The sequence below is a fragment of the Henckelia pumila genome, chromosome 2, assembly GCF_033568475.1.
Source record: "Henckelia pumila isolate YLH828 chromosome 2, ASM3356847v2, whole genome shotgun sequence".
In the NCBI taxonomy this organism is placed as follows: Eukaryota; Viridiplantae; Streptophyta; class Magnoliopsida; order Lamiales; family Gesneriaceae; genus Henckelia; species Henckelia pumila.
Window position 1 is genome coordinate 181,770,244 of NC_133121.1, and position 72,089 is coordinate 181,842,332.

A 72,089-nucleotide genomic window follows, 5' to 3' on the forward strand; every position below is an offset into this window, starting at 1 on the left:
ACACAATGCATATCATACATATCACCAGCACACGCAACACAATGTACAAATTTTATGGAACACATTCAATGATCGACCTGTTAGGTTACTCAAAGTTTGGGTTCCTAAAGGACTAATCCATCGAGGATCCACATAGGTTATGGGTACTGATATGTGCATTTTATGAACTTAAACTTCATGTGATTAGACTTGACTTTTGTGATGTATCGAGTGAATATTATGCGTATTTGTTGTTGTTTTTGTGATATGCAAGATTTGGATTAAAGTACTGAGAAGAATTGGAAAAGAGATTACAGTACAAAAAATTTCAAAAATTTACTGAGGATGTTAGAGACAACTATATCCCATCTCCACCGTCCATAATGAATTTAAAGATGTTTTAAAGCTGCTTGTCAAAATTTCAGCTTGTTCCTATGGATATAATGTGAGATATGATTTTTTGAAAATTGTAGCTCAGCAGAACAAGAGAAGTAACGCCCCTTATAAGAGCGATAGCACTCCACTAGTGCCCCTTGATAGAGCGATAGCCCCTTGGAAGAGCGATAGCACTCCAGTAGCGCCCCTTGAAAGTTCGATAGCGCTGTTGTGGGAAAATTAGAGAAGTGAACTACGAAGAGCATGCGGGCCCGCACTAGTCTTGGAGCACTACCTCGCTAGATCAGAAGAACTGTGAAAAATAAAATATCCATGGGATTTCATCTACATATAAAAGATATTTTTAAGATCACGAGGAGAGAGGCAGCTGCACAAGAACACACCACACAACACAAAATCTGGAGAGAAACACAGCAGATCAGAAATATAGTGTACATGTTGAGGAGGAATAAAGATTTTATCTGACATCTTAATTGAAGATAAATTGAAGAAGAAAGCTGTCATCTTAATTGAAGATAAATTGAAGAAGAAAGCAGATCAACCGAGAAGAACAAAGAAGAACAGAGCAGATCAGTTAACAAGCAGATCAGTTAACTGAGCAAAGAAGATCAATGGAGGCAACAGAGGCCAGATCAAAACAGAAGACAGAAGGCAACATGAGCCAGATCAACTTGGCGATAACATGTGATCGGATCAATTATGCGACTAATTGATCTGCACATGTTTCCAGATCAACTTGAAGATACAGAGCCACATTCAGATCAAAGTTTGAACATACCAGATCAGATCAAAGTTAGACCAGATCAATGTCACCAGATCAAATCTTTCAACCAGATCAAATCAGTCTAGATAAGTCAAACAGATCAACCATATGAAAACTTCATTTGGAATCACCTTTTGAGGGGAACAGATTCAAAGAAAGTGAGAGCAGATCAAAAGAATGACTAAAAAGGGAAAGATCGCCAGTTGATGCGATAGTCAAAAAAGGGGGAAATGACAGACAAATTGCTTAGTTTTTTCAAACACCAAAAATGGAGAAATTGTTAGGAATTCAAGATCTAAGTTTTGGTATTTGAAAAATTACTTAAGTCATCAATTGAAGAAGCAGAAGAAGCAAAGAGCAAATCAATTGAAGAAGCTATAGAAGCAGAGAGCATATCAATTGAAGAACAGCACAACAACCAAGGAGATTTTGCGCTAAACGGCTAAAAGGCATTAAATGAATATTTGAACGTTGCAATCAAAGAACCAGAAATTCAAGATCTTAGAGTATATTAAGAAAACATGTCGGGCTCCTTAAACGCCTACTTTCTGGAGGCTATAAATATCAGAGATTAGAAGAAGAAGAAGAAGAAGAAGAAGACAAGCAACTAAGATCGAGATTGAGAAAATCAATTGAGAGAAAAGAACACAAAAAGAAAGATCACCTTGAGTTTCAAGAACAGTTGAAGCAGGTAGATCAAGCACACACTCAGTGTCATATCAGATCAAGTGAGGATCATTTGTGTTGAGTCTATCGAGTTGTAAGCTTGTATCAGATCAGTTGAGTATTTTGTCAAAACACTATCTTTGTAACAAGAATCAGTTAAGGACTGAGTTCTTGAGTGACTAGGAATTTTAAGAGAGGCAGCAGTGTAAGTCCAATCTTGGATCGGGTTTGTGCAAATTACTTGTATAGATCAAAGTCTTCTAGAGAGTGATTCTTTTCGAGGTGAAAGAAGGGGTGACGTAGAAGATTGAGCTCCGAACATCCAGAAACAAGTCACTGTGTTATTTCTTATCTGCCCAACACATTCACTCACCTCACGAATTCAACCAAGCCATTTGATCTGTGTTTGATCTGTTAGTCAACCTCTTCCGCATTGATTTAAGTTGGTTGATTAACATAGACACATGAGAAAGACAAGAGTTCAGTTACTAACTCATCTGAACTCCATACAACTAAGAAGAGAATTTTTTATCCTAACAATATATATGACAATAAACAATGTTCTTATACAAAATAAATAAATGCTTATAGTAGATATTATATAGAATTTTGACAAATTCTCATAAAATATTTAATTATGAGTATAACTGATGATGATATACATATTGAATTAATATATAATGAATTACATATAAATTGTAAAAAAATTGTTATACATAAACTTATATTATGATTTTTTTTATTTCATTTGTGTATTTTCAATATTTCAATATAAATTTTTGTAATAATATTCAATTAAGAAATATATTATTGTAACCGAAAAATAGTATAGTAACAAATCTTGCAAAATAAATAAATGTTTATAGTAAATATTATATAGCATTTTGAAAAATTCTCATAAAATATTTAAAGTAAATAAAAAAATTAAAAAAAATCCAATATTTCTTTCAAATTGTATATTAATAAAAATTCTTGCAAAATAAATAAATGATTATTGTAGAAATTAAATAATATCTTTAAAAAATTTCAAATATTTCTTCTATAAAGGTATAAATGTAGGGGTAAAGTTTTTTCATTGTCTATATACATGTTTACCTATTATTCTATATAAATAAGATATTAATGAGGATTATATAAGTAAAATTACATAAAAAGGGACAAATATGAAAAAATGAATAAAACAATTGAGTGTAATAATTTCTCACATATAAGTTCCATTTGAATGGAGCCTATTAACTCTAAAAAAAGGAGTTTATTTAATTCTATAACTTCTACTTTACTTCCTTCTTATTAATTGTGTCATACAAAAATATTTATTTGCTCGGTATAAAAAATTCAAATGATAGAAAATAAAAATATTAATTATTATTAAATGTTACTTAGCAAAAAGGTTGAACAAAAATAACTTATTTACCGAATAATACTTTGATATATGTAAATTATTAAAATAAATCTTAGATTTTTGGATTTCTATCTATTTACTTTAAATTTTTTGAAGATACTATATAATATTATTGATAGGATCGGTTAGGGGGAGGAAAACACAAGTTTAAAATATTTTGAGATACAATAGCTCGTTCTTGAAATGTTCGAATACGAACCGAGCACCGATAAATTATATCGAGTTTGGTTACAAAACCAAGCGAAAAACACTCGAAATAATCCATATAAAAACTGATTAAGCATTTGAGAAATCGTTTGAAAAGATTGCAAGTTGAGATAGTAAATACATTTTGGTTGAAGCATTTTATCAAACACTTTGTATGCAATATTTTGGTACTTTAAAGAACATATAAAAGGCTTCAACAAATTATCCAAAAACAGCAACAATAAGTAAATGCGATAAAGTAAAGATGCAAGAGTTTGTTATGTTCGGAGCTCAATATCCTACGCCACCCCTTCTTCCTCACGGAAGGATCCACTAGAAGACTTTGAGAATTACAACGTCTTGTAATCACTCCACTCCAACCTTAGGACTTATCCCACTGCCTAAGTCGGAACTCCTAGATTCTCAACTTGATTGTAGGCCGCAACCTCGCAATCCACATAATGTTTAACGTCTTTATGTCAAGACTTACAAACACAATCTTTAATGCTTTTGTGTTAAGACTCTCACTCAACTAATGTTTACAAATCATCTTTCATATGTGTGTGAGTGAGTTGGGATTGGGATGTGAAGAACTTGACTGTAAAAGCTCAAGGAATCTGTTGTGTTCTTCGCACCAAGGGCAAGCTCTTTAATAAGCTAAATAATCTGTTTTGACGCCCTCTTCATGTGGAAAAGCTCTAACAAGCTGAATATTCTTTTTGGGTGTCCACTCTCTCTTTATTTCAATCTCTAGATATTGTATTTATAGCCTCCAAGAATAATATAGACATTAGATACAAGAAATATGACCATTGGAAAAGGTTATGATATCACAACGTTCATATTTCCCTTTCTGGACTGTAGCTTTGACCGGTTGACTAGATCTGGATCTGGAGCAGTAGACAGGCAAGATCAGGTGACAAGCTTGGTGAGCAGTTGATATCTTCGAGTCGGTTGACATGCTTAGATCAGTTGATATCTTCAAGTTGGTCGGTTTATATCTTCAAGTCGGTTGACATAGAGATTCAAAGCATGGGCAGCCTTGATAGGATCGAAAAATGCCTTTCTTAGTTATATGGAGTTCAGATGGGTTAGTAAATGAACTCTTATCTTTCTCGTGTGTCTATGTTAATCAATCAGTGCGGAAGAGATTGACTAACAGATCGAACACAGATCAAATGGCTTGGTTGAATTCGTGAGGTGAGTGAATGTGTTTGACATATAAGAAATAACACAAAGACTTATTTTTGGATGTTCGGAGCTCAATCTCATACGTCACCCCTTCTTCCACCTCGAAAGGATTCACTCTTTTCTAGAAGACTTTGATCTTATACAAACAATTTGCACAGATCCGATCCAAGATTGGACTTACACCTCTGCCTATCTCAGAACTCCTAGACACTCAAGAACTCAACCCTCGACTGATTCTTGTTACAAAGATAGTGTTTTGACAGACCACTCAACTGATCTGGTACAATCTTACAACTGAATAAACTCGGCACAAAATGATCCTCACTTGATCTGATATGACACTGAGTGTGTGCTTCAATTGCTCTGCTTCAACTACTCTTGAAGCTTTTAACTTGATCGTGTATTCTTGTATTTATATCAATCTCAATATATTGGCTCTCCTTCTTGTGTTTTTATTTCTGAGTATTTATAGCCTTCAGAATATAGCTGTTAAGCTGCCGACAGGTGATCTGAATGAGCCGCCAACGTATCTCCTTAAATGACTCTCAAATCTTGACTTTCTGGTTCTTTGTTGGCAACGTTCAAATCTTCATTTATTGCCTTTGTCTTTTAGCACAACGGCTCTTTGATCTTCTATAATCATTTGATCTTACTTGATTGATCTGCTTACTTGATTGCTTTCCAGATGATGTTTCTTTGATCTGCTTTCTTGTGCATAGATCTGCTTCTTCTGCTTCTTCAATTGATCTGCTTCTTCAATTGATGACTTAAGTAATTTTTCAAATACCGAAACTTAGATCTTGAATTCCTAACAATTTCCCTCTTTTTGGTGTTTGATAAAAGTAAGCAATTTATCTGTCATTTTCCCTCTTTTTGACAATCGCACCAACTGATGATCTTTTCCTTTTTAGTCGTTCTTTGATCTGCTCTTACTTTCTTTGAATTTGTTCCCCCTTAAAAGGTGATTCCAAATGAAGTGTTCATTTGGATGAATTGATTGATCTGGTTGTTTGATCTGTCTGGTCTGGTCCAGTCTGATTTGATCTGAAGCTGATATGGTCAAAATCATCGGTTCTGGTCAAGCTTTGATCTGGTTTGGTCCGAATTTGATCTGGTAGAGCTTTGATCTGTTCTGGTTCATAGTTGATCTAGCCTCTTAGTTGATCTGCATCATTCCAATTGATCTGGTTCGTTTATGATTCGGTCTGATCTTTTCACTTGCTTATAGCTTTTGATTCACTGATTTCTGGGCAAAATGATAAACATAAAATTTGTAGCTCTTTCTCTTGGCTTTCCACGAAATCAAGAATCGCTCGATTTCGAGTTCTTATGTGAGAGATATACTCGAAATACTAAGCTGTGTCAGAAATTCTGTTCTGCAGAATTTCTGTGCAGATTTTTAAACTTCATCATGCTTTATCTGCTTCTTACACTCCAATTCAGATTGAACTTCTTGAAGATGATTTGTAGATAATTGTCTTAGCTTCGTAACGCATACTGAATCATCCCGTTTGAATAAGAGATCTGTAAGTTATGGCCAAAATACCTGAGCTGGTCTGTTTGATCTGATTGTTGTAACTTTGATCTGGTTTGCATCCAGATCGATGTTGCGACCAACTTTTTGCCTTGATAACGTCCAAATTAACTCATCTGGCCTGAGATATGACTTCTAGATATTTGAGTAATATTTCCAACCGTTTTGGCCTCAAGTCATTTGGATCACCGAGCTATGAGATATGATCAATTTACTGAACTGCGCCAGCTTAAGTTATTTGATTTGCTCCAACTTATCTGGATTCTTATCTCTTGCTCTGTATCTTCGAGTTGATATGTTACCTCCAAGTTGATCTGGTTCCTGTTGGATACATTGATCTGCTTTGCTTAGTTCTTATATTCTTCTTCTCGACTGATCTGCTTTCTTCTTCAATTAAGATGCCTTCAATTAAGATGCCAGAGAGAATCTTCATTCTCCCTCAATCTGTTGCGTTTCTCTCCATATTTTGTGTTGTGTGGTGTGTTCTTGTGATATTCAAAATCTCTTTTATATGTAGATGAAATCCCATTGATCTTTTATTTTTCACAGTTCTTCATCTAGTCTCCAAGACTGGTGCGGGCTCGCATGCTCTTCATAGCAACAGTGCTATCGCGCTTTGGAGGAGCGCTACTGAAGCGCTATCGCGCTTCCAAGGAGCACTAGGAGCGCTATCGTGCTTCTAAGGGGCGCTAGTAGCGCTATCGCACTATTGAGGGGCGCTATCGCGCTATCCAGGTGCGCTATCGCGCTAGCAAGGGGCGCTACTTTCTTGTTCTGCTGAGCGATAATTTTCAAAAAATCATATCTCACAATCTAGCCGTCAGATCAAGCTAAAATTTGGACAGCAACTTAAAAGTATCTTAAAATGTATTATGAACGGTGGAGATTGGATATAGTTTTCTCTAACATCCTCTGTAATTTTCTGAAGCTTGCTGTACTGTAATTCCTTTCTCAATTCTTCTCAGTACTTGTCACCTGCAAATACAAATAAAAATATGATATGGTACCCATATCTTATGTGGGTCCTCGATGGATTAGTCCTTTAGGAACCCAAACTTTGATTAATCTAGCAGGTCGATAATTGAAAGTGTCCCATAAAGTTTGTATATTGTGTCGTGTGTGCTGGTGATGTATATGTGAATGATAAATATGATATGCATTGTGTCGTTTGTGCATTGGATATGTATGTCTAGATTGATTGTACAAGTTAGGCCTCCAATATCTCTTTTGAACGGATCTATTTTTGAAATAAGGTGTTCTATGTTGTACCTTCATAGAGTCTTGTCTTGCTTGACCATATCCAGACCGAACTAGTCTTTTTTTGATCCAGATCAGGTTCTATATTTTCATATATCGTGCTGGACTTGACAAATTTCACATAATTTGAAGTATTCTTGTCCAGACAGGATTGAGTACTTTTCTCAGTTGATCTGCAGTCCTTGTCATCAAAGCCGAGACCTGTCTTGTCTCCAAAAGACTTTTGTGACTCTTGCATCTCAGTCAACAAAACAGATGACTTATTCCACGTTGTTATCAGTTCAGTAAATTTTAAGTTTTCTGACTTTAACTGCTCACTTTCCACTAGTAGCTTATCATTTTTAATCTTAAGCTTGGCAATCTCTGCTTCTAGACTAATTTTCTCAACTGATGTTTCCCAATTGGGTTCAGTTGAGCAGTCCGACAGATCATTTTGCTTGGCCTTAACTTCCTCAAATGCTAAGCACAGTCGTTGATACTCATTACTCATGTCATGTAATGCATTTGCTAAATCTTCTCGTGTAAATTCATCTGAGTTGAAATCAAATACCTGTTCACTGGAGAAGAGTTGATCTGATGATTGATTGCTGATAGATGGTTGGTCACTTTTGGCCATGAGGCATCTATCTTCATCTTTGTCATCAGGACTTGATGTGCTCACTGAACAACAAGATTCTTCAATAAAAGCGATTGGTTCAGTTGAGCAACGTTCGAGAAAGTCAGATGAATGAATTGGTTGACTTGTGCTCTCTTCATCATTTGATCTGGAACTATCTGAGCAGCAGAGTTCTTTAAGATCTTCAATCATTGGACTCCTGATCTGCTCAGCCTCCTCATATGTTCCAAGCTTGATTAACTGCTGCCAAAGATCCTTAGCAGTGGAGCATGTCTCAATAGTTTTGGCAGTGCAGTTGTCCACAGTGGTGTACCAGAAGCTTTTAGCAATATAACTGAATGCGGCCATTTGAATATGTTCAGAGACGAGAAAGAACCTCGTTTTGATACCACTTGTAGGATCCAAAAATGCCTTTCTTAGTTATATGGAGTTCAGATGGGTTAGTAAATGAACTCTTGTCTTTTTCGTGTGTCTATGTTAATCAATCAGTGCGGAAGAGATTCACTAACAGTTCGAACACAGATCAAATGGCTTGGTTGAATTCGTGAGGTGAGTGAATGTGTTTGACAGATAAAAAATAACACAAAGACTTTTTTCTGGATTTTCGGAGCTCAATCTCCTACGTCACCCCTTCTTCCATTTCGGAAGGATTCACTCTCTTCTAGAAGACTTTGATCTTATACAAACAATTTGCACAGATCCGATCCAAGATTGGACTTACACCTCTGCCTATCTCAGAACTCTTAGACACTCAAGAACTCAGCCCTCGACTGATCCTTGTTACAAAGATAGTGTTTTGACAGACCACTCAACTGATCTGGTACAATCTTACAACTGAATAAACTCAGCACAAAATGATCCTCACTTGATCTGATATGACACTGAGTGTGTGCTTCAATTGCTCTGCTTCAACTGCTCTTGAAGCTTTTAACTTGATCGTGTATTCTTGTATTTATATCAATCTCAATATCTTGGCTCTCCTTCTTGTGTTTTTATTTCTGAGTATTTATAGCCTTCAGAATATAGCTGTTAAGCTGCCGACAGGTGATATGAATGAGCCGCCAACGTATCTCCTTAAATGACTCTCAAATCTTGACTTTCTGGTTCTTTGTTGGCAACGTTCAAATCTTCATTTATTGTCTTTGCCTTTTAGCACAACGACTCTTTGATCTTCTATAATCATTTGATCTTGCTTGATTGATCGGCTTACTTGATTGCTTTCCAGATGATGTTTCTTTGATCTGCTTTCTTGTGCATAGATCTGCTTCTTCTGCTTCTTCAATTGATCTGCTTCTTCAATTGATGACTTAAGTAATTTTTCAAACACCGAAACTTAGATCTTGAATTCCTAACAAGCCTACTTAAAGAAATTAGCTAGAATGAGAGCAAACCCAATGTGTGAGGATATATTTGAGAGATAAATACACTTCAACGAGATCAAATCCTCACACACAATCACTTACAAATATACAAGAGAGATGAGCTTCAAAGATTAGTTGAGTAAGTCTTAGCACAAAGACATTAAAGATTGTGTTTGTAGTTTTGACATAAGAGACGTTAAACATTATGTGGATTGTGATGTTGAGGCCTACAATCAAGTGTTCTAGGAGTTCTTGTTTAGGCATTATATAAGTCCTAAATCAGATTGAGTTTGTACAAATGGGTTGTATAAATCAAAATCTTCTAGTGGATCTTCCGAGGAGGAAGAAGGGATGACGTAGGAGATTAAGCTCCGAACATCCATAAACAAATTTCTGTCTAATTGTTTATCACATTTACTTTATTATTGCCACTATTTTTAGTATGCATTGTTGAAGCATTTTATGTGTTTTTCATACACCAAAATATTGCATACAAAGTGTTCGATAAAATGCTTCAACCAAACTATTTTTATTATTTCAACTTGCATTCTTTCAAACGATTTTCAAAATGTTTATTCAGTTTCTACGAAAGATTATTTCGAGTGTATTTCGCTTGGTTTGAAAGCCAAACTCGATATAATTCATCGATGCTCGGTTTATTTTTGAACATTTCAAGAACGAGCTATTATAAAATTTATGTTTAATATAATATATGGATAGAGAAAATCGTCATTAATGTTCATAATATAATATGCTAATAAAAACATGTTATATTAAAAATATATATATACTATTTTTTTAACTCATTAAATACAATATTTTAATTAGTTTTCCAAATATCATATTGCATTCATAAATTTAACCTCATATAATATTATATAAGTGCAATCAAGGATTAAATTATTTTCATATAGTTTTGTTATTATTAAAAATACAATATGTCAATTCGCCTCTTATTTAATTATAAAAATCCACCTTCAGTAATTGATATTGGAATATTGAAAATACACAAATGAAATAAAAAAAAATCATAATATAACATATGAAATTTATGTATAACAGTTTTTTTACAGTTTATATGTAATTCATTATCTATTAATTTAATATTTATATCATTATCAGTAATACTTATAATTAATAAAAATAAGAATGATTCATTTAAAAAATTCAAAAATAGATGGATAGTATATATTTTTTATGTTCATAATTAAATAAGAGACGAATTGATACATTGTATTTTTTTAATAATAAAAAATTATATGACAATAAAAATAAAGCAAATAATTATTAATTCCTTTATTGCACTTATATTGTAATAATATATGAGGTTAACATTATAAATACAATATGATATTTGGAAAACCAATTACAATGTTGAGCTTAATTAATGGGTTCACAAAAAAAATATTATATTAATTGTTTTTTTCTATCTAATTAATATAGCTTGCTTTTATTGATATATTAAATTATGAAATTTATTATTCATAACATTTATAGTGATGTTTTCTATCCATGTATTATATTAAGTACTAATTTTGTAGAAGTATTAATATTATATTACACAAAAATATTTTAAATGATCGATTATTTTTATTGTGATAGTACAAAAAATATGTGAATTTTAAATTTCTTCTTGTTTCTATATTTGTTACAATATATATAATTCATTATTTATATATATATATACATATATATATATGTATATATATATATATATAAATATATATATATATATATACATATATAATTACTTATTTTTAGAGGTTGCAAAAAACTAACTTAATTTACCTCATGCTTTTACATTTTTCTTCAAGACAAAAAATCACAATCAATAATACTCATAATAATTAATAAAAATAAGAGTTATACATTTAGAAAATTCAAAAATAGTCTATAAGAAAAAAGAGATAGTGGAAATGTTTTATGTTTATAATTTTCTTCTCCTTATTTTTTTAAAAGAACGAATTTATGAATATGATGACAAACATTAAATAAATGCACCAATTAAATGAGTAAGAAACACATTGATTTCCACAAATTCAATATCCCAAAATTGTCCCTAAATTTTACACTATTTTTCCACCTATGTCCATGCAATTAATACCAACCATTCATATTTTTTGGACAATGTAGTAAATACACAATGCAAAAATTTTGGCCAACATTCATACTTTTATATTATTATTATTATTATTATTATTATTATTATTATTATTATTATTATTACACTATTTTTCCACCTATGTCCATGCAATTAATACCAACCATTCATATTTTTTGGACAATATAGTAAATATACAATGCAAAAATTTGGCCAACATTCATATTTTTATAGTAGAAATAGATAAATAAGTGTTATGTGAGACTATCTCATAAATATAAATCAGTAAAACGGTTGATCCAATTTATATCTATCATATATAAAAGTAATATTTTTTCTATGGATTGAGACATGTAGGAAATCCGTATAAAAAAATTATCTGAAACATCGTCTCATAATAATTTTTGTGTTCGAAAATAATCAAATATAGATTGGATGTGACATGGAATATGATAGAGCTCCCAATAACTACACGATTTTAGATCCATCCCTAGTTTATATCAAGATTGAACAAGTTTACCTTGCATCAATGCTTTTATGCTCATTTGTAGTGTTAAAGTTTGAAGTTAGAAATTCATCAAGGAGTTTTGGGGTCAGACGTAGGTTCGATAATGTGATGCATCGACTAGTTCGACTTAAATTAGGATTTTTTTAAAAAATTTATTTTAATAATGATCCATCCATATAGGGGTGGTTAGGTACGGTATACCACATACCGTACCAAATACCGCATACCGTAACGAAAATTTTGGTTCGATAACGATAACGTACCGAAAACGTCGGTATGCAATAAATCCATACCGATACCGTACCGAATACCGAAATTCGGTACGGTATCGGTATGATACCGTGTATACCGATTTTTTAAACTATTTTATTTTTAAAAATATCAGTATACGCGGTATCATACCGATACCGTATATACCGATTTTTTTTCGGTATACCGAAATATCGAAAATTTGAAAATCTTATATCGATACCGATACTAAAAATTTCGGTACGGTATTTTCGGTATATACGATTTTTTTTCGGTACGGTAAAGGCGGTATGACGACATTTCGGTATTTTTCGCTAGCCCTACATCCATATATGAATGTGTTGTGATCATTTATTTTTATTTGATAGAATTGGAGATCTATTAGGGAAATCTATCCACCTAATGCATTTCCACCATTTCTTATCTTACTATCTTACTGTAAGTCTATAACATTAAAGAAAAATACCACTTAGTATCCGAATTAAAATTAATTTGGTAAAACCCAAGACGAAGTATCTAAAATACTCTTCAAAAAACAAAAAAAAAGAACAAAATCTCTCTATTTTAAACTTCATTTGTTCTTGATTTTCTACATTTTTTACCTTCATTTTATTTTCAAATTTAAATTGATTTGAAACAAAAATATAATATATGTATACAATATTCATATTTTAATCACACACATAACGTATGTGCATGTGTGACTAGTTCTAATTTAGATAAATCTTGAACCGAAAATATTCCTTTAAAATTTAAAAATTTCGATTAATTTTAAAATCGTGCTTATATTTTATCCATGTGAATTACATAATTTAAAATCGTGCTTATATTTTATGTTTTTGAGGCGGTGGTTATGCATGTAAAATCTAATTTACCTATATCTATATCTGGCAAATCAAAATGTTTATGAATTCAAGGAACAAAAAATATATTAAAATTTATATAATTATTATAATTATATTTATATTAGTAAAATTAAGAGCGCTCCGGGCTCAGCTCAAGGTAATTAACTGGATGAGAGATGCAAATAATAACGTGAAAGCTGCGGAGCATAATTAACCGTCCCACATCGATTGTGAGAAACCAGGAATATGGGGGCTGAAGTATAAATATGGATTGGGGACCGACAAGTTCCATACTTACCTGGACGGGATCAATGGGTGATCATGAAGGCCCATGGTCTAGGTTGGCGACCTCCATTGCACATAGGAGGGGCGCCCGCCTAAGGTCGGCCCAAGTGGTCGAGCCTATGTCATAATTTGTGATAGAGGGGGCCTGCGTCCGCGCGGCCTCTGCTAATTAAAGTTTGAATTTTATGGCCCTTGAGTTTGCGTGCCTGTTAGAAAAATATTTATTCGGGCCTGAGGTAATTAGAAGGATTTTATTTTATATATTTACTGTTACGAAAGTAGAAATAGATATGGAAATGGATAGAATATTTTAATTATCATTTAAAAAAAGAGAATATTTTATTTATTTCTACACAATTGATAATTACGTTAAATTGCCTATGATTTACATTAATTGGCTTTACGAACATGAAAATTCTTGTTTAATAGAGTTAAATCACCACAAAAACTCTCCAATCACCAACTCTTCGCAGTTTTCACCTAATCATCTCATTATCGAAATCTTATTTGAGTTGTAGAAATTGAGTCATAGGGAAATTCAATGGATTAACTCAATATTTTCATAACTCGACTGATAAACTTTTAAAAAACAATTCAATTGATTGGACCGTAATACTGATATATTATATAAAATAATATAGTAATCGATATATTTTAAAATTTAAAAACATTATGTTTATAATAATATATATACTTATCAAAATTTAAAATCTAAACACCATATATATGATCAAAATATGAAATATAATTATTTATATATTTTATAAACAAAAAATAAAAATAAAGCTCAAATATTACTAAAATACTATTTTTAAAAAACTTAAAATCCAATAATCATGTAAGCAAGTATTTGTTTAAACTCAACAATTAAGTCTTTGGAAGAAGCAGGGGGTGATCTCCCTTTCAAAATCAGAATAATGAATTCTATGATACTTTTGTATTCAATACCAAGATATTTTACTATATGTGTAACAAAAATAAAACTTTTAATTTTTAAGTATCTAAGTATTGAGGTTTAAAAAAAAAGTATCTAAGTATTGATAATTGAAATGCAGATTACACACTATATCACTTAGAAATTAAATCAAACTTTTTCAATCTTTAAATAAGCTCAAGTAGGGTAATGAAAAAAAGGGCATGACTCTAGGTATTTCATCCATCAAGATTTCATCTTTTCTCTTATGATGATGGTCGGTAAAACCAGGGCCCGGGCTATCAGGGTAGTGTTGTGGGCCTGATGTGAAAACCGAGCTAATGAAAGTGATATATGGACTGCCCTTTCTTAATCGAGATGAACTGCACACCAAAGAAGGGGATAAAAAGCACGTTAGTGGGACGCCGGAGGAAGTTCCGGCGGGGCCACTCCGATGCTTAAGTTAGACTTAGAAATAGAGTGGGCTTTTTAGGAAAAATGAATATAGTGCTTTTGAACTTTAAGTGAACATACCTCTACCAATATCTGTGACCAGATATTTAAAGGCCTTGGAGTGAGAGTGTCACCCCGCAATTCCAGGGTAGTGGCCACGATCTGGATCGTGGGTGTGGTAGTTGCCCATGTTTGCCTGTCACGTACGATGAACCCGGAAAGCTAGGGTTGGTGATAATCGTGGGGATCATGCCCCTAAAACACGGGCCTTAAATAAGTCCTGCAAACCTGGTTTTCCGGGCTCCTGAGGCTACTGGGCTACCTTAATACAGCCCTACCAGTCTGGGTCATTCGTGTCCCGGGCCCCCTGGCTTACCGGGACATCACTACTCATCCCAAAAATAGTCGGGCTAGAGTCTTAATCGCTGTCCCGACTTACGGTTCCGCCACCCTTGCTTTAATACAAACCTGTAATCCCTGACTGTTTATGCCCCTGTTTCCCAGGGCATATGCGGCCCTGCTCCCCTGTCTTGCCGGGACATCACTACTCAGCCCAAAAATAGTGGGGCTAGAGTCTTACTCGCTGTCCCGACTTACGGTTCCGCCACCCTTGCTTTAATACAACCCTGTAATCCCTGACTGTTTATGCCCCTGTTTCCCAGGGCATATGCGGCCCTGCTCCCCTGTCTTGCCGGGACATCACTACTCAGCCCAAAAATAGTGGGGCTAGAGTCTTAATCGCTGTCCCGACTTACAGTCCTGCCCCTGGCTGTTCAAAGGTTTGATACCCCGGCCTTGTAGGTGTATCGTCCAGTAATGTCCAAAAATTGTAGGGCTGACGTTAACCCTAGAATTTTGAAAAGACGGGCAGGTGTCAGAAGCCGTTACCCGTCCTTTCGACTGCCCGCGTCATCATTACGCTGCCCGGTTCAACTTCCCAAGATCATCCGTACCCTTCGATCATCGTTTCATCGACGGCCAGCATTAAAGCTCTTCGCCTATAAAACCCCCTTTCTCCACTGCTTCTTTACCTTCCCTATTCGCGTATTCCCTCCCTGCTATTAAACTTCTCCGGCTCCGGCGACTCCGCGTAACAAGCTTGCTTTCTTCTGTAAGTTTTCTATCTATCTTACCTTAAAGTTTCCTTGTCCTGTGAACATGTCGAATTCCACATCTTCAACTTCTGGTGGCCACGTTCGTGGCTCCTCTGATATAGAATCCGAGGCCTTACGCCACGATTCTCCCCCTCCTGTCACCTCCCATGTTCGATCCACAGTAGCTCCCTCCTCCTCTCGTCCGAAGAAGGCTAAAATCGGGCCTTCTAAGGACAAGGGTAAGGCTAAAGTATCCGAATCTGGGCCTCTCCTTCCTTTGCCCAAACCAAACCCCGAAGGTCCCTGGTTCTCCCACGTTACCAGTACCCTCCGCCCAGAATCCATAGAGGAGCTTAAGCTTATGGGTAACATTCCCCCGGCGTACTCGATTATCATTCCGGGGCCCCTAGGTCAGGCTGACCAGCCGCCCGAGGGGTTCTATACCTTCTTCAGGGAACAGCTCAGGAACGGGCTTCGTTTCCCTATTCATCCCTTTTATTATAAAATTGCTTCTTTTTACAAGGTTCCCTTGAACCAATTTCATCCCAATGCCTTCCGCATGATGGCTGCCACTTATGTTCTTTTTAAAGCGAACAACTTAGCCATCACCCCTCTCATCTTTCACTACTATTATGCCTGCCGTTTCACGGAGATGGCTTTCTCTTTGAATGCCCGGCAGAATGCCCGGTTTCTAGAGGATACCCCGTCCTCGTGGAAGGGATGGAAAGAGAGATTCTTTTATATTCAACTCCCTGGTGCCCGAACCAGACCTACCCAATTCTTGACGGCCCTTCCTCCTCAACCCGAGCTCCCTAAAAATTATAAGTTGGAGGAACCCTACCTCCGAACCCAAGAGCTAGTGGAAAACCAGAAGTTTCCTTCAGCCCCTCTCCTGGAGGAAAAAAGTTTGAATGATTACGGGCTGGGTGCCCGGGTAACTGATCCGGTTGACCGGATTATTGATGCATATGATGAGTCGGCCCCAGTCGCTGGTATGCTTTACTGTTATCATATATTTGCTTCTCTTATATGCTGTTTGTAATGTACCGATTTTTATCATTTTTGCGCAGCATCCCCCGCCCCGCCTAAGAAGAAAAAATCTCGAATGATGAAGCAGGCCTTTGCTCAGAAACGGGCAGCCGAGAAGGCAGCTGCCCGGGAAAAGGAAGAAGCCAGGGCTGCAGAGGCAGCGAGAAAAGCCCGAGTTCTTCAGCTAGCGGAGGAACGCAGGGCTCAACAAGGCCTAGGTGAGGAAGCTGCCCCTGCAGTTGTCATCTCCGAGGTCATCGCTCCTTCACCTTCTGCCATACCCCTGCCACTTCCATCTGTGGAGGCAGGGTGGACGAATGAGCCGGCTCCTGCTGCTGCCGGTCCTTCCTCACCTTTGACGCGGAAGAGGAAAACCCTGGAGGAGCCAGAAATGGTCATTCTCAGTGACCCAGAAGAGGTGGCTCCTTCCTCTCCCTCCTTCCCCCCATTGGCCCCCTTTTACCAGGCTGCCCAGGGATCTAGTCCCTTTGGTGCAAGGGAAAATATATTCCAAGCCGGGGCCTCTGGCCGGGGAGTGCGGATGCTGAAGGACCTCTTGACTTCGGCGGAACAACTCCACCTTTACAACCAAAACCCAACCGTGAAGTATTTCGAGGGCACCAACCGGGTTATATCCGTAAGTTGACTTCTCCTAGTTTTGAACGTGTCATGTTTTCTATTTCTAACACCTCTGCTTTCAGGGATTGCATATGCTGGTGGACAGCTATGAAGATGCGACCAAATTCAAATTTGGTCGGGTTGAGACTGATTGGGCACACGTAGAGGCTGAGAAATCTCGGGCTGCCGCGGAGTTGATCAAAAAGCTGGAACAAGACTTGATGATGGCACAACAAAGTCATGATCAAGTGGCGTCTAGTCTCCGTTCAGCCCTGGAGGCGGCCGAGCAAAATCTTCACTCTGCTCAGCTGGATCGTGCCCGCTCTGAAGCTGATCTAGGGCAGGCTCGAGATGCTCTAGCCACCACTACGGGTGAGTTGAGGGCGGCAGAAAACCGGGCTGCAGAGGCTCAAGTGGAGGCGGCTAGCGCCAGAGATAAAGCGGAGAAAGCAGTGTCAGCTCTGGAAACTCGCCTGAAGTCAGAGGAAGAGCTCAAAGCAACCTTCCTATCTTCTGCTGAGTTTCAAGAGGCAGTGGTGGACAGATCGTACACCTTTTTCCAGGTCGTATTTTACAAATGCCGAGATCAATTCGAGGAAGCTGGCCTATGGTCTGCTGACAAGAGAGATTTTCCCGACTTGGATAAGGCCATCGACTCCCTCCCCGCCACCCAAGGAGCTGAAAATGCGAGGGCTGCCCCGAGTCAGACAACTGCCGATGCCGGTCCCTCTAATAGCCCCGCCCTTTGAATTATTATTTGTAATTGGGCCGCAAGAGCCCCTCCTCTTATATTCTGTTGTCAATGGAACTCCTCTATTCTTGTCATTCATTATGTAATGCCTGATATATATAAATAAAAGAGTAGGTAATGCCAAGGGCTTATATATGCCTTGGGCTTACGATGGGTGCCGGGGCTTGGAACCTCCCGGGCTTATATATTGCCAAGGGCCTATATATGCCTTGGGCTTATGATGGGTGCCGGGGCTTGGAACCTCCCGCGCTTATATAATGCCAAGGGCTTATATATGCCTTGGGCTTATGATGGGTGCCGGGGGCTGGAACCTCCCGGGCTTATATAATGCCAAGGGCTTATATATGCCTTGGGCTTATGATGGATGCCGGGGCCTGGAACCTCTCGGGCTTATATAATGCCAAGGACTTATATATGCCTTGGGCTTATGATGGGTTCTGGGGCTGGAACCTCCCGGGCTTATATAGTGCCAATGGCTTATATATGCCTTGGGCTTATGATGGGTGTCGGGGCTTGGAACCTCCCGGGCTTATATAATGCCAAGGGCTTATATATGCCTTGGGCTTATGATGGGTGCCAGGGCCTGGAACCTCCCGGGCTTATATAATGCCAAGGGCTTATATATGCCTTGGGCTTATGATGGGTGCCGGGGCCTGGAACCTCCCGGGCTTATATAATGCCAAGGGCTTATATATGCCTTGGGCTTATGATGGGTGCCGGGGCCTGGAACCTCCCGGGCTTATATAATGCCAAGGGCTTATATATGCCTTGGGCTTATGATGGGTGCCGGGGCCTGGAACCTCCCGGGCTTATATAATGCCAAGCCTTCTTTCATGATAAAACTTCTTCATTAATAAAACATTAAATACAAAGCATTACACAAAATACTTCTTCAAATGTAAAGCATTCCACGGTCTCTTGAGGGGGCGTCCCTGGCCATCTTGTAGGTACCAAGTATTGGCACCGACTTTTCTGATAAGCTTATATGGTCCCTCCCATCGGGCATCTAGCTTCCCTACTTCCCCTGCTGGATTAACTCTTTTCAACACAAATTCTCCCTCTTGGAATTCCCGAGGCCGGACCTTCTGATTATAGGCTCTCATCACCCGAGCTCTGTAGACCTCCATTCTACGAGCCGCCTTTTCTCTTTGCTCTTCAATGAGATCCAATTCTTGTGCCCGGGCTCCTTCGTCTGTGTCCTCATATGCTTTAATCCGAGCTGAAGGCTGTCCAATCTCTACAGGCAAAATAGCCTCCGACCCATATACCAGGCTAAAAGGTGATTCTTGTGTTGCAGTGTGTGGAGTGGTGCGATAGGCCCATAACACACTCGGGATCTCTTCAACCCAATCTTTCCTCATTCCATGCAATCGTGCCTGTAAAGACCGAACAATAGTACGATTGGTTACCTCTGTTTGGCCATTAGCTTGAGGATAAGCGACCGAGGTGAAAACCTGCTTGATGCCCATCTCAGCACACCAGTCTGCCAATTTTTGGCCCTGAAATTGCCTGCCATTATCCGAGACCAGCTTTCTTGGTAGCCCAAATCGACATACTATACTTTTCCATAAAAACTTCATCACCTCGGCCTCTGTAATTTTCGCCAAAGGCTCTGCCTCCACCCACTTGGAGAAATAATCCACAGCTACCAACAAGAACTTCTTCTGTGCCCGGGCTAGTGGAAAAGGGCCCACTATGTCCAGACCCCATTGATCAAAGGGGCAGGATGCCCATATCGGAGTCAAGTTGCTTGCCGGGCTATGTTGTATAATTCCGAACCTCTGACATCCTTCACAAGACCGGGAAATCTTATATGCGTCTGCCTGCATAGTTGGCCACCAATATCCTGACAGCAACACCCTTCGGACCAGACTCATAGACCCTCCATGGTTTCCACAACATCCCTCGTGCACTTCCCGCAAGACATATTCGGTTTCTCCTTCCTCCAAACATTTGAGCAAAGGGCCCTGGTAGGAACGCCTATACAGGCTTCCTCCCAAGATAGCAAACCTGGCTGCCTGTTTTCGTATGATCCGGGCTCGTCCTTTGTCCTCCGGAAGGCTCCCCTGAGTTAGGTACTTGACAATCGGAGCTTTCCATGTGTTTACTTGGAGGACCGGTTCCCCGGCTTCTATGGCAGCCACCGTTTCCCTTTGCAGAAGGGATTCGCTACAATCACCTTCCCCTGCGGCCGCTTTCTTAGCCAAGGCGTCTGCTTCCATATTTCTTTCTCGGGGTATCTGCTCTATACTCCAAGTGTCGAAACTGGCCCCGAGCTCTTCAATAATCTTACAATATTTTATCAATTTCTCCTCTCGAGTACAGAAGGCTTTGTTTACTTGTTGAACAACCAACTGAGAGTCAGAATAAATTATGATATGACTTACCCCGACATCCCGGGCTCGTTGCATCCCCGCTATCACAGTCTCGTATTCAGCTTCGTTGTTGGAGGCCTGGAAGTCTAGCTTCACGGCTATCTCAATCTTCTCTTGGGCCGGTGAGATCAGGATGATCCCCACACCACTGCCTCCAGCACCACTTGCTCCATCTACAAAAACCCTCCACACTTCTTCTCGGCCAAAAACGGCCACCTCTGTCAAAAAATCTGACAAAGCCTGGGCTTTGATGGCCTTACGTGGCTGGTACTCAATATCATATTCTCCTAATTCCACCGACCATTTCACGAGTCTTCCCGAGGCATCTGGATGAGTCATAATACGCCCCAGGAGGCTATTAGTAAGAACAGTTACCGGGTGAGACAAGAAATAAGGTCTCAATTTCCGGGCCGTTATTACTAGAGCCAAGGCCATCTTCTCAATTCCGTATATCTAACTTTCGCCCCCTTCAAAGCATGGCTGACGTAGTACACAGGCCTCTGAGCTCCCTTTTCCTCTTTTATCAAGACAGTGCTGACCGCCTTTTCTGTAGTGGATAGATATATCCACAATCGTTCCCCTGGTTCCGGCTTAACCAAGATAGGCAAGCTAGCCAGATGTTCCTTCAACTCCTGAAAGGCCTGCTCGCATTGCTCAGTCCAGCCGAACCTCTGGGCTTTTCGCAACACTTGGAAAAAATGATAGCTGCGATGAGCTGATCGAGCTATAAACCGGGCCAGGGCTGTGATCCGGCCGGTTAATCGCTGTACCTCTTTAATAGATGTTGGTGAAGGCATTTCCCGCAACAGCTTCACTTTTTCAGGGTTGACTTCTATCCCCCGTTCAGTGACCATGAACCCCAGAAACTTGCCACTTTTCACCCCAAACATACACTTAGCCGGGTTCAATTTGATCCCATATCGCCGAACTGTCGCAAAAGTTTCCTCCAAGTCGGGTAAGAAACTATCCCGGGTCCTGGACTTCACCAATATATCATCCACATATACCTCCACATTTCGGCCCACCTGTTCCCGGAACACTCTGTCCATCATCCGCTGATACGTAGCTCCTGCATTCTTCAAACCAAATGGCATCACTACGTAGCAGAAAGTACCTCCCGAGGTAACAAAGCTGACTTTGTCTTGATCTTCCAGGGCTAAAGGAATTTGATGATAGCCCTGGTATGCATCCATGAAGCTCAGCAACTCACACCCGGATGTAGAGTCCACCAACTGGTCAATTCGGGGCAGAGGGTAACAATCTTTGGGACAAGCTTTATTTAAATCCCGGAAATCCACACACATTCTCCACTTCCCCGTGGCCTTTGGTACTAGCACTACGTTGGACAACCAAGTAGGAAATTGTATTTCCTTAATGTGCCCGGCCCGCAGTAGCTCTTGAACCTGCTCCGCTATCACCTTATCCTTCTCGGCCCCAAAATGCCTCTTCTTTTGTATAACAGGTCGGGAACCTGGGTTGATGTTTAATTTGTGTTCCGCCACCCGGGATGAAACTCCCACCAAATCACCCTGAGCCCAGGCGAACACATCTTTATTCTGGATGAGGCAGCCTCTCAATGCTTCCATCAACCCTGCATCTATATCCCGAGCTATCTTAACAGACTTCCCTGTTTGCCCGGGTTCCATCTCTACCTCTTCATACTCGCTTTTAGATTCCTCCACCGAACAGACTTCTCTTCCCCCCAAGGCTCCTACCTTTCCATTCTGTTTTGCCCTCTTGTAGTCTATCTTCACTGTCTCAGCATAGCATTTTCGGGAGGAAGGCTGATCTCCTCGAACTTCTCCGACTTTATCTCCTACTGGGAACTTGATCTTTTGATGGTAAGCTGAGGCTACGGCTTTGAAAGAGTTCATAGCCGGCCTACCCAAGATGACATTATAGGAAGAAGGTGCTTCCACTAATGTGAATCTTGTCATGACCATCCTCTTCTCATCTCCTGATCCCAAGGTGATAGGCAGCAACATTTCCCCTTGGGGTTGGACAGTGTGCCCGGCAAAACCATATAAGGCGGTTTTTACCGGGCTCAACTCATACCCCTGCAAATCCATCTGCTCGAATGCTTCTTGAAAAAGGACATTCACTGAGCTTCCCGAGTCAACGAACACCCTTCGAACATCATAATTGGCGATCCGAGCTTGTATAAGCAAGGCATCATTATGGGGTAAGTTTACTCCCTCCAGGTCTTGGGGTCCAAATGTAATGATTGGCCCCGCCCCCTGCCTTCCTTCCTCCACCCCTAAGCTTTCCCTCCGACTCCAGGCCTTCCTAGCCCGGTTGGAATCTCCATCCGTAGATCCTCCTGATATCATGTTAATGATACCTTTGGCCGGCCCATCTCCCGATATTTTGTCTTTTTTTGCATGATCCATTTCTTGTTTTCCTTTTTCCCGAGAGCTGGTGGCATCCCGGGGAGGAATCGACGCCTGTGACCCCCGAAACCAAGGCACGCTTCGAGGCTTTTTTGGGACCGGCCTACCATCTCTAGCATAAGGAAGTTGGTGTCTTTGCTGCAGAGTTCGACACTCACTGGTGTCATGAGTGCACTCTTGATGAAGTGCACAGTACTTCCAGAGCTTCTCCTTAGAAACAGGGGTCTGCGTGTCGACCCTTTCTTCACACATATGAACAGCCTTATCTCGGGTTCCTCGGTACGGAGCATACCGGGACAATCGCCCCATGGGATCATGGTTGTCCCTACTTCTCCCTTGTTCCTGGCCTCCCTCCCGCCGGGCCACTTCCTTTTTCTGCCTCTGAGCTTCCTCCATGTTAATGTATTTTTCAGCCCGAGCCAGCAAATCTTCGAAGGTCCGGGGTGCTTTTTTCACCAGCGATTTGAAAAATTCCCCCTCCCGAAGACCTTGAGTGAAAGCCATGATCTTGGTCTCCTGGGCACAAGTCGGGACCTCCAAAGCAATTTTGTTAAACCTTTTGATGTAGGTTCGTAAAAACTCCTCTCCTGACTGCTTTGCTTCAAAAAGGCTATAGGCAGTTTTCCTATACCTCTTGCTACTGCCAAAGTGCTGCAAAAACACTTGCTTGAACTTGGAAAATGATTGAACACTCTGGGGCTCCAACTTCTCAAACCATCTTTGGGCAGAATCCACCAAAGTGGTTAGGAAGACTTTGCATTTGATCTTATCTCCATAGCAATGTAGCATGGCTACATTTTCAAACCGAGCCAGGTGCTCCTCTGGGTCTGTGCTCCCATCGTATTCCCGGATTTTAGCCGACTTGTAATTTAGTGGCAAGGGTTCCTCTATCACCTCCTGTGAAAAAGGGCAACCCGGAATTTTGATGGGGCAAACCATTTGGGAACCCCCCCTCCTCCAACTTCTGTACCTTTCTCCTGAGCTCATGCAACTCATCTGCCATGGACGGCTGTATTGAATGCATCCAAGAGCTTTCTTCTTCTTCTCCTTCTTGAACCTGGGCAATAGGGTTTGGATTACCCTGATTTCCTTCTTCCTCCACCGTTATGTCCTTTGATTGTGGTTGTTTTGCAGCTATCAACGACTTCCGTACCACATCTTGGACAAATGATTCTAACTGCTCCAAGGGAATGGTAATATTCCGTCCTGGCTGATGGTCTCCAGGTAATGTTTGATCAAGAGAAGCCATATCTACGTCTATAGAACAAGCTTCCCACAGACGGCGCCAATGATGATGGTCGGTAAAACCAGGGCCCGGGCTATCAGGGTAGTGTTGTGGGCCTGATGTGGAAACCGGGCTAATGAAAGTGATATATGGACTGCCCTTCCTTAATCGAGATGAACTGCACACCAAAGAAGGGGATAAAAAGCACGTTAGTGGGACGCCGGAGGAAGTTTCGGCGGGGACACTCCGATGCTTAAGTTAGACTTAGAAATAGAGTGGGCTTTTTAGGAAAAATGAATATAGTGCTTTTGAACTTTAAGTGAACATACCTCTACCAATATCTGTGACCAGATATTTAAAGGCCTTGGAGTGAGAGTGTCACCCCGCAATTCCAGGGTAGTGGCCACGATCTGGATCGTGGGTGTGGTAGTTGCCCATGTTTGCCTGTCACGTACGATGAACCCGGAAAGCTAGGGTTGGTGATAATCGTGGGGATCATGCCCCTAAAACACGGGCCTTAAATAAGTCCTGCAAACCTGGTTTTTCGGGCTCCTGAGGCTACTGGGCTACCTTAATACAGCCCTACCAGCCTGGGTCATTCGTGTCCCGGGCCCCCTGGCTTACCGGGACATCACCTTACAACAGTTATTTACCTAGGTTTAATTATGACTAAAGGAATGAAACCATACGTGAAATCACAGTGAACGTCGCAATGATAATACTTAGATGAAGCAAACAAAAGAGAGAAATTGATACTTGGGAAAGTTACAAATTATGTAGGAGTGAAAAAAAAAACTTTCATGAAATAGGGGAATTGTTTTAAAGGAGTGGACTTTTTATGACTAAGGAATACTTTTGATCATTATTCTGATTTCCATGACAATTCCAGCTTGATGAAATTCGGTGTTAAAATTTGGTTTCCATGATGTTGTGTTATATTGATGTTTGAAATTTCAGAAAAGAGTTTGGGTGAAGGTTTTGATCATCATTTTACGTTTAGAGATTATTTGTTCAAATATTCTTACATTAGAGTTCCTCCCTTTTCTAGCTCAGTAATTGGCTTAAAAGATTCCTTTTAACAATACTTTACTTTGTTTTATTTGATTTCAACATAAGCTTATAGTAATATTACAGCTCAAAACAGAGAATTAATTTTATTTTGATAGAGTTTGTATTATGAATTTGAGCAATTTTATATTTGACTTCTAATATGCGAAGATACAAGTGACCTTTGTCAAATTGGAGAAGCAAAGTGACAAGTTAATTTTGCTTTAGATTGGAGACGCAAAGAGGTTGTCACTGGAGTTAAAGATCAGGGAAGTTGTGATTAAAGGATGATATATATGATCGAGTGGCTTTGATAAAGATTGATTATTTGTTGAGTTTGCAAATGAAGATTTACAAGTGGAACAAAAAGAAATAAATTGGAAGAAATTAACGCATCAGGTGGTGACGCTTTTCAACGGAATAATTGTCGAATTACTACAACAAATAAAATGTGCAAATGCATCAAGATCAAGTTGTTTAAAAAATTTTATTATTATAAATTATGTTTTTTTGGCTTTCAACATTTTAAATGAGAATTTTTATGTTTTAAGTTTTATAAATGTAATGCACTTATTATGTTTTTTTTGTTGTTGTTATATTTTAAATGAGAATGTGTATGTTTTAAATTATATATATATATTCCTAATTGTTCACTAAATGAAAAAAAAATTAAAATTAAAATCAATCATAGTTGTCAAACACATGTCTATTTTTAAAACAACTTGTAAAATATTTTATATATTTTTTAAAAACAATTTTATAAAAATGTTTACAGGTACACGTCGAAACGAAGCCCTAACATTTTCTATTTCACCCAACTTTTATAATAGAATATGGATAAAAACAATCTACGTTTTAAAAATAATAATAATAATAAAACAATCTTAGTGCCTTGACATATTACACATATAGATCTTATGTATCATTGACTTTGAGCATATCGTGACTATTTACGAATTAATTATTAGACATACGATAATTTGATCATTTATAAACATGTGTGATTTGATCAATTGTCACTCGTTCTTCCAAACAAAAAAAAGTGTACAGTCATTAGATCTTACAAAATCGTGGTGAATTTAGGAGATTTATAGTAAATTTCTAGATTGATAAATATTTTTATTACAATAGAATACATTTATAGAGTTAAGGAAAAAATTATTGGGTACAAAAATTGAGAACACACCAAAAATTGCATTTAATATAAAGAGATCAGCATATTAAATTATATCATATTTTATTTGGTTACACTTATTGTGTGTGCCTCTACCGCTATTATATACAAAAAATCTCTAGAACAAAAACAAACATGGACGCTAACTTGTGTTCTAAAAATTGTCCTTATACAAATAATTTTTAACAAAATTGACATTTCAAGTTATTTTTCATAGTATCCCTTTTAAACTGCACTATGGCCTCTAATTAATTTTTATAATTATGATATTGTCTTTATTTTCATATAAATAAAATTAATTAAATATTGTACAAACAAATAATACATGCGTCAAGACATTAGTCTTGATTAAACACAATTATATGCTTGCCATTCTAAGGGAAGCATGAGTTTCTATTCGAAAGTTTGGATCTGGTTCTTATTCCGATTTAAACCAATCTGAACAAAAAATATTCCTTTAAATTTCAAAAAGTTTGATTATTTTTCAATACATATCTGAAATTTTTATTCAAACTAAAATAATGCTTATATTTTATTCGTGTTGAATTACATAATTTTTTTTAAAAATTAATATTTTCGTTTCACATATTTGACTCTTAATATTATTTAAATATTATTTTAGTTTCTTATATTCCTAATAATAATAATCATCATCGTCAAAATATAAAGCCTCCGATTTATCATACCACTTTATTATTATTGTCAAATTTTCGTATTTTTAAAATTAAAATAAATAAAAATATTAAGTTTTGCAAATTGTGACGGAGAAAGCTGCACCGCATAATTAACCATCCCACATCGTTGGTGAGAAACAAGGAATATAGGAGCTGCAGTATAAAATTGGACCGAGTAACATTGGGCTCCATACTTACCTGGACGGGATCAATGGACGATCAAGAAGGTCCATGGTCTAGGTTGGCGATCTCCATTGCACTTAGGAGGGGCGCCCGCCTAAGGTCGGCCCAAGTGGTCGAGCCTACGTCATAATTTGTGGTAGAGGGGGCATGCGTACGCGCGGCCCCTGCTAAGTAAGTCTAAATTTCTTCTAGGGCCCAATTTTATTGGCCGCTTGATTTTTGGAGTCGGAATAAAATAAAAACGAGGGAGACGGGCGAGTGACCGATTATTAATGTAATTATTTTTTTCCGCAATTTTCGTATCAATTCTTCGTGCGGCCTCTAGTTAACTTTTTTAGGGTAAACATAAAAAATTCTTATAACATTTTCATTAAAATCACTCAAATCGTGTTTGAAAGTCAAAATTAGGTAAAAGAGAGATTGAATGATTTAACAATTTTTTTATAATATTTCAGGTTACATTACTCTTTTTTTTTTTGTTGCCATGATTGGACCACATCAAATTTTCATGGGGTCGTATACATGAAAATGCGCCAATCATGGCCTTATGGAGGGGTATTTCAAGTTAAAGCAAGGACTTGAATTTTTTATACGTCCCGGGCCTCGGTTTTCCTCAGACCACCCTTACATATATTTACGTTTGTATGCGTCACATAGATTAAAAACATTATTTATAAAGTAAATATTTAGGACAAATACAAAAAAAAAATTATGATCTTATATTTTTTGAGACGAAGATAATAGTTGTCACATTTATTAATTAATTTTTCAAAAGCTTTATAGATTGGAGTTCAGAAAATGAAAAAAATAAAAAAAACTTGGATGGGAGCCATTCACTAATCACTATCAAATATCATATACCTTCTCAGACGTATGTCCATTAAATTTACAAGTTGAATTCGTTACTCGTAACAAATAAATTTGACGAAAAGTCTCTTACATTAAAACGTACTATCATTGAAATATTTAATTTCATGTCACCAACTCGTATATTTTTCTTATTTTTTAAAAAATTTTGTTATCTGAGATGATGTTTATCTAAAGGAAACTTTTTTTTTTTTTAATATAAAAAAAACCCTTGAAAACACCACTTAACAATACTATTTACACAAAAACGTAACTCACGTGAGACGGTCTCACGAGTCGTATCGAATATCTATAATACCGTCTCACAATATACCTACTATACTATTTATTAAAGTTAAAATCTCTTTGCTAACATTACTTTTGGTATGATGGTGAATTTTATTTTATTTTTTAAATTTTCAAAACATCCTCCAACAATCCAATTATATGTACCACATTTAATTTCTCTTCTATAGTTTGAATTTCAAAAATTAATCACTTTCGTTTAATTATTATTATTTTTTTAAAAAAAAAAACCACTTCAATTCATTCTCTAATTTTTCTATGGAACACACAAATTGCATGTGTCATGATTTGTTGGTATTTATTACGTACATATTCGTAACCCTTCAATCAAATCAAACCCTTTAGGCAAGGAAAATGGCAATTCAAATTTCAATATTGCATAAAATAAGAACTCTTCCATGCTATAAATAAAATAAAAAACACCTAAACGGAAACAGCCAAACAGGTAAATCTAAGTCGTTTTTAACATTGTCTAGTGCATTTCAATCTTCATATTTTCATATATTTTATACAATGTTTCTCGAGCATTTAAGGGTTCTCATCAAGAAAATTTCCGGTCTCCTTTTTCCTATATTTTCTTGTTTCCAGGCCTTAGCTGAAACAAATAGAGGGGGATAATTGTTCAACTTGTAGTGTGTCAAATATCTTTGTTAGTGATGAGTTACACCTAAAAATTTAACTGGGTTTGAGTCCAATCATGAAGGTACACTCCAAATATTTTTAAGGCTCCAACTTATTTAAATATTATTTATATTTAATTCAGGCAAGTCCTGAATTCTACAAAAGCCCATAAGAGACTCAAGCCCGTGAAACTCTCCGAATATCTATAAATAGCTCAAGTCACCTCATTATTATAGTACACACTTTCTGTAGCACTATAACGCTCTACTCTGATTATTATTTCTTGAGTAATCACTGACTTGAGCGTCGGAGTGCCTTCGCCGGGAACCCTCCCGGCTCCTCTGACTTTGTTTTGTGACTTAAGAACAACCCACTGAGGATCTCCACAGGGAACATACAAAGATTTGTTGATACTCCGGACTTTGCGGAAGCAACGTGTTGGGTACAAGTGATTTTTGGCTACATCAGCTTGGCGCCGTCTGTGGGAACTTGTTTTTTTACGTCATTGAGAGCACATATTACTTCAAAAATGTTTCAAGAAAATAATAACAATGGAAACACACCACCAAGCATTACTCTAACCCATGATGCCTTGACTGCACTAATGAAAAATACAGCCGCACTCGCAGCAAAGGATGTAGTTGCTCAGTACCTGGAATCCCGTAAGCGCAAAAGCACCAAGAAAAAGGTTCAGAGTGAGGGTTCATCATCTCGTGATCCTAATAAAGAAAACCCAAATAAAACTAAGTTTAAAGTGAATGACAACGATCCTGAGGGGACCAAAAAAAATACTACTCAGAAAGACGGTGAAACAAGTGTTCACACAGTTCACGACACCTCTGATGAAAACAAAACCACTAATCCAACCCAGAAGGATGGGTCTCGCACATATGTAACTGGACAGAATTCGTCAGCAATCTTGACGTCACGTCGAAGCCCCTTCACTGATGACATCCTATCTGAAGCGCTACCAAAGGGGGTCAAAGTCCCCAGCTTACCCGAGTTCGATGGAACGAGTGACCCCCAAGACCACATTGACAAGTTTTACGCGAAAGCCGATTTGTATGACATTACGGATTCTGCTTACTATAAAATTTTCCGAACAACATTATCAGAAAGAACACTCACATGGTTCAATAAGCTACCCTTTAGATCTATTGCCAATTTGGAGCAACTTACTGACTGTTTCATCCAGCAATTCTCAATTAACAAGAAATACCCAAAAACAGCAGTGTAACTGTTCACAATCATTCAGAAAGAAGGGGAAAGTTTAAAGGACTATGTTCGGCGGTTTACTCACGCGGTTCACGAGGTCTTTGTTAAGATAAAAAAAATGTTTAGAAGGGGGTTGAATAAATACTCGTAATAAATTCTTCTTTGAAATAAATTCAGTCGGGTTAGCAACTAAACTTTGCAATTCTCGAGAGCCAATATCGGTTCGACTGACAAAGATATGTTCGAAAATCCAAATTGAAGAACAACTGAAACTGAGTTACGAATAGATAATAAAAAGGCTAACTGAAAATGTAAATGAACACAATTTTGTTTCTGGATGTTTGAAGACTTCAATTACTATTACGTATCCTTCTTCCTCTCGGATGTATATTCAATAGAATACTTTGGAAGTTACAAACACTTTGCAAAATCACAGTTCAGCATGGTTTTTAACCTGACAAAATTGAAACTCCTAGTACACTTTATAATTTACAGTATGCAAACTGTATTGAAAATAGTGAATTTATAGAGTACCAAAAAACTTGTTGCGTAATTTTGTACTCGCAAGTGCACGGTGTCAAGTTTTAATATAGAAAATGAGTCCAAGTCGATCCCACAGAGAATAAATAAAATTATATTATATTGAATATTTGCAACTAATCAAATCTTAATCCTATGTAGAGCTACGAGAATGATTTGAGTTATATCAAACTAAAATTTGCAATAAATAAAATTAATTAACGACGAGTTTGCAAGACGAAAATTCAATGAGAGACAAATTCTAGAGGTTCGACATCACTTAACCATCCACCAAGTTAATTCATAAAGAAATCTATATCATAAATTCTTCTAGTTTATTAGCCAAGAATTCCTATTATTTTCTACTACCTCTCTCGAGTGTCAAGCAGAAATTCGTATTCAATAGCAAACTCAATATCTCTATCAAAGTTCAATTATTAAATCCGGTAAATAACACAAGAATTCTTCTATGACTTCTATGAAGTTATATGCCTCTCGAACAATATAAACACCAAAGATGTATTTTCCTATGTCGTATTCAAAATCTCCTCTCTCGAGTGATAGATTCTAAATAAAATATCATTCAATCTATGACCAGTTGATAAGTGCAATTTGTTGCACTTATATTTCATAGTTTTAACTTGGATTTTTGTGTTTCTTGAGCGGTATTATGTGTTTTGTGTTGCTTTTGTCATTTGTAGGAGGCAAGGTAATTATGAAATGTTTATGGAGCATAAAAAGACCAAATATGGTGTGAAAATTGAAACAAAGGAGAAAATAGAAGCTGGAGATGTTTTTGGGCAGCCCAACAAGTGCACTTGCGCGGAAAAGAAGTGCCCCTGCACTGTTAGATATTGAATGAACGCAGAACCAGAAAGCCTAGTGCACCAGCGCAAGAAATTAGTGCCCCTGCACCTGTCCAAGAAAATTAGGCGCTGAACAAAGAAAGAAAATAGAAGAATAGGTGCACCTGCACTCTTAATAGGCACCCCTGCACCCTTATATATTCTTTCACGCTGCTCAACGAGAGAAAAATCAGAATATGAAGTGCAGCTGCGCAGATTTTTAGCGTCACAACGCTACTTGTACGGGGTAATTTTGGAAAGCTAGGACTCTTAACATTGAAAGGATGATTGATATTATCTAAGAGGGGGTAGAAAAGGAGGCGGCTAGGTTTTTGAAAGGATAACACGAGAGGGAACAAGGGAGAAAAATATTGAAGGTTGGAGAACAAATTACAAGACGGAGATTTCTTTCGTCCGGGAACGGAGACGCATTCCTCTATATAGATTTTTGTTCTTCTTCTTCTTAAATATTTTTGTGGGATGGAATATTTTCTGATTATATCTTATTTTATTTTACATTTCGTCATGAACTAATTCTCTCATCTAGAGGGACGATGTAGTGATACCGGAAACCATGTTTAGAATATTTTATATTATTAGTTGAATTCTTCGTTTAATTTATTTATGTTTTTCTGCTTTGATTGTCTATCAACTCTACTGGTCATAGGTTGATAGCTATATGTGTTTAAATTCATCACTCGGGAGAGGGAATTATAAACAAGACATAGAAAAACACATCGTTAGTGTTTATATTGCTGGAAAGCGTATAACTCTATCGAAGCCTTGAAGAATTTTATGCAAATCACATTATTTAATATTAGATTGTTAATAGGAATATTGCGATCTATATTAGATAATTAATATCTGTCATCACTTGGGAAAGGAGATAGATAATAGTTGAATTCTAGGCTAATAAATTGAAGAATTTATAATATAGGTATCTTGGAGATTAGACATGGTGGAAGGTTGAACGAAGTCGCACCTCTAGAATTATCTCATTTATTGATTGTCGTTATTACTTTATTCCTTGATTTTGTTAGCATGTTTTTTTTAGTTTTATAAGACCTTGAAAATTCGTAACTTTAAATAGGATTAATTCAGGTTAGTTTCAAATATTCAGTGTAATATTAAATATTCAGTCTCTGTGGGACGATATTCTACTCACCTTTATTAAAACTTGACCCGTGCGCTTGCGAGCGAAGAAAATAACGCAACACCAGTAAATTGAGCGCAATAAATTCAGGAAAACACAAATAAACTGAATGAATAATTCTAATATATCAATCAAAATATCAAAAACATGGTTTCAAGTCAAGCTACGTCGTCCCTCTAGACAAAGGAATTAATTCATAATGAAAATAAAAATCAAACAAAGCATGTTCTTGAACATCATTCAAAAATTAGGAGAAAAAATGAAATAAAAACGAAGGTAGATGATGTTTTTCCATCTCCGATAGGCGCTTCGTCCGTCTTCGTGCCAAGAATATGTTCTTTGAATGCTTGATTAGTTATCTTGAGAAACCTTGAATACTTGGAACTTTTTGCTTCGAAAATACAGGAGATCTGTCTCAAACTGATATTATCTTCTATTTATAGCCTCTGAAACGGTCGTGAATTTCAAAAAAGATTCGTTTTCATTTATAATAGCCGTTGGTTATGTTATTTTCTATTTCATCATTCTCTGAAAATCATATAAATGTAGTGCGCTTGAGACTGCAACGTTTTTTTTGTACGAAATAAATTATCCAAATTAGTTCATTGAGGTAAACTGATGTCCTTTAAGTTTAGTGAAGATTTATATACCTCATCTAGATGGTCGAGTTTAGTTTAGTTTGCCCATAGCAGTTTAGTTGTCATGTGACTCATGTCTTGTTCAGGTAGACTTATCCAGCTTTGGTAGACCAATTTAGCTTGTGGACAATCATTCTGTTTGGTCAGTCCAGTTCAGTTTGGCTTATAAGTTCAGTGTGTGACTTTAAAAATGTTAACAACACAACCTAATTGATTTAAAAATCTTTATACCCAATTTTGTGATACTCCTATTCCACATGAGAAATATAAAAAATTTAAAATGAGTTTATAATGAGCTACAATTAATGGACTTTTATAGCAAATTGGGTTAATCATTTTCGTAAAGCGAGGACGAATACGAAGTAGTTGCTATAGAGATCCATTGTATGTCTCGCGGGCCTGGGCCCGTGACATGACATAATGATATCAGATACGGTCACCTGCGAGTCAAAGTGCTACATGAAAGGAGCCATCTCTCGAACCCGAAGAGTCACCTCTAGATTGTCGGTGCTGGTGGATCGAGGCCCGAGACGCGACATAATGGTATTAGAGACAATCATTTGCGGGGAAAAGTGCCACATGACGGGAGCCACCTCTCGAACCCGTAGGAGCCACCTTTAGATTGTCGATGCTGGTGGATTGAGGGGTCAGGTCGCGACGAGGACGTCGCGTTATGAAGGAGGGGTGATTGTATATTTGTATACCCCTATCCCTCATGGAAACCCTTATCCCACATGGGAAATATGAAAGATTTAAAATGAGTTTATAATGGGTTATAATTAATGGACTTCTATAGCAACTTTGGTTAATCATTTTCGTAAAGCGAAGACGAATACGAAGTAGTTGCTATATGGACCAATTGTGCAGGCGCGAACCTGGGCCCCAGGCATCAAAATTTTATTTTATTTTTCTTAAATACAAAGATATGGAGGGAAATTTTGTATTCATTGCATTTTTTTTTTGTGGAGGTATTCATTGCATCTTTAGTTTATAAATCACTTTGCAATCATATTTTAATAATTAAAAGAAGATGTTAGTGGGTGTGCTGTCAAGAAACTAACGCGCAAATATTTTAAATTTTTAGTGACAACTGATTGCTTCCAATCAAACACACATAATTGCTCGTGTTTATTCAAACAATTACATTTTATTCAAATTCTATGTTAATTTTCACTGTAGTGACTAAAGATGTAACGTACATTTTTATGAGTGAATATTATATATGTTTTTATCAATGTAAGATATAACAATTCTATAAAACTAATATGAGGCGATTTCATTGGTCAATTTTTTTTTGAGAAAATATCTTGTTTATGTGATAAATGAAAAAATAATTTTTTATGTTAAAATTATTATTTTTATTGTAAATATGTACAAAATTGATCTGTCTCACACATAAGATCCGTAAAACCGTTTTACAATATATTTACTCTCAAAATTAAAGTACCAAATTTACGTCCGGCAAGAAGAGTGATCAAAGCAGATTGCTTTGACTATCTTAATGTTGTTTAAAAGATTTATGTCACATATTTACCATTTACTATTTTTAGGGAAATGTTTAATCCTAATAATTGGTAGTAGAATCAATGTCAATGGCTCGATTATCAATTATCATATAGACTGCTAGGAATATTGCGAAGAAGATTTTTTAGGAAACAATAATTTTCCTTGTTAGGATAGATCTCTAAACGATTTGAGACAAACAATTAATAACTTTTTATTAAAAGGACAAATGATATTTCTATATAAATACATTATTAAATGAAATATTAACTATTTTTAATATATGCTAAAATTATATTTGAAAAGATATTTCATGAAAAATAATTTACATGATTTACTTTATATAAAAATAAAATATATTTAAAATACACTTTTTTTTTTTTTTTTTAATATATATAACTAGTATACACATGTCGTCTACAACGAACTAATCGTGTTAGATATTCCTCCTCCATATGCGTGAAGTCAACTTTAAATAAAAAATTGTAGAATAATTGAAAGTATGCGTACCATGTTGGGTCCAATTGTACGTTACAGTTTTATATAATTTCTGCATGATATTGATATGTGAATGCAACAGCTAATTTGCATTGTCCCCGAGCATACTTTTATTGATTTTTTTGTTCACATGTCTCACTCAGATCCATCAATCTCAATATATATATATATATATATATATATATATATATATATATATATATATATATAATACTTGAATACAGAGTATCTCATTGTAATTTTGGTGTATGTGTGATACAAAAGTTTGATTACAGTTTTACATTTATATGACATTTGATACTCCTTGTCTCAAATATAAACTTCTCTATTTTTCACACAAATTTAAAAATCATTAAAAAATATTTTAAAAATATATATGAACATTGTTTGATGTAACATTTACCTATTAAATATACAAGATGTCATATCAACCTAAAATATTTCTTTCTTTTAGTATTTAATTTGTGAACACCGCGCGATGATGACTAAGTATATTAGATATGTCAAAATGAGTTAGGTATGTCGGGTTGGTTCATTTCGCCATCTAAAATAAGTGAGTTGGGTTGACAATTTTACAACTCACCAAATGGTGAGCCAACCCGCCCTAACCCGTCAAATTACATGTAAGCTTGTCGGATTGACTCGTCCTGTCATCTAAAATAGGTGATCTGTGTTAATATTTTTTCAACCCGTTTAAAAGGTAGACCGGCCGCCTAACCCCGCCTAACGGCGGGTTGCGGATTCCGTTTCGACACATCTGGTATATATAATATAAAATAGGAATTATTGTGAGATGATCTCATGTTTTTAAATATGAGAGACATGTTAACCTGATTCATATTTGCAGTGAAAAATAATATTTTGAATTTAAGGATGATTTTTCGGTATACCGCATCAAAAATATTGGTATGAAAAAATTCATACCGATATTGATACAGAAATTCTGAAATTTTGGTACGAAAAAAATCCATATTGATATCGTATAGATACTGAAAAAAATGTGGTATACCGAAAAAATGCCTGTATATCGAAAAAATTTCGGTACGGTATACCGAAAACTCGGTATTTTGATCCGGTATGCCAGTCCTAATTTTGATACAAAAAATAATGTTTATTCATAAGTCGAGTCGGATGGAAGACTTGTAAAATTCACCTATGAGATCATGATGTTATATGATTTTTGCTTTATATATCGATTATTATTCTATTTATTATTGCACACATTCCACTTTATTAATAAATTTTGTATTCGAAGTGTATGATATATAACATGAATTAAATTCAATATATAATGGAACTTTGACCAAATATATGGATAATATTTTAATTTTACTTCACCTAACAATGATGTTCTATTGTTCTTTGCAATGTCACATCTTTGTGAATTATATGATAATACTTTTCGTTTTCCAGTTTTTCTAAATTTAATCAGTTAATGTTTTAACTGACAACGTATATGGTAAACTAAGATTTAATATCTCATTTAAAATTTATAACATAATTGATAAACCAAATCTTATTGTTATTGGATTATTAATTACAAAAAGAACTTATAGAATCATGATTAGTATGTACGAAGTATTATATATACTAGTATTTCGCTGTGCTCATACATTTTGTTTTTTTAACGAAGACATTAAATAATAAATTATAAATTAAAAAATAATAAAAATATAACTTTTTCTTAAACAAATATTCACAAAAAATATATATCTTATAAAGTGAGTGTCATTTTTTTTAAATAAAAGAATATCAAAGGGCACAAAGTGAGCATCTAATGGCTAAAAAAGAGAAAATGATATAAAATGACTATTTCGTCCAATAATTTTGGTTTTATTGAAAATTAAGTTAGGAGATAATAGTAATTTCAAATCAAACTTTACCAATTAATTAGAAGTTTGTTAATTAGAGGGTCTCAACTTTAATAATATAGTAAGATATATATATATTTTTGATAATGTGGGAACTCACAGTCGCTACCTTTCGGGGCGCTCTGGGTAAACCTCCGGACTAACGCAATAGTCTGCAAACTACGCTAGTCAGGTAAACCACACTGGGCAAACCCTGTGTGACAGGCTAGTCCAAGAAAGTGTTGGTAGGGGGAATCGAACTCCTGACATCTGGCCAAAAATTCACCTACTTCACCAACTTGGACACCTCCTTGAGGGCTACGAAGTATTATATTTATTGTAGGATGGGATGTTCCACATTATAATAATAAGTTATGGTTAATATTAACCGTGTAATTTTCGAAACAATCAAACACCGTATTTCAATTTTCAATTTTTTAAACTGTAAGTCACTGTTTGGTTTGAGGTATGATATAAGTAATATATAGATATAAGTAATATATAGATAAGTAGTATAATGTAATAAAAATAAATAAGAAATGATAGTTAAAATTGTATTGGATTTGATTGATAGATTATAGTTTATTTGATTTGATTGATTAAATTTTATATAAAAATGTTAAATGACTATTTTGTCCTTTTAACAATAAATAAAATAAAAAATATATGACAAAAACTCATATGAGAAGGTCTCAAGGGTCATTTTCTTGAGACGGATCTCTTATATGGTTTATCCATTAAAAAATATTATATTTTATGTCAAAAATATTACTTATTATTATAAATATGGATAGGATTGATCCGTCTCATTTGTGAGACCGTCTCACAAGAGTGTTACTCAAAATATATTATTTATAAAGGGTAATATAGTAATTTGAATTCAATGATTTGATTGATGTGAGATAAATAATTAATGATTTGATTGATGTAAAATAAATAGTTAATATATAGATAAATAATATGATGAGAAGAACGTGTGATGAGATGAGATGAGTTATATATATATTAGTAATACCGTGAACAGAACGGTGCCTAAAAATGTTAATTTTTCTCACTATTTGTATTGTATAAATCATGGTTATCATCGAATTCATGATTCTGGTTCTATTATCAAATATATCTCGTTTTACCAAATTATATAACTTATGATATTTTCAAAAACAAAGGTTTTTCCTCAAATAACTTTGTTTTAAATATTTAATTCTATCGTTTTTACGTTTTTAATCTGATTATTAAGAAGATAAGATAAGTACTTATTTTTTAAATAATATTTTAAATAATTGAATATTAAATATCTTTAAAATTTAAACAATTTATATATCTAAAAATAATGTTTATTTTTCCTATTTATTATGTGCGCTCAAAGGCTAGTATTTATGAAACAAAAAAGCTCAATTTTTACCATTTGATGAGAAAAAGAATATACATAATCAAATTAAAATAAGAAAAAATTGCAAATTTAGTCTTATATGTTTGTCACTTTGCGATTTTGGTCCTCTATGTTTTCACATTTCAGTTTTAGTCCTGCATGTTCTGATTTTTGGTAATTTTTGTCTTTTTTATTAAAAAATGCTTACGTGACATTGTACACGTCAGCTCCACATCAGCACTGAATTGGTGTCACGTCAGCGCCACGTAGGAAAAAAAGACTAAAATTGTCAAAAAAATAAAGATAGCGGACTAAAACTGAAATGTGAAAACATAGAGGACTAAAATCACAAAGTGACAAATATACAAAACTAAATTTGCAATTTTTCCTTAAAATAATTCTCCTAATCAATACCATCTTATTTAAGATAAAAGAAAAAAAACTAATAAAAATTAGAAAATAACAAAATTTAAGTCAATCTATATCTAAAATAAAAAAATAATATTGTTGATATGAAAAATTATATTTCTTCGTAAATCAAATAGCTCATCAATTTCATAAAATTGATCCAAACTCACGAGAGTTTTTCCGAATTTAAGAATATCTCCACGTAAGTGGTGAAATTCTCTAAAATTTAAACAAATAATATATAAATTTATATTATTTATTTATTTATTATTATTATTTATAAACAAGCAAATCCTCACGCGTTATTTGCTGAAATCGTAGTAGAAGTTTACTACTATTGTGATTCTACACCTTTCTCCAGCCTATAAATCACACGACCGATTCTCCTAATTTTCGTACTTTTGCCTCAAATCCAACACCAATAAACCCCTTCTCCCTCTCTCCCCCCTCTGTCTCTTTCTTTCAAGCAGAGGGAGCGAGAAATCAATGGCTGCTCAAAAAATAACCCCCCTTCTCAAGGATGAGTTGGATATAGTGATTCCCACCATAAGAAACCTCGATTTCTTGGAGATGTGGAGGCCCTTTTTTGAGCCCTACCATCTCATCATAGTCCAAGATGGCGACCCTTCGAAGATCATCAAAGTTCCAGAAGGCTTCGACTATGAACTGTACAATCGTAATGACATCAACAGAATTCTGGGTCCCAAGGCATCATGCATCTCGTTTAAGGATTCTGCTTGCAGGTGCTTCGGGTACATGGTGTCCAAGAAGAAGTATATTTATACCATCGATGATGACTGCTTTGTGAGTATCTTTTGTTTTGGATCTTCTTTTTGTAAGTTGGTTTTGGTGTTGGAAGTTGGATCTTTGTTTCTTGGTGTTTTTGTTTTGAAAAAATTGCTTGTTGGTTTTGGATTTGCTGTCTCAATTGAAGAGAAAGATCGGATCTTTTGTGTTGATGTGGGATTTTGGAGTCTGGAGAAATTTAAAGATTAGATCTTGGGGGATTTTCAGAATTGGGTATTTGGATTTAAGTTGTTTTCATGTCTCAATTTGAAGTGGTGCTATTTTTTTGTGTGTGTTGTTTTTGGCGGTCTTTTTGTTTAAATTTGAATCAGATTTGATTTAGGATTAATGATTGATGTATTTATTTGTGATTAAAGATTGTGGGTGATCTAGTGGATTGAAGGGGTCAATTTTAGAATGATTGCAGTTTGAAAATATTTTTTGGTTCGAGGGAGCTGGGTGGAGGTTGGTGGTGCCCCTGATCTGTATTATGTCATCTTGAATAAGTGATTGTCTTGCTCGCAAGTTAATTGTCTGTTGTCACTTTTCGCTAGTGGAGCTTTCGAGTTTTTTGTATCGCCTTTTGTTCCGTTGTGCTAGTGCATTGTCATCATGTGTTTTCTTTCCGGATTTTTGATCTTGTCTTATTGTTCGGATTTATATAGATCTTGATTAGTGTACTTGAGTAGGTAATTTATGGAATAAAGTGTCGTAGACATGTCGAGTATGGTTAGTTTGCACTGATCGCAATGCTGATATCTGAATGCTTAGAAGTGAGCGATGGTGAAATAATCAAATAGTATACACCCATTGCTTATCTATGTCTGAGGATTGTGTATCTGAAATTGCATATATGAGGATTTTGTATGGATTCTTTGTTTCAATAAATAAAAAAAATTAACTATGGATTCTTAGATCGGCCTCCTTCAATGAGAGTCTTAATTTTGTATCCTAGCTTTTGTCACATCTAAAGCTTGTTATGTACCTGTGTCTTTTGGCTGCAGAATAAGGTCCTAGACAGTTGAATTTGTTCATAGTCCCGTCTTTTTTATGGTTTCAAGTTATATCTGTTTTAAGAACTTGCAGTGGAATACTTCGTGTCTGAACATGTGGCATACCCCTCTTGAGGAATACCACACTATACGGTTCAACCGATTCGTTTGATCCAGAGGAGGAAAATTCCCCTTTTATGTGACATTCATTCTTAATTGAGAGAGCTTTTTACTGATTGGAGTACACATCTGGTATTATGGAATCTTGTATTGATCTGCAATTGCTGCGTCTTTTCCATCAATGTGCAGGTTGCCAAAGACCCGTCTGGGAATGATATCAATGCTCTCGAGCAGCACATCAAGAATCTCTTAACTCCATCAACCCCGAATTTCTTTAACACACTTTACGACCCATATAGGGAGGGTGCTGACTTTGTTCGTGGGTATCCTTTCAGTCTCCGCGAGGGTGTCCCCACTGCTGTTTCTCACGGCCTTTGGCTCAACATCCCTGATTACGATGCACCTACACAGCTTGTTAAGCCCCGTGAGAGGAACACCAGGTCTGATTGAAGTTACTAAAACCGTGAAAAGTTTAGTAAAAATGCACTAAGCTGGTTTTAACCTTAGTTCTCATTTTTTGATCGTCCCAGATATGTCGATGCTGTTATGACCATTCCAAAGGGTACCATTTTCCCCATGTGTGGTATGAACTTGGGATTCAACCGGGACCTCATTGGACCAGCAATGTACTTTGGACTCATGGGGGACGGTCAGCCAATTGGACGATACGATGACATGTGGGCTGGCTGGTGCACCAAGGTTAGCTTTACATTCCTCTTACATGCTTAATAACCTTATTACATCAATCCATTGTTGGAAATAGCTGTCTCTATCGTTGTGGAGCGGAAGTTGATTAGTCATGAAACTTTCAGGTGATTTGCGATCACTTGGGTTACGGTGTCAAGACTGGTCTGCCTTATATCTGGCACAGCAAAGCCAGCAACCCGTTTGTCAATCTGAGGAAGGAGTACAAAGGAATTTACTGGCAAGAGGACATCATCCCGTTCTTCCAGAACTTATCGCTCCCTAAGGAATGCACGACCGTGCAACAATGTTACATCGAAATGGCTAAACTAGTGAAAGACAAACTTTCGGCTGTCGATCCCTACTTCACAAAGTTGGCCGATGCCATGGTAACGTGGATAGAGGCTTGGGATGAGCTTAACCCTTCCGACGCCTCTGCTAAGGTTCCTAATGGCGTCGCCAAATAGATTCTATACATCTTGAGCAAGTATTTACTTATTATTTAAAAGTTTCATTTTACCAAGATTTTGTTGAGAGGGTATTTTATGATTCAGGATTGTTTTTCCTTTTTTTTGGGGGGGTCCTCCATTTTGACGTCCCGTTTTTGTTTTTAATGCATATTAAACAATTTTATTTTCATATGTTCTTATATCTTGCAATTATTGTCTATGAATCCAGTTTTGAATATTTCTTTTCTACACTTTTGAATCGAGCCATTACGGATGTTTCCATCCGTAATCGTGCTGATTCAACTCGTCGATGCAAATCAAGAACCGATCCGCATTGAAATTCGTCGATTTCATGGGCAGGCTCAAATGAAATGAGTCAAGACCAAGGTTGTTCACACGAGTCAGTCAAGGCTCTGCACTTAAGTTAAAGGCATAATGTCAATACAGGAGTAGTCATTTGTGCTCAACTGTTATTAGTTTTGACGATACAACGCTCAATGAACCCGAACCCGCAAATCGCCTAAGCTCGGGACCCAAAGGCCAAATCCGTTTTTAGGTATCTGTTTTTTGGATATCTAGAGTTGCATGAATCGAGTTTTGTCTTTGGTGTACTCTACTGGGAGCGTAAACTACTATGATAGTGTTTGAGAGAGTTTTTAGGAAGCACTTCTCAGCATTTCTTTCACAAAATTTTCAAAATTTGTGAAATTTTGTGAAGGAAAAGTTGAAAAATACTTCCTAGAAGCTCTTCCAAACACTATTTACGTACCCTCACCGAGCCTTTCCCCTGCTACTCCGAGTACATCACGTTCTTAGCCACTGCTTGCAAGTCATCTTTACTACCTTGCTTGGAAATTTGTCTCTACGATTGTTGGAGTGTATCCAACGTGTAGGAATAGCAGGATCGAGCGTTTTATGATTTATCAAAAATTATAATAAGGGGGAGGAGCCACTTATAAAGGGTGGGGTGATCTCTTTTATTAGTTACTTAGAGGAAATATTTTAATAAATGACTTTGGTAAAACTTTGACTTTGGTAAAACTAGTTTTTTGAAAACTAACTCTCCCAAGTATATTTGAAGTGTTTCAAATACACTAAAAAAGGTTAGATTTCAAAAAAAAAAAGTTTGACCAAGGTTATTTTATAAACAACATTTATTTAAACGCTAAAATTATTTTTGCTTATTTTTTTTTATAAAAAAACATAAAAACATTTTGAAAAACTGAATTTATTTAAGTGATTTTTAAGCTACAAAATCTTGTATCCAAAAGAAGCCAAAAGAGAAAAAAATATTTTTTTAATGAAAAAATGTTTTTATTGTTTTAAATGTGTTTGACACTTACGGCCACTTTGGATACATATAAGTATTTTATTTTAAAAAGTGTTTTTTATAAGTTGGAAAAAATATTTTTTTAAGTAAAAACTGTAATAATTTTGTGTTTGAATAAATAGATCAGAAAAAAACTATGTTTTCATTAAAATGAAAGTTATTTTAATTTATTATCGAATCCAGTCAGCTGATCAGGATAAAAAAAATTCTGATTACACGTTTATAATTGGTGGTTATGATTCAACTCAAATAGTTTAAACTATACAACATTTTAAACATCACATTTCAATTGCCCTCATTATTTCTTCCTAGCAATCTCTCTCCCAATGACAATAATTACATTACCTTGTAAATCATTTTAATCAAACACATTACTTTAGCTCTACATGATATAATATAGAGGTTGGACCCTTGAGGTAGGTTGAAATCTACCCTTGAGAAATATGATGCAAGATTTGAAAATATTTATTTTATCTTGGATTTGATCAGTTTCTATATGCACATTTATCTCATGAGCTTCAATCCGACCAATATATTTATCAATCTCACCAATATACCACATACCAAACATAACGTTCAGTATCAAATATAAATATAATATCCCCTTATCCACCACTTATCTACCAAGTTATTAATCATTTAATTATCCCGTACTCGTACCAAACGAAACCTAAATTTACAATGATTAATTCAATAAAATATTAATGGGCTACCTCATTATGTAATGTTTGTAGGCAGGCACTACTTATAAATTAGAATTGAATTTTAATTTTTTTTTGGTGAGAAATAAGTATAAGATTATCTAATTATCCTAATACAATTATAATTTATAAAATGAATTAATTTAATTATTTTTTTCTTATTCTAAATGATTGTTATTTCTTTAAATCAATAAAATGAATAAATATCCATATAGTTTGAACAATTAATCAACTCTTTGTTTCTGATAACATAGAGTCACATTAACACAAATGAGATTTAAAATATTATCCCTATGTAATGAAAATATTATGATAAGATAACTTTTCAAGTTTTGAGAAAACAAATTATTTAATCGCACGACTAAAGTTTAGTCGATTTTTTCAAAATAAAATTTAGATATTAAAATAAAATAGAGATCATTAGTACGATAAAATTCAAAATATTAATATAATAAAATTTGGTTTTTAATAATCAGTCGTGATGTTATTATTCAAAAACTGAAACACAAAAGATTAAGGATAAATATGTTAATGAACTAAAAATATTGAAATAACATGTATATCTTGACCACTGACCAGTCATTTTTTTCATCAATGGACTTTTAACATAAAATTCAGCCTACTGTATGCATAATCCTGGCTTAGTCTCAAGATATTGCAACTCAAATATTTAAAAAAAATCATTAAAATATCGGTTGAATACCCCTGTAAATCATAAAACTACAAAGCTAAATAGCCACAGTTTTGTACAACATTTGCTAACGACAACGGATTTCGAAAAACGTTCAAAAACCGTGGTTAAATTTAACCACAGTTTTTTAAAAACCGTTGCTATTTTGGAATTTTTTTTTTGTAGTGCTTTTTTCTTTTACGTCGGTATAATTCTTCCGTCTTTGCTGTTGAAAAATTATAACTCATTGTTTTAGATTAAATTCATTTATTGTTTTAGTTTGAATGGAATTTCATTGTCTCCGCATTATGTTAAACTAGCATCTCGGAGCAATATAATCATGATTTTGTTTTTAATTTATTTTTGTTTCATAAATTTTGTAATTACATTATAAAATAAGAAGATTTGTAAAAAAACAAAAAAAATAGTAAATCAAAGTTTGAAAAATAAAAGAACTAACTAAGAACATTATTTTTTTTTACTGTAAAACTTGCAACCTTATTGAGCAAAAACGAGGTCTTTGTTTACAAGATCTATCAATCAAAACGAAAAATTCGCTTGCTCCCAAACACATGGAGATTGGGAAGAAATAATAAATGTCAGTTACTATTCACTCATCTCTCTTAACTTATAGAATATATGATATATTTTTTTTGGCTTGATATTTACGATATTTTTGGTTCAAGAAATTAACATTTTTTGGTTATATGTTTTGAATCGATTTCTTGGAGAATTTAGAAGATTTGATAAATGATATATTTAGTTGATTTTAGAAATATCTGTGATATAGAAAAATCTTGAAGATATGATCTTGAAAATATGGAAATATTTTAGATTTGATAGATGTACTCTATCTTGAAAAATATGATGCAAGATTTGAAAATATTTATATATTATGTTGGAAAATTTGAATGAAAAATAAATGGAAAGTTGGATTGATTGAAGTTGTTCCACATTAGAAGACTTTCAATATCTTCTCTTTCTTAATTACTCCAAGGTTGGATTACGGGATTCGGCACTTAGAGCTGATTATGAGATTCGACACTTAGAGCACCAGAAGTTTTTAGAAGGAGCAAGACGCAATCGATAAACCAAACACACACGTGACCGGCTCGGTGGGGTCTTAGTCCTTATTATTCTTTTTGGACAAATTTAATTGAAATTAATATTTATTATCATCTTATTATTTTACACCTCTTAGTCCGAAACTCTGCGCACTAAGTGCTACATTACTACGGATCAGTGTGTTCGTTGTCTGCAGTCGAAAAAGACTTATTATTTTCGATCCTTTCTCTCACTTGAAGTTCTGCATATATTGTGTTCACTGACATAAAACGATTTGTTGTGCTGTTATCTCTTGGTATATGTTGTATATTAGAGACGATTGACACCATCGTTAAACATTGTTCATACGGGGCAATTTCGTCTTGCGGACAAAAAATTTACTCTTGCCTCGACTTACCATATCCTGCTCTCTATTTCCATATCCAGGACTCCAGATACGTGAATAACATATTGAAGTTCACAATTCATTTGAAGACCGACGAGACCATGTCCATGAGTGTCAAGTGTGGCCACATTTGGTTGGGACTTGAGAGAGACTAATGAGCTTTTATTGTCAAAATTTTCAGACTAAGTTTTGTTGGTCGTGTGTATTGAATTCGTTATACATTACTTGAAGTAGGGAAAAGAGATTTGACATAGATGAAAGTGTAGATATGATGATAATATATGCGACTTATGAGCAAGAACGGATTATTTTGATTAAACAATTGAAATCACCCACTCCTCCCCTCAAATCTGCTGCCCCATCCAATTCAACAAAATATAGTTCTTTAAATAATTCAATCATTCTTTTATTAACTTCTAAGAAGTCATTTTTTTTTATACTTTAATTAATAATGTTTAAGAATGAGAACAATAAATGGAAAATAAAATGATGACAGCACAATATAAATCACATCAAGTTAAGTACCTGCCACCTGATCAGTTTTTCGATATCTATTTCCCGAATCTTAAATCTCTTCTTCTTCTCTCTTTTTTCCCCAATCTCACCTCACCTGTTACCGAGATTAATTCTATGAAAAAAATATATTTAATAAATGTATTGAGAAATAAATTTCTTAAACTTTCAATATTAGCTCAATTAGGATGAGTTTAAAGTTATAAAGAGACCAAATTGGTGATAAATTTCCAAACTCAAACTTGACTTTGCCTTAGCTCCCTACCCATAAGATTCTTTGCAATAGCTCCTTAGGATCACAAAACTTGAATATTTAATTGTTTAATTATTGCACTGGATTTATGCTTTTTTATGCTTAAAATTTAAATACTTTATGCTAAAATCTGAAGATTTTGTGCTTATTCATGGTACAAAGAATTATCCGTAAAAATGGTATCAGAGTCTTAGGTTAATTATTCAGACATAATATTATTTGTTAATTCATGCTTTTCTTTGTTGAGGAGAAGATTTTTTTTTAAAAAAAAGATGACTTCAAACGAAAGTTTGAATCAAGATGATTTTATTCATATGAAATCCTATAAATAAGTTAATCTATTCACAATAGATTACTTACAACAGGTTGTGATTAATGCTCTTAATTTTGAAGAGATAAAGAAAAATGATTTCTAACTCTCAATTTTTAGAGATTACCCCAGATTCCTCTAAACTCTCCGGAGATCTTAGAGAAATTCAAAAGACGGTACAATATTACAACAATCAGCTGTATGAAATACCTCGGCAAATTGAAGAAATCCTTAAGAAACAAGAAGAAATTCTTGGAAACCTAAAGGATCTTCAAAATAAAATCATAAATCTAGAACACACTTCGGATTCTAGAAAAGAAAATACAGGAGGAAGGTTAACACTCTCATTTGGTACCGAACCTTTGTTACATCAGAAAGGTAAAACCAAAATGGTCCAAAAACCTTTAACCAATGATGAAATAATGATTAATTTTATAAAAGCAGTATCAGAGAAAAACACTATCTGATGACTACTTTAGAAAGATTAAATCTCGAGGATCTACAAGATCTTGCGGATTCTTTTGCGAATCTCAAAGTAGTAGATCTAAAAATGAATTTCCCTGAGGGTGAACAAACTATAGGGAATCCCCCAAGATATGTGGTTAAAACAGAAGAACCATATAGTGAGTTCTAGGTTGGAAAAAATTTACATCCAGCAGGAACCAGATCGAGAAGGAGTAAAATCCCTCTCCATCAAACTCCTTACGGAAAAACTGTTTTAGATCCAATACATCCTTACGGGGTTATGTTAAACCTTGATGTTTTGGACTTCAAAAACAGAGAATATCTTATAGGTGATTGGACGTCAATTATGAGAATAGCAGCAGAGACATTAGATCTCAATAAAGAAGGATTCATTAAACTTCTAGAAATGAGTCTAATGGGATCTGTTAAGATCGCATGGGAGATGACTATGCCAGAAACTAAGGAATCAATCCTAGCAGAAGAATCCCTCAGCGAGATTGGAGAAAGAATGACCACCCTATTTAAAGCACAATTCATAGGGGTAGACTATTTCAATAATCAAGATACAGAGAAAAAGAGAAGATATACTCAAGCTCTTTATAGCCTTAAGTTACATGATATCTGTTTAGTTGATGAATAAATTATGTTATTCACTAAATACAGATGGAATTCGGGAGTCGAGGAAAATATAGCTATTCAGCTATTTTTTGCAAAAATTCCAAGTCCCTGGAGAGAAATGCTAATTAAAGAATATGTTCCAGGCAATCTTGATACATTGGCAAGACGTGCCTCCTTTTTGAAAGGAAAATTAGCAGAATGGTGCCATATGGCAGCATTACAGAATACCTACAAGAAAATAAGGGGTATAAATAAGCGTACACCTTTGTGTTGTAGAGAAAATGATCTTCCAACGATCATTGAAAACAGATCACAGGGATTTAAAATGAAGAAATTCAGAAATGATCCCTATAATAAAAGAATGAAAAGTTCTTGGAAACCAAGAACATTTTGGTCCAAACAAAAGGCCAGATCCTATAGATCAGGTAGAAGAAGTGAACCTACAAGAACATCCCCAGCAACAGGCTCATCACAAAGCAGGGAAAGAACACCATCAAGAAGAACTTTCAGAAGAACTCATACAAGAGCAAGTGAAAGTTTCAAGGATTGCAACTGCTGGACATGTGGAGCAAGAGGACATATATCTACAAATTGTCCAGAAAACGAGAAAAAAAGAGTTAAACTCTTTGAAGCAACACCAGATATGGATGATGTGGTCTTCTTTCAAGATCTAGTCCAAGTATATCAATTTGAGGATATCCCCTCAGATGAAAGCATATACGAAGAAGATATATTGTTTAGTCAAGAAGTTTCTGAAGATGAATCAGAATCAGAATCAGAATCAGAGTAAAGAGGAAGTGTTTCGCCATGAAACACATGAAAGTTTGGCTGGGTTCTTTAATCAAACCACGATATCTCATAATATGATCCAAAAGATTATGAGAGAAAATCCAACATTACAGAAGTACCAAGGATTTTCGGCAGGACAAGTTGAAAGAGTCTTAGGAAACCTAGGGCTAAGACAAAGAAGACATAATTTGATTTATAAGGTATCCAGAAGGGAAATGGCGATCCCTATGGAAAACCAGTAATAAAATTGAAATGCAGTTAATTTTCTTTGAAGAAATTCGCGAAGAATTACAGAAATTAAAAGCAGAAGTAGCAAAGACAATGTCTTGGATTCATATTGGAGCAATCCAGATTATGATCAAGGCTACTTTTAAAGAGGGAATAGATTCACCCATAGATATCGTAGTATGCGATAAAATAATGGGGAATATACAAGATGCGGTTCTAGGAACTATCTTGAGAAATTTATGTGCAGAAAAAATTGTGGGAGTTATTTATCCAAGAATAGCCTACAATTTAGCTGATAGAGATTTTAGTCGAGCCTTGACTTTGCATCAAAACTTCAAGAAAAAAAAACTAATGAAGGAAGGTAATAGACCATATTCTATTACGTATCAAATTTCATATGCTCTTTCTAATACTCACCATTCTGAATTATTTATTAGAAATGAGTTCATTGAAATTCCAGAGATCTTTGGGAAAGTTTCTCAAGCAATATACCCGGAAAAAATTGAGTTTCCTTTAATTCAGGAAACAGACATTCAAATTCAAGATAGACCGGTTCTATACAGAGACCTTAAAATAGAACCCCGAAGGTTATCTTTCCAAGGAGACAGAATGACAAGCAGGAGATGGGACAAATCTCCTATTAAAGAAATTCCACCAGAAGAAAAGAGTTTTCTATAATAGAAAAACTTAGATCTCCAGAAGGATGAAAATAAGTGAAAATAGTATTCGAAATTACAATTCATCGGAACTTGTTTCCTTGTAACTCGATTTACTATTTGGAACAACAGAAAAAAGGAACTTACCAAGGAGTGATAAATATTGGAGAATTGGAAGTTCAAATCTGGGGAATTCCAGGAAAAGAAATGGATCAACTCATTCTTGGTCTAGAATTTCCGGAGGACCATAAACCATGGAAACGCCTTGAAAAAGGAATAAAGTTCATGGCAAAAGAAAAGACTTGGAGAATTCAATAAGAATTCTATGAAATGGAAAACCAAGAGAATTGGATAAGGGACAATCCCTTAATCAGATTCGAGAACTCTGTTCACAGACAGAGGAAGAAGCAATAGTTGAAATTAGTAAGTAATGAACATGATTTACTAGAACGCATTGAAGAAATAGAAAGGAGTAACCATACTCTACCTTCTGAGGCCTTAGGAAAACTAAAGGTAAATAGTCTTAATCGGATTACTGAGTTACAACACAGTCTGTTAAAAATGGCGGGGCCATTTAGTAATCCCTTTAAAAAATGACAACAAGTCCTTTCTCCATATACATTCTGATAGGGATATTATATGAACAATATAAGGCTGAGTATTTTGCAGCTTATATTGACTCTAGAGCAGGAATTTGTACAGCAAAAAGAGGAGTCTTCCCTGAAGAATGTGAAGAGGAATTGCCAAAAATTGCTGGACGAGATTTCTCTCGAAGAATTTTAATTCTTTGCAAAGGAATAAAACAAGCAGAGATCCTTATGGGAGGTGCAGGTCAAACACCTTGGTACAAGGTAAAAACACCACCAATCTATTTTCATGATACAGGAGCTGATATCCTGTTAGAAAATAACTTATTACAAATGTTTAAGAAGTACACACAAGACAATGAGTCAAAAAGACTAATGTCACTATAATTTGTGATCATAAAATTATCTTTCAAAGACTCAAGGTTGCTTTTTATCGAAAATTGGCGATAATATTTCGCAGCCAGCGTGGTGATAAAGGACAAATTTTTCACCCAAAAATGAAAGATCCAAGAAGGTTTGGAGAAACCATGTTGAAAATAACAACAGAACAAGAACTCCAAACAGAGGATATGGAGTTTCTCAAGGTAACTCTAAATCACAAAGATATAGAGTTAGAGAATAAAGTATCCCTTGAAGATGTCAAAAAGAGGCTCAAAGAAAGTTACAACGAGCATCCTTTGGCATGGTGGGATAGAAATCAACTCAAAGCCTGTCATACTGTAAAGGAAGGCAAAGAGTATGAATTCGTCAGATATAAGCCTATCCCGATGAACATAACATATCAAAGGGATATGAGAATGATTATCAAGGAACATTTGGACCTTGGTTTAATCAAAGAAGGAGTTTCACCATATAGCAGCCCAGGTTTTTTGGTTAGAAATCATGGTGAAATAAAAAGAGGAAAATCCAGGCTAGTTATTAACTACCAAGATATTAATAAAATCCTGGTGTTTGATGGGTACTTCATACCGAGTAGAGAACATGAAAATATTCTTGCAGATTTCTTAACAAAAGATGGAAGGCAGTGACGTGGATTCCATCATGAAAATGCAGAGGCATCTCAGAGAACACCTTGGGTTGCTTCAAAACGATTTCAACCAGTTAGTCATTAATGCTGAAATGGCCGGCAGGTTACAACAAGCTGATCGGATCAAAGTATCTAATCGAATTACAGGATGTATGCAAGCTCAAACACAACTATGAGCTGCTATTCAAGGGCCAATTATGAAGGCTATAGAGAAACTATTGGTTTCTCATAAACAAGATATGCTAAAACCATTGGTTTTACAAGAATAAGAAATACAACCACCGGTTGTGAAACAAGATTTTGAGGAATCTAAAACTCAAGAAACAAGTGCTAATCTATCATCAGCCTTTGATGATCTGGATGAAGCAACAATTGATGAGGATAACTCATCAAGTCAACCCTCCACCTCTGGGGTAAAAGAGGAAGAGATCAATCTTAGGCCCAACACTGACAATGTCAAATCTAAGATTGATACTAATCCATCTATTATTTCTCCATTCCAGGTTTATCAACAAAGGTGGGAAAAATTGAATACAATGAGTGAAATCAACCCGAACACTTGCAGGGTTGATGTTGCAGGAATATATCTAAGGGTTTGGCTAAAAAACAATGTCAATCCTAAAGATGTAAAACTCTGGTATGAATTTGGGGCTTTGACCTCAGTTTATACAACATCACCAAGCTTCCCGGAGATATCACAGTTACCAAAATGGATCCAGGAAGCAGTCCAAGAAACATGGGCAAATAATGATCATTTGGCCAGAGGAGATGTGGTTGAGTTATACTTTTTCAGTGCAGCTCCAGAACCAATAGTGAAAGGATCACACGAACTCTTTTATTTCATCAAGCTGAGGAGACCTGATATAAACAGTCATAAATTTATCAAGGATCCTAAAACTGAAGAAATACCATTGGTGTCCACTTTCGGGGAAAATGAGATCTCAACCAAAAGGGCATGAGGTATTTGGGTCTGTCTTACTGAGATGGATAAAGTCAAGTTTCCACTCAAATTTTATCAGAATTCTGTGAATGGATCATTCCTGTTAAACACAATGACAGGAAAAACTACAGCATTTGCGGAAGAACTCTTCGAAAAGAAGAGAAATCTTTTGTGGAACAACAAGCTGCCGGGGAGTAAAGAAACTCGCCAAAAATTTTGTAACATGGCTCATATTGGACGATGGTCAGAGAATATCTGCCCAGAATGCCCAAATCAGAAGGAGCCAAAATTTGGAAAAACCTTTAGACCTCGAACGGATCGAAAGAATTTTTCCGAGACAAGCAAAGGTGGACAAGGACCACCGAAGATGCGTTTTCACAGGGGCCTACTTCAAAAGGAAAAGATGCCCCGATAACAATAAAGAAGACATGTGAGGAGAATAAAGCCAAAAGAAAGTGGCAGACATGTGATTCCTCCACTAGTAAAAGATACCATCGATAATGGCATAAAAAATTCAAGACAGCTGCCTCCTCCACTAGTAAAAGATGCCATCAATAATGACATAAATAAATACAAGACAGCTGTGAGATTTCCTGAAGTTTCTCGGTGAAACGAGTGGAACTACAGCTATAAATACAGGCATTTGAGGAAGCTGAAGATATCGATCATTTCCTTCAGTTTTCTTACAAATAAATTGTTGTAATATTTCTCTCTCTTTGTATTAAGTTTTCTTTTATGTATTTCAAGAACAAGGCTACTATGAGTAGCTAAACAAGTTGTCTTCTTCTCTTCAAATAAGTTCATTTATGAAATAATATTATGTCTGAATAAATTTTCTAAATCTCTCGTTCTTTCATGTTCATATTTTATAATTAAATTTATATACCATACGCCTTAAGGTAAAAAATGAATTAAGGCTGTGCTGGGTGTCGTTGAAGGAGCTTGTGCAGAAACCATCTGTTGCGACTGCGTGGTTGGAGTGTGAGGAGCACTTCGTAAAACTCGGCAAGTATGACCCGACGACATTATGGTCAAAAAGGTATTTAAATTTAATTCATCTTGCGGAAGCATGTTGAACCCTAATCTGGAGTATATCGGCTGGAAACCTTGCGTAACTAATAGTCTTGCATGGCCGGGACTGGTTCGATAGGTATAACAAAGCCACGTACAAAGGATTAGTTTTATTATATTTTAATTCAAATATGGGAACCACTAGAGAGTAAAAATAAAGAAAGGGGTGGGTAGGGAGTTAAGTTAAAGAGAAGTTTGATAGTGGGGAGTTTAAAATAATTTGCCCTTATAAAGACACATATTGACCACAATTGCTTAAAATGGTTAACAATATAAGGAAGTGTTTGCAATAAATTGTACTTTTGTAGCAGTGATTAATTTATAGATTATAAAAAATTTAAGAAAAATCAAAAGTTGGTAGTGTTTGGAAACTGTTGTAAAATCGTCGACCGATCTGCCGCCGTTCTAGTTTGCGTTTCACCTGCAAAAACACAAAACAAACAGGGAAACCAACAATAACAATAACGTGAGTTAACAACAAAGGGATTTCGGGGCTTGGACGCTACAAATCTCCAAATCCACCGGCAATCCACGGCAAAGGCCACAAAGGCTTTTCCACAACCCATCTCACGCCTACTGCCGTCAACACACAACACACGCTCAAAGCTCTCAGCCGCCTCACAAAGAAGCATCACACAAAAACGAGGACGAGAGAGGGCAGCAACACTAAGCCCGGCCACCTCACTCTCTCGTCCCTTCAATCCTCTTCATATCTCGCCTCCTCCTCACTCACCACACTTCCCCTCACTTACACCAAAGCCTCACACAGAAGCAACAAGGAGAAAATGAGCTGAGCACAAAGCAAAAGAGAAGGAGATGCACAAATCCATCTCAAATCGGCAGTCTCACACAGAGACAGAAAATGGAACGAACAACTGAGAGGAGAGGGAGGCGCTCAGAAGGAGGCGCACGCTTCTATCAGATTAGGGAAGAAAAGGGGAATTAATATAAGGCTTCAAAGTGGGCTTGGGAATATTGGGTATAGTTGGGCCAAAGCCCAACAATCTCCACCTTTTGGCCCAACGCCGGTTCACTAGTTACGAGAATCACCTATAGCCATCATCATCGCCCCACAACAAAACACAAAGTTAGTACAAGACACAATATGCAGCAAACACAAAGTAAGCTACAACACTACACCGAAAAACAGAACAAATCTGTCAAAGAACAAAGTTTAAAAAACTTTTCAACATTTTCAAAAACAAGACTCGAACCAAATAAATGCTCCACCTCGCTTGGAGCCCAGTCAAGTTCTGAAAAAATATTCCTACAAAACTATTTTTCACACAGAAAAAAAGAAAAAAACAATCTAGCAAATTTCACAAAGAAAAAAGCACAGTCACAAAGACACAGGTCTCACAAAGAGACACAAACACAAAGCTAACACATTTTTACACAGAAAACATGCACACAAAACCTAGACTTCTAACAACACCACATGCAGACAGCATCCGCACCAAGCGGTTATGCTACTAAAGCAGTAAAAGAGGTCCAACCAATATACCATAGCGAAACTCATCGCAAGAGTTTCGATTCCAACAAACCAGTGACGATGGCACGGTGGACAATTGACAGCTATGGCGTCGGGCAGCAGGGCGGCTGTCCATTCAATTTCCCACGAACCCAAAAATTCCAGCACAGTGAACGACGCCCAAAGGCGGCGACGGAAAGCAGGAAGTGGGCTGTCCAGAAGATGCGACTACTGTCCAGGCGGCGACAGCGATCGACTAGTTGGCGTGCGGCTCTCGGCAACGGCACTCGGCGGCAGCGACGGTTCCTCGGCGATAGATCTCCACCTTGCTCTGATACCACTGTTGTGAAATCGTCGACCGATCCGCCGCCGTTCTAGTTTGCATTTCACCTGCAAAAACACAAAACAAACAGGGAAACCAACAATAGCAATAACGTGAGTTAACAACAAAGGGATTCCGGGGCTCAGACGCTACAACTCTCCAAATCCACCGGCAATCCACGGCGAAGGCCACAAAGGCTTTCCCACAACCTATCTCACGCCTACTGCCTTCAACCCACAACACACGCTCAAAGCTCTCAGCCGCCTCACAAAGAAGCATCACACAGAAACAAAGACGAGAGAGGGCAGCAACACTAAACCCAACCACCTCACTCTCTCGTCCCTTCAATCCTCTTCATATCTCGCCTCCTCCCCACGCACCACATTTCCCCTCACTTACACCAAAGCCTCACACCGAAGCAACAAGGAGAAAAGGAGCTGAGCACAAAGCAAAAGAGAAGGAGACACACAAAACCATCTCAAATCGGCAATCTCACACAGAGACAGAAAATGGAACGAACAGCTGAGAGGAGAGGGAGGCGCTCAGAAGGAGGCACGCGCTTCTATCGGATTAGGGAAGAAAAGGGAAATTAATATAAGGCTTCAAAGTGGGTTTGGGAATATTGGGTATAGTTGGGCCAAAGCCCAACAGAAACAAATGTGAAAATCTAAAAATCAAAGTTGGGTAGTGTTTGATAAATAAGTGATTAGAGTGATTTTAACAATGACCTTCTTATTAGAATCACTTTTGGAGAATCATAATCACCACATGACTAGCTTTTGGATTTCAATTAAGTTAAGCATAAGCTAACACATTATTTAGGTTTAAGAAACACAAAAATGATTTTTTGAGCCAAAAGCTAACAATCACTTTTTTTAGTGATTGCAAACACTCCCTAAATAAGTTCACAAATTGTGTTTATATACATACATATATATATTTGTAACTATAATATTCTTTATATTACGAATTGGATTACAGTTATTGAAGTATTGTTGTGAAACTGTTAGTTTGGTGGTACACAATATCAAGGAGAAAAACAAAAGTGTTCATGATGTGTCGCAACAAGATGGGAGTCTAGGTTCTTTTAGTACCTATAGCTATATTCATTTTGATTTTGAGATTTTCAAATTGCCAGTGGTGCACAAACATTCAAAGCTTCGTGAAGTCATTCTTCGATTGAAGGTTGAGTAGTGCTCGTCAAGTGAGTCTACTAAACATGTTCATAAATCATAATAAACTAGCTACGAAGCACATGCATTGTGTGTACATAAAATTATATATTTTTAAATTGAAATTAATATATATTATTTTTAAAATCTTAATATTGTGAAATTTTTTAGACAATCATGCACTTTATTTTAAAAATCAAATACTATGAACTATAAAAAAAAAATTGAAAGTTAGTTAGTGGGTATGTTAGTGGTAGTGGGTATGCACGTGGTGTGTTAATTTAAAAGTGACCATATGAAATTTTAGAATTAATTTAAGTATGTGTATTTAATGTTTTTACTTTTATTTTAGTTAGCAATGTATGTAATTACAATTTTGAAAGAAAGGTAATTTTGTCAGAATACTTAAAAATACCAAAAGTAGTTAGTATAACCTGTTGTTGCTTTATTAATTGTAATAGATACATCATAAGTAAAAACATGTTCATATCAAGCCGACAATTTTTTTATTTATTACTTAAATACGGCAAATGTCAATACTTGTTTTGTGTTCTTATTTTTGCCTCTAGTTTTACATTTCTAAATTTGACTAATTATAAACATGACCAAAATAAGATAAAACCCGATCCAACACATTGTATATATCACCAATAGTATATATTAGATTAAGGGTGACTCGACTCCCTCTCAACTTTCAAAGTTCAATAATCATGTGCTCTGAATTACAACCATCAAGGCAAAAAGATATCGCAGATTATTAATTTGGCCTCATCTTTACAAAGGTAACAAAGATTCCCACAATAATTAATAACACAAGCATGATCTAAAAAAATCACACTATATACTCTCTGATGCGATCCAACTTGGTCGTTTCATAAACAGGCAAGCCAGTTCTTGAGCAGAAATTCGAGCCGTAATTCGGTAAATCGAACAGATCAGAGCTCGAATCACTCTCCGCTCCATCATGATCATCGGCATCACTGAATTTTCCGACGATCTCTCTTCCTTCTGATGAAGAATATTCATGGAAGCCCCAAGACGAGGCAGATCTCTTACCATGTCCCGAAAACTCAAAGCTGGATCCATTTCTTGAAACTTTCTCCGAAATCCCATTTCTGAAGCTGAATCTCTCATCAATATTAATCCAGGCGTGATCCGTGCTTCTTTTCTCATTATGCAGCTCGTTTTTCACAGAACCAGGCCTGAAATAGTCGCTCTTCGCAAGTTCCTTGCATGATTTCGTGGGAGTTTTAGCATGAGGCGTGGCGAAACCAGAGTTTGAGGCCGAAAAGCTGGACCTCCAATCAGGAACAGAGCTTGCAAAATTATTTGTGAAAGGAAAATGTCCCAAACTGCTTCTTCTTTTTCTCCTCATGAATCCGCCTGCGGGGATTTCGTCTTCGAGATCGCTGATCTTGCCGCCGGATTTCGGCTTCGTCTTCTTCTTCTTCAGAGACTTCTGATTGAACAAAGAATTCAAGAAACTCGCCAGCCTTGCTCCTGGAGAGCTTGGCTGCTTGTATTTCTTGTTTTCCTTCATGATCTGCTTTTCCAGGGAGTGATGATGACGATCATCCTGTGGGATCGAGGAGCTTCTTTTCGGCATGTCCAGGCTCATTCTTGTGCCATTTTTGGTGAAATATTGATCGTATTTGGTGGCGTAGATGTAAGATGGATTCTCATTGGAGCCGGAGAAATACCGCGCCGCCTCGAAAACGTCGAGTTCTCCGGAACGATTCCTCCATTGGAATGGATTCCTGCACGATTCTGATGAAGAAAGGGCGCCTGTGGCGACGGACATTGGTGTGAGTGGAAATGTACGATGATGTTTGGAGAGCATTCAAGATGATATGAAGTATAAATTGAGCATATAAGAGGGAGACCTTGTTTAGGTGTTTGAAATGATTGAGAATATTGGTGTAAAGGGTCTATTTTTATAGCAAATACATAGCAAACCAATAATTATACAGTGAAAGTCCACAATGACAAAAGCGTGTTGGTAAGGTCTGAGGTGACGTGTGAAGAAATTTTCCAGCGTTGCGGGTTCGATCCTCATGCATATGAAGCATATTCCCTGCTAAAATATTGTGGGGTATGCTTTGGGGGTTGACCATGTTGCTCCCTCCCTCCCTCAGGTTCCTGCCGCTCGTGCACATCCCTCAATTTAACCATCACATGAGTCAATGAGCATCTGACTCATGTGGAAAATAGATCCCCTTTGAGATCAACCCTTTTAAATAATTATACAGTCAAAATTACAATTTTGACACTGTATACCCGTCTCTCTGTTTTTGTCAAATTTCCTTCTTCATCTATTATCTGGCCTGTTTTGCAATTTTAGTCAGCATATTGATGACTTGATGTTCACGTAGCGTTCAAATGTCACGTCATCACTCTCGATAAAAATAGTAAATTCGCTAAAAATGAAATAGTCTAAAAGTCAATTATGATAACCCAAATCACTAAAATAGTAAATAGACAAATATAAAAGGCGAGAGTTGCAATTTACTCAATTATAATATGTTTAATTAATTAGTTGCATGAAGGCATAATTAAATGCTTTAATTTTTCTAAATTTTTTTATTGACAAGGAGGGACATATGTGACATTAACATTAAATAAACCACAACCATACGATGCAAAATTAAACTTATATCATTGTTGTTGAACATGTACTATGTATAATTATTTATGTTCCTCTTGGTTGGTGAGAACCCACTTTAACTTTAATTAATTAAATAAAGTCCTTTTCTTTCTTTTGTGTTGTACACACATATAGGTTTTCTTCCATATTCATTTGCTTGTTTTGTGTTGTTTTCCTTTCCGTGGTTGCATTGTATATAAATATACATACATGTTTTGCTAGAATTGGCAATTTATTGGTTTTAATTTATTTTCATATAGTATTCAAGATATTTGTCTGAATTAACAAATATCCCGATATCTAGCAAAAAACTGTCTAGTGGCCAAAATGTCCTACGCTTGTCTAAGGGATACACTTCTATTTGTGAGAGAGAAGTTATGTCTATTTTGAAGGACAATTTTAAGTGGTTCAATATCACCGTCCTCGTCGCACTTCAAATGGGTACCTTAGCTAGTTGGTTAAATAGGTAAGCGCTTAACAAATAATATGGACTTCGATTACGTCTATCGATAATTTTTCGCATAAACCTGTTGCACAAGATTTATCTAATATATATTGAATAATATCAGCAGCAAGTTTTCACATCGTAAATAAAGATCTTCTGCGCCATCTAGACCTAAAAATCATTAGAATGAGAATCCTGGTTATGTTATGCGTTGTTTATTGGATTTTGACGGCTCGAAGCAGATCACTCTTTTCACGAAGATCGAAGCATATGTTTCTAGACTCTTATATATATGCCTTATTATTCCCGTGTCATGACATACCGTATATTGGGTATGTGACCACATTGTTATTTTTGTCACACCGGTGTTTTTATCTGTTCATGAACAAAATATTTGTTCGTATTTTGTATATAAAATTTTGATACTATGGATTAAAAAAAAAGAAAAAAAAGAAAAGGGAGTGGGCAAGACAATAAAGTGTGTTGTGTTTGATGGGGAGCAAAGAAAGCTGTGTTTTCTTGGATGCTCATCCTTTGTAGTACCTGTTTTCGTTTGGTAGGGCTTAGTTTTCAAGTGGTGTGGGCAATGAGTTCAATTTTAACTTGTCAATCCCTTTAATTTTGGCTTGTGGGTGTGCACTTGCTTTTATATCACTTTACAAAGTGTAATTTTTATTTTTAATTGTTAGAATTTTCCCGATTTGATCATTGATGAGAATCTTAAAAAAGGAGGTGTATCTATAAAATGGACCACATCTTAACATATTTTAATCATTCTACGTACATATTATACGTGGATAAATTATCATTCAAATCGACATACATGAGTTTTTGTGTTATATTAGAAATTAAGAATTTTTAGATGTTTTTATAAGATTTTTTTAAAGTTAAATAAACTTATAAATTTTGTTATGTTGGTCGAGCATCTTTCATCAGAGCCGTCTCCAAAATATTAGAGGTCCTAGGCAAATATTTAGGGAAGAGAGCTATATAATTTTTTTAATTAAATATCGATACAATCACTTCATCTAAAAATCAAAATTTCAAATTTTTGTAACTAAAAATAATAACATAAACAACTGAATCAAAATATAAAAAAAATAAAACTAAAACAAAAAAAAACTCGATTAATTCTCAAATCTCATTAGTCAGAGATGAATTAATGTATAATACAAATAGAATAAGAATCTCCAAATTAAGGAAGCATAAATAATATATTTTTGTCACAACAAATTTGATAAAATATAAATTATAATTTAAATATTAACTTAAACAAGGAATAATTATAATCTAATTAAGTAAAAATCATTCTCAATGTCGAATAAGCAAATTACAAGATTTTAGTATACCGAGATCAAAAATTAAATCAATTAAAAAAATCAACCGCAGTACAAAAATAGACAAATAAATCTCATTCAATAAATAAACGAAAGCTGATTGGCCCATTTGAATAATCTAACTCATTTGAGTGGATCAATTTAACGAAAAAAAATAGATTTTTGTTTAAATAGAAAGAAATATTTTTTTACTAAATAAATGATGTAAAAAAGTACAAAAAATTGACCACGATTTTGAATTTTAAACAAAATACATAGATTAACGTAATATTTTAAATATATAAAAAATAATACTTAAAAAATTTAAAAAAAAAATTTGAGGCCCCCGCCTAGGCGGCCTCCCCTTGGAGCCGGCACTGTCTTTCATAATTCCAATAATACCATTTCAATCCCAAAAAATTAGACTATCCTATCTCACATTTCTCTTTCCATTGTAAGTTAAAGTTACAATGTAAGTTGTAACACGGTCTTTTGGATTTACATACGTGAGATATTGGATCGAATCATTTCATATTTTCAATGAAACTTAGTATTTTTGACATAAAAAGTGATACTTTTTCATGAGTCGGCTCGGGTAATAGATGACTAGGGATGGGTTTTCGGTATACAACATAAAAAATATTGGTATGAAAAAAATTCATATCGGTACCGATATCGAAATTCTAAAATTTTGATGTGGAAAAAATCCATATTGATATCGTATAGATACCGAAAAAAAATTCGATATACCAAAATGTCTATATATCGAAAAAATTTCGGTACGATATCTCAAAAAGTCGATATTTTGGCTCGGTATCCCAATCCTTTATAGATATGTGAAAAACCTCATAAGAGTTTTTTGTATATCTTTTATTCGTGTCGTTTAAATTTCAAAAATAACTTTCATTTAAAAAAAAAACTACTATTCTTCTCCATTTTTTACGGGCCACAGTACAATCTTCTTGGAATCTTGGATGGTTCGTGCTAGTTATAATCTCAAGTGCCCTTATTTCAGTTGTCGTTAAGTCAACAAGTACAAGTTCAATTTATGCTACACCAGATGTGTTTAGGATTCACAAAAAATATCGAAATGTCATCATACTGCCTTTATCGTTCCGAAAAAAAACCAAAAATATCGAAAATTTCGGTATACCTTAAATTTCGATACGGTATGATACCGTACCAAAATTTTCGGTACGATATCGATATAAGATTTTTGAATTTTCGGTATATCGGAAAAAATCGGTATTCACGTTATCGGTATGATACCGTGTATACCGATATTTTTTTAAAAAAATAGTATAAAAAAATCGGTATACTCGGTATCATACCGACACCATACCGAATTTCGATATTCGGTACGGTATCGATATGGATTTATGTCATACCGAAATTTCGGTATACCGGCATGTCGGTATATCGAAATTTTCAGTATGGTATCGGTATCGAAAATTTCGAAAATTTCGGTACGGAATGCGGTATTCGGTACGGTATGCGGTATACCGTACCGAACCACCCTTAGATGCGTTATATTTTAATACAAGAATATCAATTAATCTTCTTGTAAACCACACAATATTTTTACTTGAATTAGAAAAATTCGCTGATATTCTTGTATTAAAACATATACATACATCAATATAACACATCTGATAAAACATAGACTCAATTCGAATGTGCGTGCACCTTCGACAGCAAATCAACATCAGCTAAAAAGTCGCATTTCCGACAGTGCAATCCTTAACATGACTAGCCATTTTTATCTACAACATTATAAGTGGTCCCAAAACAAAAGCCACTAATGTAAAATATAAAATAATGTTTAAGGTCACAAAATTGACAACACGAATATCTTCTTCAATTTTTCAGTATTTGTTTTTTTTTGGTAATAATTGCATTTTTTGGGAGAGGTTCGTACACTAACAATACTATTCTTAGCTTGATTGATGGAGATTAGGAATATTAGTTGACCTATTGTCATATTATTATTCATTCTCGAGCTAAAATCGATTAGATTATTGAGATTAGTACAAGATGGGAGGTTACATATATTCTTGAATCATTCGACTTTTTCTACCTTGATATGATTCTCTTATTTAGATGGATTTTATTTAATTTATGTAAGTTAAACAAGCTAGTCGAACTTGAGCTTGCTCGGTATGACCGAAAATTTTTATATATTTAATTAGAAACAATAATTTACTGTGAAAGTAATATAAGAATGACACTGAAGTAAGATCTATTTTATCATTTAAAATATTTGAGTTATAACATAATCGTATATGCTATTACTTTTAGTAAAATATATATTCGGCTTTACTCTTAAGTCTCTTACAATTGGTATTAGTAATTAAGTCATTGTTTCATACCAATAAGTCACTAATTAATGCTATAAATATTTGGAGGGTATTATAGGAAGATTGTCTATGATAGAATTAGAGCAATCAAGACTAGAGGTGATTTTTTCGGTATACCGTACTAAAAATATTTGTATGAAAAAATTCATATTGATACCGATAACGAAATTTCAAAATTTTGGTATGGAAAAAATACATATTGATACCGTATAGATACCAAAAAAATTTTGGTATACCGAAAAAATGTCTGTATATCGAAAAAATTTCGGTACGATATGCCGAAAATTCGATATTTTAGTTCGGTATGACAGCCCTAATCAAGACATGAAGTTTGACATGTTATACATTTTTAAATATTTGAGTTGTGCTGTTATAATCGATTATACGTAGTTTTTTTTGATAAAACTATAAAAATCGAATCCTACAAATTTCGACGATGGGATTCATAATTAATCTAGCTTTAGAATTTTATGCTGGTGTAACAAGAAATTCGAAAGTGTTTTTTTTTAAAAAAATAAAATAAAATAAAATGTAATGTATGATAAGATTGGCAAAAAATTTGGTCATGCCTATCCTCCTATCCTCTATGAACTCCTAGTGGAACATAGAGATAGCGTGATCGCTTAGGTGGAGCCGTCAACCCTAGCTAAGGGAACAACTTACAAGGCTTGTAAACATACAAGCCATTATGGATTGATTAATGCACAAATAAAATCTATGAATTATTTCATCAAATTAGCTGGAAAAAAATTGTTTCTATGTGACCTCTCTCAAGATAATTTTTTTTTTTAAAAAAAAATTGGTTATTTCATGAAGTTGAGGTAGGGAAGTCATACATTTTTTTTTGCGAGGAACATTTAAATTTGATATCTCTATTTTTTTTACCCTCGAAAGTAACATATAGATACTACTCATTTCTATCAAATTATCATTGTTCAAATGTATAATAAGCTAAGAGACAGAGCTAGCTTGAACCAAAATGATTGCAAGGATGACTATCCAGATTGATTTAACCGAGAGGAATCATTCTTCATGAACTTAACTTGCCACATGAGATTTGGCCCATCAATTCAGTAGTTAAGATGAACCGATCGCTCCATCGACCAATGGATGCCGGACATGTGTCGCCGTCTTATAATATTGCCAACCTAGCTTGTGTCTTCATCTCCCCTAAAACTCGATCTAATCTTAGTGTGACATTTAAGACATTGTTTGGTTGTTCTCTTTACCTATGCACCAAGCATTTAAAGGCAAGATTTATGGCCATTGTTACCCCTTGAGTCCCATCTCTTGCCATTATATGTTTCCAAATCTTGTGTGCTTCTGAAAATCATGATTCAGAATAAATGGATATTACATGTTTTTTTTTTTGAAAGAGATATTAGATGTTTGTTGAACAAAAACAATATTGTTCAGTATCGGAGATGTCGTAAATAAAAATTTTCTTCTAAATTTGTAACCATTTGGTTCATAAATGTCATTAAATCTGGTGTAAAAAAAGATCTTGAAATATTTTTTCCTTGATAACACCCAATAAAGTTGGATCTAGGTGGGGCCCAAACAGTGCAATGTTTCATACTCGGTTATATCGATACTACCTCAATCGAACAGTGCTCGAATAGGGATCTAACGACTTAATTTTTTTTTGTACGCGAGATGTTCACATAGGCGGGGCCCAAACAGTGCAATGTTTCATACTCAGTTCTATCGATGCAACCCAATTCGAACAGTGCCCGAATAGAGATTCAATGATTCTATTTTTTGCACGCAAGATGTTCATAGATGAACACATGATCATCTTGCGTGCAAAAAAAAAAAAAATACTGTCAGATTTAGCACGTGAACAATACCCATGTGCTAGCATAGATTCTCCTGTGATAATATATCGACAGAACTCTTGTACTCCTATCAGATGTAGAGCATCCGAAGTATTGTCAAATGTCAAATTCCGCTATATTGGCTATTTTATTTTTTTAATGATGTTCCATGTTTCATTATGTTTAAACAGATCCTTGGTAAATTCTTTCCACTAATGTGATAACAATGTGAAATCCATATTTTTTTTTCATAATTAGTAAACTTGTTTGCAAATCATGTTTGATTTATGTAGTATTTGCAACTTTTAAAAATAAATGATTGCAACCTTTATAATCACGTATTTGTAGAGGTTGCAAACACTATCTTTATTGACACTCTTTTTCAGTCTTATTCTATTACTTATATATATATATCTATATCTATATATATATATAGAGGAGAGTGTTACCTATTTAATTATCTACTAGACAATAATGCCCATTTTAATTGTTTTCCTTATATAATATAACATTTTTATTTACCTTAAATAACTTAAAACTATATTTTGTATGTCAATAAAAAATTATAACATTTTAAAATTTTATCTTAATTTTTAAGATACATAAAAATAATAATAAAAATCTTAGTTTAGTCTTGAATACTATAACTCAAGTTTTAGTAGGAACATAAAAAATTTATCATTCAATTTTATCACAAAATATGTAGAATATTTAGGTGTAAAATTTTTGATTGTCACAATCTTATATAAGAAATATGACTATTATTCAAAAGCTTAATTTTAAGATTAATATTATTTATCACATTTATTGATTAATATATTTTTATTTTAAAATTTCTCAAAATGAATAATAAAATATATAGATTAATTTTAATAGTTTATTTATGTCAACATAAATGAATGAAATTCAGATAATATTTAATTTTATAATAACTATATTATCATTAGTGGAATCTTTTTTACACCTTTGATGTATTTTTCGTTCGAAAAATTCGGATAGTTTGTCGTGTTCACTTAAAACCCAAACTCAATGCAAATATTTTGGGACAGATATTGGGTAGAAATTTCTACCTGATCGGGTCATTTAGGTATCGATTTATTTAATTTTTAAATTTTTTTATTAAAATGATAAATAATATTATAAAGTTAATTAAAATAAATTGTTGTTTTTTAGTTATATATTTTAGTCAAGGATGCTAATATATTAATGTTTTTGTATTTTTTGTTTAATTATATTTTTAATTAACAAAAAATTTATATAAATGCAATGTAATAATTTTTTAAAAAGAATCAGGAAGTACCCAAACCGAAATAACCCGATTCCAAAATTCTCGACCCGACCATGTTTACCTTAATTTATAAAAATACTAAAACGTAAAAAATAATATAATTTTTAGTTTTATTATTTAGTATATTTCATATATTATTATAAGACTTAATCTGAATTTGACACTTGAGTTTTTAAAAAATAAGAATTTGATAATTCAAAGTTTTCTTATATCTCAATTATTTTATGTATTTTTTTTTTCTAAAAACATGATTAAATATTTAATATTAATGTTATATTTTTAATTTTTTTTTCTTGTTTTGAATCATTTTTTTTTCTTTCGGTACATGACAAAATTTGTGTGCCAATTTTTAAAATATTATAGTTTTAGTTATTGGCGTACAAAAGAATTGTAATTGAACTTTTTATGATAAATACAAATATTATAATATACGGAAAGTATAGATAATGGTAATATTGACTAATAATTAAATAGATAATTTGGAGTGCTATTAACATTTTTTGGAGTGTAAATAACACTATATATATATATATATATATATATATATATATATATATATATTAGTCTTTGTTCGATGATATAATGAAGTGTATAGTGTTAGGGTAACATTATTAATGAAAAATAACTAAAATTGTCAAAAATCGGAAGATATTGAAATTCGAATTTGACTGCATAAAAATAAAGAACCAAAATTATAAAATAACAAATATATAATCGAAAATATGATTTTTCCTATTTATTTTATGACAAAGGTCAATAATTTTTAGCATAAGATAAATTAATTTAGAGATGGATGGAATTGGGCCTTTGTAGCCTTGTAGGAATTAAAAAATGTACAAGAGCCCGTAAGAACGAAATGAAACATACATATATTGAACGACAACCCTCGCATAAGAGTATGCATAATGGTGAGATAATGGTGAGATAAGTTGACGTGATAAAAGTTGGTATTTCATTGCATGATGATGTCAGCAATGATAAATTCATTGTTGGGTTTTGCGAGTGTGAGATGATGTTGTGGAGAACATGTTGAAATATTAATTTTCTTATTTTATTAAATATAAAATTTTATTTAAACACAAAATAAATTTGCACAATTAAAAGAAATAAATTTACACATAATTAAAATTTACATGTTTTATGCAATTTTTTTTTAAAATTCTTTAAAAAAATTTCTATTTTTTTTAAAAAATTGAAGGCAAAATAATATTGATCATTGATCTACAACAACCAAATCATCTCATCCACTCTTTAATATTTAATTTAAAAATATTTTATTATTAATTTTATTTTAAAAAATTTTAAAATTATTTTTAATAATTTAAAACTACCAGATTAAATCTGGTCGTTTGATCTCTAACATCCAGATAGATCAACGAACTATTTTATTTTTTTAATTAAAAAATTTCGATAGACATCCTCAATCGTTGGACATGGCCTAATTAATTCCCGGTATTATATATATACTAGGAAAAAATGCACACGCTTTGCGTGTGGAAAATAAAAAATTTTATATGTATTTTTTTAGAAAAAAACAAAGAATGAAACGAATGGAAAGTTTTTTGTGAGTAGTAATAGAAAAGGGTAATCATGGAATTATGAAATTTTGGTGTCCTCGGGATGATTATTCTAATAGCTTCATCTTTAATATATATATATATATACAGTTTTGCTATGGTGAGCAACCACCGTGAGCACTTCTATGAGCACCGTTGATGTGACATCTTATGCATCCAATAGATGAATGTCACGTAGGTACATGCTCACAGAAGTTCTCACGGTGGTTGCTCACCATGGCAAAATTGTATATATATATATAGAGTAATGCTCAGCTGTCCAACCATGTTCTCCCACTTGGTCCGCGACCACTAAAACCCGGTAGTGGGTTTTAGTGGTTTTTTTTTTTGTTTTTTTGCATCACTAAAACCCACTGCCGAGTTTTAGTAGTCGCAGACCAAATGGAAAAACATGGTTGGGCAGCTGAAAATTCCTATATATATATATATATATATATATATATATATATATATATAGCTTGTACAGTGGTTTCTTTTTCCTTGTATTGCATAAAATACTTATATAGCTTGTACAGTTAGAACAATTTTGTGAAATATGAAAAGAACTTCCCACCATTGTTCTTCGTTCCCTCTTCGTCTATATCCTTTAACATGGTATCATGATACTTTTTCTCATGTGGCTAAGATTGGAACTGTTCGTTGCTTATTGAGTGTTGCTGCCATTTTTTATTGGCCCTTGTATCAAATGAATGTCACCAATGTTTTTTTTGCAAGGTGATCTTGATGAGGAGATTTACATGGCCATTCCTCAAGGCTTTGGTAATCAGGGGGATTCATCAAATACCAAATTTATCAATTACTCAAATCCCTTTATGGCCTTTAAACAAGCCTCACGACAATGGAATATAAAGTTTGCTTCTATTATGGCCAATGCTAGTTTTAGTCGGTCAAAGCATGATCATTCGTTATTTTTTAAGAAAGATGGTGAGTTCATCACTTTGTTGCTAGTTTATGTTGATGATATTGTCATTTATGGAAATCATGAGGCCTCCATTTTGGCTCTTAAAAAGCATTTGCATGCTGCCATTCATATTAAAGACTTGGGGAATTTAAGATATTTTTTAGGCATTGAGGTGGCCCATTCCAAGAAAGAAATTTGTCTCAATCAGATAAATATGCACTGGAATTAATATTTGATATGGGGCTAGCTGGAGCAAAAGTTTTTGAAACACCTATGAAGCAGAACTTGAAACTGACTTCAACAGAACTTGATACATACAACAAGGAAGCTAGTTTTGATGATATATTGCTAGAAAATACAGAGGAATATCGACGACTGATAGGAAGATTGTTTTATCTAACTATTACTCGTTCAAATATTTGTTTTGTTGTACAAGCATTAAGTCAATTTATGAGCAATCCAAAGACGTCTCATATGGATGCAACCATTAGAATTTTGAAGTACTTGAAAAATGCACCAGGCCTTGGGTTTCTGCTATCCTCTCAAAGTCCATTTACATTGAATGCATATTGTGACTCAGATTGGGCTACATGTCCAATGAGCAGGAAGTCTATAACTGGCTATTGCATCAAACTAAGAGATTGTTTACTATCTTGGAAGACAAAAAAACAATCCACGGTGTCAAGGTCTTCAGCTGAGGCAGAATACAGAGTGATGGCTACTACTACATGTGAGATTGCCTAGATTGTTGAGATATTGAAGGATATAGGATTGAAGTTAAAGTCACCTGTTATCATTGTGACAACAAAACAACAATGCAAATAACTGCAATCCACTATTTCACAAAAGAACAAAGCATATCAAAATAGATTGTCATTTGGTGAGGGAAAAGATTCAAGAAAAAAGCTCATAAAGACAGACTATGGTTCCACTACTGAGCAACCAACAGATGTTTTCACGAAGGCTCTAGGTAAGAGCCAACATCATTATTTATTGTCCAAGCTTGGTATGTCGAACATATTCCAAGCTTGAAGGGGAGTATTAAGAGTTGCTAGTTAGAGTTCGCAAAAGCGTGTTTTTCTCTTTCTTGTAATTGCATATAATACTCATATAGCGTAAAAATAACTTCCCACCATTGTTCATCGTTCTCTCTTCGTCTATATGCTTTAACATACATATATATATATATGAACATTTATAACATATTTAAAATTAATAAACTTAAATTTGAGATCATACAAAATTTAAGGGTTGGATTGAATTAGTGGGGTTTGGCTGAGCTTATAAGCTTCACAAATTTGTTTGGTAAATAATTTTAAAAACAACTTATAAGCTGTTTTTAAAAAAGAAAGGAGAAAATATTTTTTACAAAAAAAATCTTTTTTTAACATTATATTTTTCTAAAATATCCTTGAATATTTTCATAAATCTCCATCATATTCTCCACTCATTAAATATTAAATATTATTTTAAAAAAATATTACAAACCACATAAATTTTTCTAAAAGTAAAATATTAAAATAATTTAGTTTTTAATATAGGTTTATTCTAAAACTATTTTCATATATGTATAACTTGAAACATTATTTTCATTGAATTGTACCCTTTTTGATAATTTTGACAATAAAAAGATCTTATAATACCAAACATATCAACATTTTTAAGTTGTTTGAAATAAGTTTACCCAAACACTTTAACAACTTATTTTTAAAATAAGTTCTAACAGCTTATAAGCTCTTAAAATAGTTTTTAAGCTCTAGGAGCTTATAAGTCATTTTTAATAAGAATCTGAATTCATTATTAATTAAAAAATACAATTTTTTTGAGTGTGTGTATTTTTTTTAAATAAAAACATTCAAGACATACAACATTTGTAAAAAAACAATGGAATTTCATCTCTTAAATCAAATGATACTCACTAAAATTGGAGGGTCAAATCCGTGAGAATCTTGATACTTTTACTCTGCTTTTCAATCAAAAGTGCCTACTTCTTTGGTAATGCAGTAACATAAGATAAAATCTCATCTGATTGAGTGAGGTCTACTTCATCTTCCATGATCAACAATCGACACCCCGAAATTTAACGAAATCAAGGAGTGAAGAAATCAGTTGAGCAAAGAAATCGACGAGAGCACCAAATGATATGGTGGCTAGTTCGAGTCAACAGAACTCTTAAGAATGGGGGGAGAATTGAGAGAGAAAAATAAAGAACGAGAGACATTTTAGATATACATATATATTAGAATTCTTACAAATGAGAGTATGTGTCCTATTTATAACTTTTGGTATTACAGTAACTAGGATAATCATTATTTCTATCATACATTTTACAATCACACGAAACTATATTAACTTGCTTATATCCTCTTATTGTTCACTGGCTTGAAAATTTTGATTTGGTGAATTATCTTTGAGTGGTACGTCTACTAGCCATTTTGATAATTCATCTCCCCACGTGAAAAGCATGTCACGAGGAGCTACGACCACAGGCCGACAGGTTGGATATAGCTTCATAAACATCGAGAGAAATGCTATCATGAGTCGGGTTTTGCTTGGTCGAATTCTATGGTTGATGGATTACTGCAAAAGGATCACCTATGGACTAACCGGTGAATGAGTTGGTAATTGAGAATTTAAGTTTGGAGCAATATCTTCATATTATTAATTACCATAAGGTAGAGTATTCATATGATAATGAATTTTTTTTATTAAGCATGTAAACTAAAAAAACTCAATTAATATATACGTGAATTTTATGGATGTCTGTCAGATTTTTACAGAAAGAACTCAGGATCCAGTTGCACGTTGGTCGTATTTATTTCTGAAACCAAGCTTTTAGCTACCCAGTCGAGTTGTTATGACTATTACAGATGTGATTTCTATTATCTCTTGGGGATGACGATTCCAATCTTTGTCACAAGTTGCCTTAAATAGATCACAACAAAATATTGAAAATCCAGCACCTTCATGCGCACTTCGAAAATCTCTAAGTGTGGTGTATTGTAGTAATTCCAGAACTTATGTAGTTCTCTAGAATTCACTTGTATGACTTGTGTAGAATTATGTAGATGGAAAATCTAGACACATACTTCTAAAGAGTTAAT

At 34.9% G+C, this 72,089-nt stretch overlaps 3 protein-coding genes and 2 non-coding genes across 5 annotated transcripts; 3 read left to right on the top strand and 2 right to left on the bottom strand.

The window, feature by feature from the left end:
• The first annotated feature begins 13,344 nt into the window (after positions 1–13,344).
• On the top strand, positions 13,345–13,505 carry LOC140885643 (U1 spliceosomal RNA). Its single transcript, XR_012151062.1, has one exon. It is a non-coding gene; the product is annotated as a U1 spliceosomal RNA (small nuclear RNA).
• A 7,486-nt stretch (positions 13,506–20,991) lies between these two features.
• On the bottom strand, positions 20,992–27,315 carry LOC140879111 (uncharacterized). Its single transcript, XM_073282756.1, has 3 exons — positions 27,281–27,315; positions 23,933–24,365; positions 20,992–23,859 (listed from the first exon to the last, which is right to left on the bottom strand). Exons 1-3 carry the CDS (start codon positions 27,313–27,315, stop codon positions 20,992–20,994), a joined length of 3,336 nt encoding a protein of 1,111 aa, XP_073138857.1.
• LOC140885641 (U1 spliceosomal RNA) lies at positions 27,273–27,433 on the top strand. The gene has a single exon (XR_012151060.1). It is a non-coding gene; the product is annotated as a U1 spliceosomal RNA (small nuclear RNA).
• Positions 27,434–39,422: 11,989 nt separating this feature from the next.
• On the top strand, positions 39,423–42,257 carry LOC140879661 (probable UDP-arabinopyranose mutase 2). Its single transcript, XM_073283479.1, has 4 exons — positions 39,423–39,840; positions 41,124–41,374; positions 41,465–41,633; positions 41,747–42,257. Exons 1-4 carry the CDS (start codon positions 39,523–39,525, stop codon positions 42,083–42,085), a joined length of 1,077 nt encoding a protein of 358 aa, XP_073139580.1. The 5' UTR covers positions 39,423–39,522; the 3' UTR covers positions 42,086–42,257.
• A 15,064-nt stretch (positions 42,258–57,321) lies between these two features.
• Positions 57,322–58,545, bottom strand: LOC140884657 (protein BIG GRAIN 1-like E). The gene has a single exon (XM_073291482.1). It carries the CDS (start codon positions 58,478–58,480, stop codon positions 57,473–57,475), a length of 1,008 nt encoding a protein of 335 aa, XP_073147583.1. The 5' UTR covers positions 58,481–58,545; the 3' UTR covers positions 57,322–57,472.
• Between the last annotated feature and the right edge of the window lie 13,544 nt (positions 58,546–72,089).

Coding starts and splice junctions, on each gene's coding strand:
- LOC140879111 (XM_073282756.1), bottom strand. CDS start 27,315: ATGGACCTTCTTGATCGTCCATTGATCCCGTCCAG. Junction 24,366..27,280: donor CGTCCATTGATCCCGTCCAG/GTAAGTATGGAG, acceptor TTTGGTGTGCAG/TTCATCTCGATTAAGGAAGG. Junction 23,860..23,932: donor TGCATGAGCTCAGGAGAAAG/GTACAGAAGTTG, acceptor CCTTTTTCACAG/GAGGTGATAGAGGAACCCTT.
- LOC140879661 (XM_073283479.1), top strand. CDS start 39,523: ATGGCTGCTCAAAAAATAACCCCCCTTCTCAAGGATGAGTTGGATATA. Junction 41,375..41,464: donor CCCCGTGAGAGGAACACCAG/GTCTGATTGAAG, acceptor TGATCGTCCCAG/ATATGTCGATGCTGTTATGA. Junction 41,634..41,746: donor GGGCTGGCTGGTGCACCAAG/GTTAGCTTTACA, acceptor TGAAACTTTCAG/GTGATTTGCGATCACTTGGG.
- LOC140884657 (XM_073291482.1), bottom strand. CDS start 58,480: ATGCTCTCCAAACATCATCGTACATTTCCACTCACACCAATGTCCGTC.